This window comes from Spinacia oleracea, chromosome 3 (genome assembly GCF_020520425.1).
Source record: "Spinacia oleracea cultivar Varoflay chromosome 3, BTI_SOV_V1, whole genome shotgun sequence".
Lineage (NCBI taxonomy): Eukaryota > Viridiplantae > Streptophyta > Magnoliopsida > Caryophyllales > Amaranthaceae > Spinacia > Spinacia oleracea.
Genome location: NC_079489.1, coordinates 116,434,572 through 116,495,519, shown reverse-complemented (window position 1 = coordinate 116,495,519; position 60,948 = coordinate 116,434,572). Strand labels below are relative to the sequence as shown.

At 37.2% G+C, this 60,948-nt stretch overlaps 3 protein-coding genes, 1 long non-coding RNA gene and 2 other non-coding genes across 6 annotated transcripts; 2 read left to right on the top strand and 4 right to left on the bottom strand.

The window, feature by feature from the left end:
• Positions 1-1,055: 1,055 nt before the first annotated feature.
• LOC130470012 (uncharacterized) lies at positions 1,056-7,216 on the bottom strand. Its single transcript, XM_056839563.1, has 2 exons — positions 6,898-7,216; positions 1,056-1,765 (listed from the first exon to the last, which is right to left on the bottom strand). The coding sequence occupies exons 1-2, from the start codon at positions 7,214-7,216 to the stop codon at positions 1,056-1,058; spliced, it is 1,029 nt and encodes a 342-aa protein (XP_056695541.1).
• A 139-nt stretch (positions 7,217-7,355) lies between these two features.
• On the top strand, positions 7,356-7,462 carry LOC130471057 (small nucleolar RNA R71). Its single transcript, XR_008931746.1, has one exon. It is a non-coding gene; the product is annotated as a small nucleolar RNA R71 (small nucleolar RNA).
• Positions 7,463-22,333: 14,871 nt separating this feature from the next.
• LOC130471056 (small nucleolar RNA R71) lies at positions 22,334-22,440 on the top strand. Its single transcript, XR_008931745.1, has one exon. It is a non-coding gene; the product is annotated as a small nucleolar RNA R71 (small nucleolar RNA).
• A 24,471-nt stretch (positions 22,441-46,911) lies between these two features.
• On the bottom strand, positions 46,912-48,196 carry LOC130470011 (uncharacterized). The gene is made up of 2 exons (XM_056839562.1): positions 47,071-48,196; positions 46,912-47,006 (listed from the first exon to the last, which is right to left on the bottom strand). The coding sequence occupies exons 1-2, from the start codon at positions 48,194-48,196 to the stop codon at positions 46,912-46,914; spliced, it is 1,221 nt and encodes a 406-aa protein (XP_056695540.1).
• Positions 48,197-50,210: 2,014 nt separating this feature from the next.
• LOC130470010 (uncharacterized) lies at positions 50,211-51,122 on the bottom strand. Its single transcript, XM_056839561.1, has one exon. The coding sequence runs from the start codon at positions 51,120-51,122 to the stop codon at positions 50,211-50,213; it is 912 nt and encodes a 303-aa protein (XP_056695539.1).
• Positions 51,123-51,854: 732 nt separating this feature from the next.
• Positions 51,855-55,848, bottom strand: LOC130470484 (uncharacterized). The gene is made up of 2 exons (XR_008930918.1): positions 54,538-55,848; positions 51,855-52,356 (listed from the first exon to the last, which is right to left on the bottom strand). It is a non-coding gene; the product is annotated as an uncharacterized lncRNA (long non-coding RNA).
• Between the last annotated feature and the right edge of the window lie 5,100 nt (positions 55,849-60,948).

Below are 60,948 nucleotides of genomic sequence, written 5' to 3'. Positions count from 1 at the left end.
TGAATAAGACTTACCCATTGGGAATCAGAAATAGGGTAGATTACATCCGCATTTATCCATTTAATAATTTCCTTTTGAACAACTTCCCTCATCGAAGGGTTTAACCTTCGTTGAGTTTCTCTAGTGGGTTTAGCATTTTTATCAAGAAATATTCTGTGCATGCACAAGGTGGGAATAATGCCTTTTATGTCTGCTAAAGTCCATCCTATTGCCTCTTATAATTTTTAAGCACATTCAACAGCTTTGCTTCCTGATATTCATTTAAAGAACTTGAAATAATTACTGGCAAAGTTTCATTAGCACCCAAATAAACATATTTCAAATTAGAGGGTAGGGGTTTTAACTCTAAAATTGGTGCTTCAACAATAGAAGGAATCAATTTAGGCACAGATAAAGGCAAAGAAAATTCAGAATTTTATTTTCAACATCACCAGCCACATCAAACGCAGCTACAATAGAAAAATCAGGCATTTCATTCTCTTTAGTATCATTATGAACATCAATTTTAAATAGTTTATCACAACACTTATGAAATACATCCCGAGCCATCCAATCAAAAGCATCAAAAGTATCTATTGAACTAACATTATTGATATCACTTGGGTATCTCATAGCATCAAAAATATTAAACTTAATAATTTCTCCGTCAAATTCCATAGTTAAGTTACCCTCATGAACATCAATTTTTGTCTTAGAAGTTTTTAGAAATGGTCTACCTAACAACAAGGGAACACTATCACATCTATCACCCATATCCAGAACATAAAAGTCAGCAGGAAAAACGAATTCATTCACTTGGACAAGTACATCTTCTAAGACTCCTATTGGGAATGCGTTAGATCTATCAGCTAACTGAATAACAATATCAGTTTTAGACAAAGAACCCACATTTAAAGTATCATAAACAGATTTCGGCATAACATTTATAGAGGCTCCTAAATCTAGCATACACCTCTCAAACTTAGAATCTCCAATTTTGCAAGGAATACAAAACATGCCAGGGTCCTTACACTTAGGGGGAAGCTTCTTTTGAATAATAGCTGAAATATTTTCCCCTATGAGTACCTTTTCAGAAGGACGAAACTGTCTTTTGTTAGTACATAGTCCCTTAAGAAACTTTGCATAACGAGGTACTTGTTTAATTGCATCAAGAAGGGGAATATTGACTTCAATTTTCCTAAAAGTTCTAGAATTTCATTGTCAAGACTCTCTTTCTTAGCTTTAGAAAATCGAGAAGGGAAAGGAGGCAATTCTTTAAAACGAGAAACAACAGAATCAGATTCAGTTTTACTCTTCCCTTCATTTTCTTTTTCATTGTCCTTCACAGTACCCTCACTTTCCACTCTTTCCCCTGATCCAACTTCGGGATTGACTTCTATCTCTTTTTCAACTTCACGACTTTTCATTTTAGGTTCAGTTAACACTTTACCACTCCTAAGTGTGATAGCTTTAACATGACCATTGGGATTAGGGATTGTTTGTGATGGAAGTTTACCTGATAGTTGAGTTTGAAGATTACTTAAAGAAGTGCGAATCTGACCTATTTGAGTGTCTATGTGATGAAGGCGCATGTCAGCTTTCTTTTGATACTCAATACCCTGATTATGGACTTGCCCTATTTGATTAGTTAGTTGCTTAACTAAGTCTTCTAGTGAAGGACCAGATTGGGGTGGGTGATTTGGTTGACCATATTGCCTTGGTTGATTAGATTGTGGAAGTTGTGGTCTATTTCCATACATTAGATTAGGGTGGTCTTTCCAACCTTCTGATACGAGTTTAAAAACTCGTTGCATAAACAAGGATAGTTGATTAACAAGCTAGACCTTTAACCCGTTGATCGTGAATGCAAGACAAGACCTATTGACTCACAATCAGTTCTTTGAATAGGAAACGCGTCCAAAACAAAGAAAAAGGCTGAATTATAAACTATAATTCGAAATGTAACAAACAAGTGTTTTAATCATCCAGTTGGTTGTTTATTCCAATCAAGAAGCTGACTATAAATAGCCAAGAACCAACAGCTACAAGAGCTTTAAATGGCTAATTAAGAGCCATTTAAGAGCCTTTAAAACTGGCAGTTACAAGCTCTAAAGCCTCATAATTCAGTCACTAAATTGGAGGTTACAAAGGCTTTAAAACTCTCCTTACAAACAGCAATAATCAAAGCTAAGTAATGACTGAATTTAAATTGGGGATTTAAACAAATATCCCTTTATTAAACCGACTTTAACCAAAGCAATTAAAATAATAAGTGCGTACAATCTGTTTAAACAAGCGGACCAATGTGATTAAACGGACCAGTTTGATTAACGTACCACCTTGATAATAAGGACCATATAACGAGCTCACTCAATCCAAGTCACCATGCACACAAAATGAGCCATTGAACCCAAATCAGTTTTGGTTCCAATTGCTAGCATAAGACTATCACTTTCATCCATAACCGTATCATCCCCTCCCCCTTTAAAAGGAATTGACCTCAATTCAGCAAGGCCATCATCATCAAGATAAGGTGAAAGATCACCTACATTGAAAGTAGCATGGACACCATAGTCTCCCAGAAGCTCAATCTTGTAAGCATTATCATTCACACGTGCAACCACCTTGTAAGGACCTTCAGCCCTAGGCATAAGCTTGTTCTTGCGTTTGTTTGGAAAACGCTCTTTCCTTAAATGAACCCAAACCAAATCACCTTCTTCAAACAACCTCGGTTTGCGATTCTTATTTGATTTCTGTTTTTAAGAGGCATTAATAGCTTCAATTCGCTCACGAACTTGTTGGTGCAGTTTCATCATAGACTTTAACTTAGCATCGGCATCCTTGTGAACCAACTCATCTTTAGGTAATGGAATTAAATCCAAGGGCAAGTATGGATTAATCCCATATACTACCTCAAATGGAGAATGACTAGTAGCATAAGTAGGAGACCGATTATAAGCAAATTCAGCGTGAGCAAGCTTGACATCCCAATCCTTTTGCGTTTTACTTACCAACCCTCTCAATAGCGTTCCCAAGGTTCGATTTGTCACCTCTGTTTGCCCATCAGTTTGAGGGTGATGTGAAGTGCTAAACAACAACTTGGTTCCCATCTTTCTCCACAATGTATTCCAAAAGTAACTCAAGAACTTGGAATCTCGATCAGAAACAATAGTCTTTGGAATTCCATGCAAACGAACAATCTCCTTATAATACAAATCAGCCACATTACAAGCATCATCCGTTTTGTGACAAGCAACGAAGTGAGCCATTTTTGAAAATCTATCCACCACGACCATAATAGCATCCTTACCTCTTTGAGTACGAGGCAAAGACACTATAAAATCCATGGATACATCTTCCCAAGGGCGAACTGGAACCGGCAAAGGTGAGTATAAACCGGGTTTGAAAGAACTCTTGGCCATATAACAAGTCACACATATTTATTCACAATGTTCGTCACATCACCTAACATTTTAGGCCAAAAGAAAGGTTCTCTCAATATTTCCAAGGTCTTGTCTATGCCAAAGTGACCAGCCAATCCTCTACCATGAGCCTCACGCACTAGTAACTCACGAATTGAATGCTTAGGAATACAAAGGCGATTACCTTTGAAAAGAAACCCATCTTGCAACATGTACTCCCCATAAGCACCAACTGCACATTTCTCGAATGCAACTCTAAAATCACCATCATCATGATAATAATCTTTTAAGGTTTCAAACCCCAACAAACGAACATCAAGTGTAGCAAGCAAAGTGTACCTTCGTGATAATGCATCAGCCACCACATTGCTTTTACCATCTTTGTATTTCGAAGAAAAATGAAAGGATTGCAAGAACTCAACCCATTTAGCATGCCTTGGGCTCAATTTTTGTTGCCCATTAATATACTTCAAAGATTCATGATCAGAATGCAAAACAAAGTGGCTAGAACGCAAATAATGACTCCAATGATCCAAAGCTCTAACAATGGCATATAACTCTTTATCATCAATAATTCAAACGAGCACCCCCTAACTTTTCCGAAAATTAAGCTATGGGACGCTTACCTTGGATCAAAACAGCACCAATCCCCACTCCACTAACATCACACTCGACCTCAAAAGGTTGAGAGAAATCTGGCAGCGCCAAAATAGGAGCAGCACACAAACGCTCTTTAATCACATCAAACGCCTTTTGAGCGTCCTCTCCCCATACAAAAGCACCTTTCTTCAAGCAACTAGTGATAGGACTAGTAATAGTACTGAAATCACGAATGAAACGTCTATAAAATGAAGCAAGACCATGAAATGAACGCACCTCACTTATAGTTTTAGGATTAGGCCACGATTTGATAGCCTCGATCTTGGACTGATCCACGGACACTCCATCTTTCGAAACCACATAGCCCAAGAATACAACATTGTCAACAAGGAATGAACACTTCTCTAGCTTCCCATAGAGTCTTTGAGCTCTAAGTGTTTCAAAAACATCCCTCAAATGAATCAGATGCTCCTCTTCGTTCCTACTATACACCAAGATGTCATCAAGATATACCACAACGAATCTGCCCAAAAATGATTTAAGCACTTCGTTCATTAGCCTCATAAACGTACTAGGAGCATTAGTGAGACCAAATGGCATGACGGTCCACTCATACAAACCATGTTTTGTCTTGAAAGCCGTTTTCCACTCATCTCCTTCACGCATCCGAATCTGATGATAACCACTTCGCAAATCAATTTTTGAGAACTTCGAACCATGGAGCTCAACTAACATATCATCAAGTCTCGGAATCGGAAAACGATACTTGATGGTAATGTTATTCACAGCCCTACTATCAACACACATTCGCCATGTTCCATCTTTCTTAGGCACAAGCAACACCGGAACAGCACATGGACTCAAGCTTTCTCTAACATAGCCTCGATTCACAAGTTCATCAATTTGCTTTTGTAATTCCTTTGTTTCCTCGGGATTGCAACGATAGGCAGCCTTATTAGGCAAAGAAGTTCCTGGAATAAGATCAATTTGATGTTCAATACCACGAATAGGGGGCAAACCTGGTGGTAATTCATCTTGAAATACATCCTTGAACTCAAACAGCAATTCGGCAATGGGACTGCCTTCTTTCCAATTTTGGCCTTCAATTGGACTCTCCTTAGCCACGAGCAAATACACCAACTCTCCATGATCAAGAGCTTGCTCAATTTCTCGTTCACTAGCCAACATGGTGAGATTCGGCTTTTTCTTTTGTTTCACACTCATGGATCGAACCGCTTGAGATGACATAGGCTTTAGCACAATTTTCTTGCCTTTGTCTCTCAATTCATACTCATTGCTTCTCCCTTTATGAATCACGTCCCTATCAAACTTCCAAGGACGACCCAACAAAATATGACAAGCATCCATAGGAATAACATCACAAAGAACTTCATCCACATACAAACCCATAGTCAAACCAACCCTTACTTGCTTCGGCACTTTTACACTATTACCATCATCAAGCCAATGGAGTGCGTATGGCCTAGGATGGACAGTAGTGATTAAGCCTAATTTTGACACCATTTCACTAGAAGCAGCATTGGTACAACTCCCCCCATCAACAATTACACTACACCACTTATCTTTCACTAGACATTTAGTATGAAACAACTGATCTCGTTGGTCTAGATCAGTAGGTGAAATTTGAGTTTGTAGCGCTCTAAGAACCAGATTTGTGTCATAAATTGGAGCCTCATACCCTTCCTCTTCCTCCTCATCACCACTCTCATCAAACACAAATACGTCCCCCAACCTCTTTTCCTCTTCAAACAACTCCTCACGACATTCAACAGCTTCTCTCAAGGTCACTACTCGTTTATTTGGACACGCATTTTGATAATGCCCAAACCCTTGACACTTAAAACAACGCACCTTGGACAGACTTGTTTCTTTGGTTGGGTTAGATAGTTTAGGGGCAGCCGTAGAATTACTTGAACCTACGGTACTAGGTGATGTGTTTGGTTTCAAACTAGGTTCGGATTTAGCCCAAGACTTGGCTTTACCATCCATACTAGACCCTCCCCCATATTTTGCCTTCCCTTGATTTTCCAATTTTAAACAAAGTCCACAAAGAGTGTCAAAATCAGAATATGGATAAAGGTCTACGGTATTGGCAATATTATAATTTAGACCCCTTAAAAATCTGGACAGTTTTTGTTCCTCAATTTCCTCAATTTCTCCCATTAAGGACAACTTTTCAAACTCATCAATATATTCAGCCACACTCATTTTTCCTTGCCTCAACTCGGCAATTTTACGATAAGTTGTTATTCTATGAGTTGTTGGCACATACCTTTTACGTAGCTTACGTTTCAAAGACTCCCAAGAGGTAATTTTCTCCTTCCCTTCACGTATTCTCTTGGATTTCAGTCCCTCGAACCACAATGAAGCCCCTCGTCCTAGCTTCAATATGGCATATTTGCAACGCTTCTCATCATCAATGTCCTTGAAATCGAACATTCTCTCTATTTTGCGCTCCCACTCCAAATAGGCTTCCGGATCTGTTCCACCAACAAATTCAGGAAGTTCGGTGACCTTGAATTCATCCATAGCCCGTAGATCACGCCTAGGAGGCCTACGATACCCCCCATCTCTAACGTTCTTCAAGGCTTCTTGGAGATGTTGTAGAAAGTCAGGATCATCAAAATCCATATTTCAGTTTGTAAGAATTACGAACAGCAGCTCTTTTTTTTTTTTTTTTTTTGGGCGGATCACACGAACAGCAGTTCTGATACCACTAATGATACGAGTTTAAAAACTCGTTGTATAAACAAGGATAGTTGATTAACAAGCTAGACCTTTAACTCGTTGATCGTGAATGCAAGACAAGACCTATTGACTCACAATCAGTTCTTTGAATAGGAAACGCGTCCAATTGCTAGCATAAGACTATCACTTTCATCCATAACCGTATCACCTTCATTATAGGTTTGTGAGTAAGGATCATATTTTCTTTGACCAGAATAACCACCTATAGCATTCACATCTTCAGATTGCAAGTCAGGACATTTATCAGTAGGATGAGACTCATTATAGCAAATTCCACAAACTCTAGCTTTAGACTCGTTACTAGCAACAATTTTAGACACGAGAGTAGTTAAGGTAGCAATTTGTTGAGCATTTTCTTGTAATTGATTATGAATACCACTTAAATCAACTCCATTTACTCTTTTAACATCATTTCTAGTACCATGTTGTTGGGTGTTTTGAGCCATATTAGAAATTAAAGCCCTAGCTTGGGTTGGTGTTTTGTCCACTAATGCCCCCCCCCCCCCCCCAACTCGAAGCATCTATCATACCCCTATCAGGGGCAATAGGCCTTCATAAAAGTACTAAATTAATAGTTGGTCACTAATCTGATTTTGGGGACATGAGGAACACAATCTTTTAAAACGTTCCCAATACTCATACAAGGACTCATTATCATGCTGCCTAATGCCACATATCTCCTTCCTGATGGTTCCAATTAGACTTGCTGGAAAGTACTTTCCTAGAAAAGTTGATGCCATAACATTCCAAGTCGTAATTGATCCAGCAGGAAGATCATACAACCAATCTTTAGCCAAATCTTGCAAAGAAAAAGGAAAAGCATGCAATCTAATATGATCATGTTCGACTCCTTCAACATTCATAGAAGAACAAACAACCTTAAACTCTTTTAAATGTCGATGAGGATTCTCACCTGATTTCCCATAATATTTGGGAAGAAGATTAAGGAAACCTGAATTCAGTTTGAGGGGTTTGTCCAGCTCTGGAAACACAATGCAGAGAGGATCATCTCCCGTATTTGGGGCTGCCATCTCCTTCAAGGTTCTTTCACCCATTTTTGCTCCTTTTAGACTATCTTATGTTGGTTTAACTTCCTCTGGTTTCACCTCTTCTGGTTGATCTATTTGAAACGCGTAGATTAATCTCTCACTACAAAAAAACGCAGCACATTGTGACGCTTTTTTGGACAAATTGCGACGGTAAAGAGTGTCGCTATTTCACATAGCGACGCTTTGGGAGAGGGTCGCTATTTTCATTGCCGCTATTTACCGATGCTTTAGAGCATCACAATTTGCAAAATATCGATGTATTTCGCCGCCTCTATTTGGGATATAGGGACTCTATAGATAGTCCCATTATTTAGACTGTAAAAAGCGTCACTATTTACACGCTTATAGACACATTTCTCCGCCACTATAAACCATATAGAGACGCTTTAAACACCCGAAATATATAGACTCTTATTAGTGTCCCTATATGTTTACTTTCGTGCGAGTTCTCCTCATTCCCTCCAAAATAATTTAGACCTTTTGGAGCGTCACAATTTGCATCATATTATTTTTCATATATACATAATAATTTAGACACTTTGGAGCGTCACAATTTGCATCATATTTTTTCTATATATATATATATATATAATCATTGAATTATCTATAAAAATATATATCGACCATAGATAATCATAATCAAATACAAGTATTAACTTACTACGTACATTATCTTAAAGCAATATATATAAACGTCATGCTATGATTCATATATACTTAGCGATAACGTAGTTAATTTAGAAAAGTGATAAAAATCATCTATACATTAAATTAATTCGCAGAGTCTAGTCAAACTGAAATAAAAGCGATATTTTAAAACAAAAATAACTTTCTAACTAGAATTATCATTTTTTCTACAAGATAATCCAAAACTAAATAAAAACAACTTCCTGGCTACGAAAAAACTAATTACCAAGTAAACTTATCTTTATGCTAGCTTAGCTTCAAGATAACTTGTTCATCTCTTGATCTACATTTTACTATTACCACTTGAATCATCAATAATCTGCAAAGAAAATTTAATGTCAAATATATATGAAGTATGATGAACATTCCATAAAATCAAGGGAAAATTAACAGTAATCCTAACCAGCTTGATCCTAACTACTAGTGGTCTTCTCAAAATAATACCAACTATTAATCAAGGGAAAAGTCAAGGGAAAAATGAATGACTATTAGAAATATAGACATGAATAATGAATATATTGGTAAATTAGTGAACTTAATAATTACCAAAGTGATACGAGTTTAAAAACTCGTTGTATAAACAAGGATAGTTGATTAACAAGCTAGACCTTTAACTCGTTGATCGTGAATGCAAGACAAGACCTATTGACTCACAATCAGTTCTTTGAATAGGAAACGCGTCCAAAACAAAGAAAAAAAAGCTGAATTATAAACTATAATTCGAAATGTAACAAACAAGTGTTTTAATCATCCAGTTGGTTGTTTATTCCAATCAAGAAGCTGACTATAAATAGCCAAAAACCAATAGCTACAAGAGCTTTAAACGGCTAATTAAGAGCCATTTAAGAGCCTTTAAAACTGGCGGTTACAAGCTCTAAAGCCTCCTAATTCAGTCACTAAATTGGAGGTTACAAAGGCTTAAAACTCTCCTTACAAACAGCAATAATCAAAGCTAAGTAATGACTGAATTTAACTTGGGGATTTAAACAAATATCCCTTTATTAAACCGACTTTAACCAAAGCAATTAAAAATAATAAGTGCGTACAATCTGTTTAAACAAGCGGACCAATGCGATTAAACGGACCAGTTTGATTAACGTACCACCTTGATAATAAGGACCATATAACGAGCTCACTCAATCCAAGTCACCATGCACACAAAATGAGCCATTGAACCCAAATCATTTTTGGTTCCAATTGCTAGCATAAGACTATCACTTCCATCCATAACCGTATCACAAAGGTAGAAACCCAAACAACAACCAACACAAAACAACAAGAGAAACAAAATCTAAGGGAGCACAGCCCGCACCCAAGCAAAAACAAAATACACTAAAACATTCTACAAAGACACCAGCCAAACTGATGTTCATTAACTTGCTGTGTAAACGCTTAAACTGAGACTTTCTTTAATTAGCAGGCTTGCCCATTTGAAAACCAAATAAAAAAAAAAGACACTGGCTAAACAAGCTACACAGCAGAACCAGACTGAACAGCACAAGGCTTGCACAAAAGAACTGCACAACAACAAGCTGAAAAAGAAACTGCACAACAGCAAGCCAGCCTGAGCAAAACAGTATGCTTGTTAAAGTATCACTAGTTACTACAGCTCACTAGGCTATTCAATACTTAGTAGTCAACATATGACTGAACTATGGAGATAACAACAGAAGCAAATAGGAATTGACTATTTTAAACTTTAGATAAATTGAAATCAAATGAAGTGGTGGGCGAGTGGAATCTACGACATGAATATGCAAAGGTGGCTATAGAAGTGACTATAAACAGCACTAGCAATACGTCTTTTCTAATGTAAAAGTCCTGTTACAATTCTTTTCAGTGGTGTTCTTAATCAGCCATGTAACATATATGCCTGGATTTTGAATTGGTCTGTTAACATTTAACAACAATACTAGCTTTTTAAAGAACGTTGAAAACTCTAGATATTCAATATATGGACTTTTAGCTACTCCGTTTTCCAGGTCTTTATATCATTATAATTTAGGGTCATTTCCTGAGTTTTCTTCATCTAAATTGGCATCTTACAGTTCAAAAAGGTTTCTGCAGGCTGGCTCAATTGTTATATGTTTTCTTTATTAGTTCACGACATTGTCTTATTCTGAATATTCTGTTTTGTTGCATGAAATATGATTGTTTACAACTCTGTTATCTTTCTTAATTATTATCCCTTCGACTAATCTTTTTAACTCATTTGTTTCTTTTTACTGAATTTAGTTGAAAATGGCGAAGAACTGAAACAAAAAGCTCAAATAAGCCCATATGAGAAAGTAAAGTCCATGCCCATAGAAAGGAATGCCTAAATATGAAGACCTCATGTCAAACAGCATTGTTCAACAACTGTTGGATAAGAATAAGATTTGTGGAAAAGGAAAAGAGAATTCCAATGCTAAACAAGATTATCAAGACTAAGTACCTAAAGAAGACCATGATTGGGATGATGATGATGAGTTAGAGATTTCTCGAGTGAGAGAGGTGGAAACTGAAACTGCAGCTAATTACTCAGCATCAAAAATCTTTACCAAAAAAGGTTTTACCTACCAATTATTAAGCTTCTTTTGACTAACTCCTCTAATTTCTGAGTTTTGTGTTCTAAATGCCAGGTTTACATTATCTTTTGGTTTATAGAATATGCTTAATGAGTACTCTATTCTCTGTGAATAAAATAGCTAGTTAGTTTATCTGGATAATTTCCTACGTACATGTGATTTGCATATATCCTAACACTAGATGTAAAGATATGTTGATGATGCGCATGCCTAACTATGCTTAGATTGTTATTGTAACTGTATGAGTTGTATTCGCTATTGATGCAATGTTAAAATACTGAAGTTGAAGCTTACTTTTTCAGTTTTTAATTTAATTTAAATGAAAATTATACCTTCATTTGGATTTGGACAAATTGAAGGTGTGGCGATTGGCGAATGTTTAATGTAATAATTATATGAGCTTATACTTTGTATCATATATTCACATGTAAATTTGAAGCAAAAAGCTTCGTATGATACATTTTGTTTAGAAGTACAAAACAGTTGTAGTCTTTTTACATGAAGAGTAAGCTTTTAAATTCGAGAGGGAAGTTCCGTTTGCAGTGTGCCCTCACTCTACAAAGGCTTAGATTAGTTTATGAGAAGTGTCTATTTGCATTATTTAAAACTAGAAAAGAAAGTAAAAAGGAGAAATTTAAAAAGAATGTGGAGATAAGAATGTGATTAGCATTCTCAAGTGGTCTCTTATTTGGAATGTAAGAGATGGTAACAGTAATGTTCAGCAAAAGCTGCTAATATGTTTGAAGTTTTGAGGACGATGTGTTTTCCTTCTAGACTGAAGTTTGCAAGTGGTTCTGTAAGTCCTTGAAAGTTGGCTAATTGGAATTGGTTAAGCTGTGCCCTATTCATTGAGATATTGGGACGTCTCTGTCTCTGAAGGGTCAATTTAAGCTATGTTGAAGGACTTTCTCTATATACTATTTTGTTTAATAAGGCACTTCCTACTGGCTGAAATCTGGACTTAGCGCTCGCCTACAGGTCATAGTACTCGAAATTTTTCAAACAGTCACGAGAATCTGTGAAAAGCTTCTCAAATATCCTCCACAACACTTTGAACAGACCAAAAATAAGTGAACAAACCAAAAACATACCAAAAACGAGTACTATGAGTGAACAGACCAAAAACAAAACAGACTATAGACGTCAATCAAACAGAAAACAAGCTTATACTATGAGCAATTTCTATGCGCAACTAAAAATTTTTATAGTAGTTGATTTCAGACTTATCTCTCACTCATGGTCAGAGTTCAAATGAGGTTTTATCAGGAGAGTAAGTCGGAGTCGCTGCTGTCTTGGATTGACATTTAACATTGTGTTTTCTTTACGCGTTACAGAAGGGTACATATTTAGACGGAATAGTTGCGACAGTGTGACAAAGGGTCGCAACGAGTTTTGGGGGCGCGGATATAAATTTTCAAATTGCGACGGTTTAAACAGTCGAAACATATTTCGACGGTCTATAGCGTCGCTATTAGCCAAAAAAAGACACGTGATACCCCACGTGTTTGTAAGCCCGCAAAACCAATTACACATTCAGGCTAAAAAGGATCCCGCCTATTCTCCTAAATTTTTTGCTGAATCGCGCTTTACACTCACCTCATCTCCCACGTTTCCCTCAACCTCCTCACTGACCTAGCTCCAAACCCTAACCTCCTCCCGATGAATCCGTCTTCACGCCTCTTCACCTTCAGCACCATTAACGAATTCCTTGGATTTCTTTTTCAACCTGTACGTTAGAACAATCAAATCCCTCAATTCTCTCAGTTCAGCCCACTTTCTCTCACTCTCATTCTATATATTCATGGAAAATCCCAATTGAATTCAAAAATTTCCCAACAAACTCAAGTTAAATTCGCTGCTTTCTCTGGAGTTTTTATTGGAGAGCATCCTCTGGTTTATGATTTGCTGCTTCCTTGGTGTATCGGATAAATTCGCTCTAGTAACTCGATCTTCCAGGTTAGGTTTTTGCCTTTTTTTTTTACTTCTGTTGCCGAAAATGTATGATTTATTGTTAATTTGAGAGCTTCTTGATTGTCTAAATTATACTAGCTCCATGATCAGATGAACTTTATATTTCCCCATTGCTTGTTCTTTGGGTGACTCCCGGGGAAAGGAGGCTTTGCATAGTAAATTTTGAGATTTTTTCTTGATTGCAGGATGATTTAACTTAATCTTGGGGTGGGGAATTGCTTTGATTCCATCTCATATGATAAACCTGCCTTGTTCAAAAAATTTTAGACTCGTATTTTTCAATACTTAGCAGCTTTCTTTCACACCTTTGCTCCTTTTTTCTTTAACGTTTTTTGCAAGTGCGACTTCTGGGATGCTCTTGTGTTATTTAAATGTCTAAACTCAATAACTTCATAAGCTTCTAAGATTTCCTTAATGAAAACTCATCTGTAATTAGGGAAAATTTGGAAATAATGAGTTTCTCTTGTGATATAAACTCGTTTACTGATTTCTTGCTAAAAGAGTTGGGTTTAAATTAGGACGGAAGTATATCAAGTGAAGAGACTGCTTACCTCCAGTGTTGTTGTGCCGTTGATAGCTTCTCCTTTGATGTAAAACAATCCTGCGAATAATTTATCTGGAGCAAGTTGCTTAACTTAGTGGCAGCATCCTTGTGAACATATATTTCTTTTATTGATGATAAAGGTTATTTATTTATGCATAGGTTCGGCCCACATATATGGCTTCAATGATTTCCTTATAATGATGAGCTAACAAAAGTCCTTAGTTTGAAATTCATCATTTCAGAATGATAGACCACATTTTATTTTGGTAATCAAAGCCTGGTAACTTTGTCCATTAATTTGTCAAAAAATGTATTGAGTTATAATGTGAAGAACCTGCTGGTAGATCAGTTTCTTATGATTATCATTTGGTTAGTTTTACTATGGTTTGGTAGTAATTAATGGTCAAAATCTGAGAGATTTAACCACGAATTTGGAGTATTTTGAAAAGGAGGTGTATTTCAGTTCATTCCTTGAACTAAGTAATCCTGCCTTACGTGGTAATCTTTGTCGTTTTGGAATTATTCATATTCTTTTTTTCGTACTCATAGATGGTGAATGGAAATTCTCGAAGGATTTAACTTGCAAATTAAACTTCTTATTTGATTATACGGGTTAGGATAAAAGTCAATTAATTATAATAATATCCACTTGTGCAAAATATCAAATTAGCGTTTGAGTTGCACTGTTCCTGATCTAACTTGCCAATTTCCATTTTAACAAATACACAAATATGGTTAATTACGTTTAAACTATTTCATTATCATTACATCAGAACTATTCGTGAAGCTCTTGCCTAGGCTGCAGTAAAGGTTGATTCAACCTTAATCTTGTAATTGCGAAAATATTATTCTCAAAATTCTTTACCTAAAAGATAATGGACTGGCCACTACCAAAAGAATAAATTCTTTTACGTTATTTGAGAAGACTCTGAACTGTATTAAAAATGGTCGCGCTCAGTTGTAGTAATAAAAGTAAAGGTTGTTTTTCTCTGTGGTGTTTTCCTCAAAGTTAGTTTAGGTTTGAACTAGATAGAAGCCTTATTTTCAAGACCTACATCCTGGTGATCATCTCATAATCCTTAACTTGGCACAACCACATCTCTCCGGCTGGGTGATCTACTTAAATTTAACATTTGACTTGGGAGATGGAATTATAGCATATATCTAGAACAAAATTTTCTTGCAGAAGTCATAACTTGAAGTTTTCTCATTGGATTAAATGGTTGCTTGGATTAACTTTGGACTTAAGCGTTTAGGATTATTTACATATCATATCAGATGTGGTAGTATTTTACTACCAATTTCTTTGTATAGCTGAGTGTAGTACTACCACATCTGATATGATATGTAAATAATCCACATATATTTCAGGTAGTTTTCTTATGTCTTATACTGTAATAATGTAATACCTATGTGCACTTGTATAAATATTTACTCAATGCAATACAATTTTGACCAAGTGACACTTTCCTACAACATCCATCAGACAACCACTTGATTAGAGATGAAAGGCATCACCAGGAGTTCAGAAATGTATTTAATTCCAAGTTTTGCAAAGTATCCCATCTTTGACTTAGGTGGACTGTAGTTTTTTTTGTTGCATTTTGTTTTTGGTGGTTAGGTTGTTTGTGTTTAGGGCATAGAATGTTAGTGAGGAAGTGATGTCCTTTTTTAGCTTCAGGTTTTGTGAGATAAAGTTGTTGTGCTGCCCGTGTTTTCTTGCCATGAGCTGAGCTTCTGAAATTTGTCCGGCTCTGCAGTTTGGGAAGGAGAACGCCTATTTTTGTTGTTAATTTGTTGAAACGGTTGGGTTGTTTGATGTCTGTTATGCTGGTGGTATTGAATTGCTAATGATTGCTGCTGTGAATATTGTTCTTCTGATCTGCTTCTTCTTTGATCTGATTTTCTGTTTGGTTCTGTTCTGCTTAATCTTCTGCCAGTATGCCGTTCTGCGTGTTTTATGTTGTTTTTGTCTTTGATGACTTAGCTTGACTGTAGTTTTTTTTTGTTGCATTTTGTTTTTGGTGGTTGAATTCCTTGGAGTCCTGCCACCAGTATTTAATCATATTTTCTGCATTTTTTTATTCTCTAGAATGGAAGATATAAACAACATGAAAATTATAATACCTTGTGCTCAGGGCCTCAGGTGATCTTTCTCTAGTAGCCTTGGCATTTGTGGATGGTGAGCCGCAAAGGGTGACGATGGCAATGGTGATGAGGGAATCAACAACAACTAGAATGAAAATTTTGTTGCCTTAATATATATACCTCTAACTCTTTAAAAGCAAGGACTCGCTTGTTACTATTCACGAGCAATAGTACTTTGTCTGTTTCGCCCTTTTTTTCCTTCTTTCGTTTTTCTTAGTAGCAGTGTTGGTACGTTTTTGCCCTTATATTTCTATTGCCTTGCCCAGAGGAGAGAGAAACCTCAACATTTTCCTATGATTTCCTCCCTTTTTCTTCTCTCTTTCTCTTTCTCTATGAATGTCGGTGCTCTCACTCTTCATTTTCTTCGATCTCTCCTCTTCATTTTCTCTATGATGTTTTGGATGTTTTTCCTTTAATTTGTTTAATTCTTACTTCATGTCTTCATGTACCTAGAAAGTTGTTGTGCTTGACAGAATATTGTGTATTTGAATTGATGTGAAAGGGTCGGTTTCACTTCATAGGTTCTCTTTTTCTCTTTTTCTAAGCGATTTAATGCCGTTCTTGGTGAGAGTGGTCTCAGCAGTATGTCATTCTTGGTGAAGTTGACTATTGTGTTCCATCTTTCTCTAGTTTGAGTTAGTGTAGACATGTAAACAGAAGAAACATTAATACAATAATATCTAGCTTCTTAGCATGGATCCTACCCCATGCTGTCAGAGTTTAGTCGTCCTGCCTTTTCCTCACAAGTAGAAAATGCAATTTGCAATTGACCCACATGGTACAACCTCCGTTTTCCTGATTAGCTACTTTAACAACAAAAACTAAGGAGAAATCAAGATACTCAAGTGGTTACCTTACTACCTTTTTCTTTTAGAAGGAAAGAGATTGAGAGTAAGAGAATTATTAAATATAATTGAGTCCCGTGGAATGGGGTGGAAGATGATAAATTGAGAACAAAAAGTTGGCATAAATAGGACTAAGTAAAAGCGAGTAGATTGCTACTGCTGCTATTGCTATTGCTCCCTTGGTCTGATTTTTCCTTATTATGAAGTCCGAACCCTCTTAAATTGTGATTGTGTGTGCATGGCTAGCTGGTTCAAATATCTTGTATGCTGCATGTTTCCTGTGCTTTGGGATGTAGTTTAAGTTTCTGGACTCACGGTTTTCTGGGAGGAGTTTGTGTTGTACTGCTGAGTATGCTGGGCTGGTTTCATTTCGCGAATAATGTTATTTCCAATTGAGGTAGGTCATTGTATTTTCATTTGCGAATATTGATGTGACTCATGTTTAGAAACAATTTCACATACTGCATTAGAGATACTAATAGCATACTGCAGTTTTTCTTAAGAGAACGATACATAACTACAGCTAGTCTGCTAGTATTTTTTACGGTGATTCATCATTCTAAGGTGATATAGCTCGATAGTCTTTTTTTTGGCAACCATCTCAGCTAGTGTGCCATGAAACTCAGCTAGTCTGCCATGACTGTGGTAGGCCAAGAATTCTGCTGTCTTGTGGTAGGCCAAGCTTGCAGATGTCTTCTAGTCCACTGTTGTGACATGTAGGCCAAGCTTGTAGATGTCTTCTAGTCCATTGATGTCTTACATTTGTAGTTGGATGCATAACTTGGTAAGAGCTCCTGAACATGTGTAAGTAAATTATCAATCATTAGCCACAAGCTCACATGCCACAGCTTTCCAAGACTGATCAATAATTAGTCACATTATCTAATTGTATTTTAGAATTAAGAAGCAGAGGAAAAAAATGTGGCCAGTTGCAGCAAGCAAGAATCTGTTGCAATATATCAGCACCCAACCAGTAGACTACTGATTATTAGATTATGATTAGTACTTTAGTAGTGACTGAATTGAGTAGTAATTGAATTGTTATTGAGGTGTTGTTTAGGGATTCATGAGATTGGTAGTCCGTAGTTGCTTACTTCTATATGCTTGTAGCTTAGAGTGGTTACTTGTTTGAGCTGCTGATTTTATTATCAGGATTTCTTCCAAATCCAGAACTTGAGACTTCTGTTCTATCTGTGTGGTATTGTTATCGTTCTGTGTTCTCTATCAACTGATTAAAATGTGATTCTTTGTTACCTTTCTTTATGGAATTATTACTAAGGTAAACAACTAATCATGATTCTTTAACATTGTTCTTGACCTTGTTGTTAATTTTCCCTTGATTTTATGGAATGTTCATCATACTCAATTCATATATATTTGACATAAATTTTCTTTGCAGATTATTGATGATTCAAGTGGTAATAGTAAATGTAGATCAAGAGATGAACAAGTTATCTTGAAGCTAAGCTAGCATAAGGATAGGTTTACTTGTTCGTAACCTTGTTTTTATTTAGTTTTGGACTATCTTGTAGAAAAAATGAAAATGCTAGTTAAAAAGTTATTTTTGTTTTAAAACTATCGCTTTTATTTCAGTTTGACTAGACTCTGCGAATTAATTTAATGTATAGATGATTTTTATCACTTTTTCTAAATTAACTACTTAAGTATATATATGAATCATAGCATGATGTTATATATATATATATATATATATATATATATATATATATATATATATATATATATATATATATATATATATATATATATATATATATATATATATGTTGCTTTAAGATAGTACGTGTACGTACGTAGTACGTTAATATTTGTATTTGATTATGATTTATTATCTATGGTCGATATATTTTTTTTATAGATAATTCATGAAAAATAATATATATATATATATATATATATATATATATATATATATATATATATATATATATATATATATATATATATATATATATATATGAAAAAAAATATGATGCAAATTGTGACGCTCCAAAGTCTCTAAATTATTACGTATATATGAAAAATAATATGATGCAAATTGTGACGCTTCAAAGGGTCTAAATTATTTTGGAGGGAATGGAGAGACCTCGCACGAAAGTAAACATATAGTGACTCTAATAAGAGTCTATATATTTCGGGTGTCTAAAGCGTCTCTATATGGTTTATAGTGGCGGAAAAATGTGTCTATACGCGTGCAAATAGTGACGCTTTATATAGTCTAAATATTGCGACTCCCTATATAGTCACTATATCCCAATTAGCGACGGAGAAATACATCGCTGTTTTGCAAATTGTGACGCTCTAAAGCGTCGGTAAATAGCGGCAATGAAAATAGCGACCCTCTCCCAAAGCGTCGCTATGTGAAATAGCGACACTTTAGAGCGTCGCAATTTGTCCCAAAAAGCGTCACAATGTGCCGCGTTTTTTTGTACTCCACTAACATCACACTCGACCTCAAAAGGTTGAGAGAAATCTGGCAGCGCCAAAATAGGAGCAGCACACAAACGCTCTTTAATCACATCAAACGCCTTTTGAGCGTCCTCTCCCCATACAAAAGCACCTTTCTTCAAGCAACTAGTGATAGGACTAGTAATAGTACTGAAATCACGAATGAAACGTCTATAAAATGAAGCAAGACCATGAAATGAACGCACCTCACTTATAGTTTTAGGATTAGGCCACGATTTGATAGCCTCGATCTTGGACTGATCCACGGACACTCCATCTTTCGAAACCACATAGCCCAAGAATACAACATTGTCAACAAGGAATGAACACTTCTCTAGCTTCCCATAGAGTCTTTGAGCTCTAAGTGTTTCAAAAACATCCCTCAAATGAATCAGATGCTCCTCTTCGTTCCTACTATACACCAAGATGTCATCAAGATATACCACAACGAATCTGCCCAAAAATGATTTAAGCACTTCGTTCATTAGCCTCATAAACGTACTAGGAGCATTAGTGAGACCAAATGGCATGACGGTCCACTCATACAAACCATGTTTTGTCTTGAAAGCCGTTTTCCACTCATCTCCTTCACGCATCCGAATCTGATGATAACCACTTCGCAAATCAATTTTTGAGAACTTCGAACCATGGAGCTCATCTAACATATCATCAAGTCTCGGAATCGGAAAACGATACTTGATGGTAATGTTATTCACAGCCCTACTATCAACACACATTCGCCATGTTCCATCTTTCTTAGGCACAAGCAACACCGGAACAGCACATGGACTCAAGCTTTCTCTAACATAGCCTCGATTCACAAGTTCATCAATTTGCTTTTGTAATTCCTTTGTTTCCTCCGGATTGCAACGATAGGCAGCCTTATTAGGCAAAGAAGTTCCTGGAATAAGATCAATTTGATGTTCAATACCACGAATAGGGGGCAAACCTGGTGGTAATTCATCTTGAAATACATCCTTGAACTCAAACAGCAATTCGGCAATGGGACTGCCTTCTTTCCAATTTTGGCCTTCAATTGGACTCTCCTTAGCCACGAGCAAATACACCAACTCTCCATGATCAAGAGCTTGCTCAATTTCTCGTTCACTAGCCAACATGGTGAGATTCGGCTTTTTCTTTTGTTTCACACTCATGGATCGAACCGCTTGAGATGACATAGGCTTTAGCACAATTTTCTTGCCTTTGTCTCTCAATTCATACTCATTGCTTCTCCCTTTATGAATCACGTCCCTATCAAACTTCCAAGGACGACCCAACAAAATATGACAAGCATCCATAGGAATAACATCACAAAGAACTTCATCCACATACAAACCCATAGTCAAACCAACCCTTACTTGCTTCGACACTTTTACACTATTACCATCATCAAGCCAATGGAGTGCGTATGGCCTAGGATGGACAATAGTGATTAAGCCTAATTTTGACACCATTTCACTAGAAGCAGCATTGGTACAACTCCCCCCATCAACAATTACACTACACCACTTATCTTTCACTAGACATTTAGTATGAAACAACTGATCTCGTTGGTCTAGATCAGTAGGTGAAATTTGAGTTTGTAGCGCTCTAAGAACCAGATTTGTGTCATAAATTGGAGCCTCATACCCTTCCTCTTCCTCCTCATCACCACTCTCATCAAACACAAATACGTCCCCCAACCTCTTTTCCTCTTCAAACAACTCCTCACGACATTCAACAGCTTCTCTCAAGGTCACTACTCGTTTATTTGGACACGCATTTTGATAATGCCCAAACCCTTGACACTTAAAACAACGCACCTTGGACAGACTTGTTTCTTTGGTTGGGTTAGATAGTTTAGGGGCAGCCGTAGAATTACTTGAACCTACGGTACTAGGTGATGTGTTTGGTTTCAAACTAGGTTCGGATTTAGCCCAAGACTTGGCTTTACCATCCATACTAGACCCTCCCCCATATTTTGCCTTCCCTTGATTTTCCAATTTTAAACAAAGTCCACAAAGAGTGTCAAAATCAGAATATGGATAAAGGTCTACGGTATTGGCAATATTATAATTTAGACCCCTTAAAAATCTGGACAGTTTTTGTTCCTCAATTTCCTCAATTTCTCCCATTAAGGACAACTTTTCAAACTCATCAATATATTCAGCCACACTCATTTTTCCTTGCCTCAACTCGGCAATTTTACGATAAGTTGTTATTCTATGAGTTGTTGGCACATACCTTTTACGTAGCTTACGTTTCAAAGACTCCCAAGAGGTAATTTTCTCCTTCCCTTCACGTATTCTCTTGGATTTCAGTCCCTCGAACCACAATGAAGCCCCTCGTCCTAGCTTCAATATGGCATATTTGCAACGCTTCTCATCATCAATGTCCTTGAAATCGAACATTCTCTCTATTTTGCGCTCCCACTCCAAATAGGCTTCCGGATCTGTTCCACCAACAAATTCAGGAAGTTCGGTGACCTTGAATTCATCCATAGCCCGTAGATCACGCCTAGGAGGCCTACGATACCCCCCATCTCTAACGTTCTTCAAGGCTTCTTGGAGATGTTGTAGAAAGTCAGGATCATCAAAATCCATATTTCAGTTTGTAAGAATTACGAACAGCAGCTCTTTTTTTTTTTTTTTTTTGGGCGGATCACACGAACAACAGTTCTGATACCACTAATGATACGAGTTTAAAAACTCTTTGTATAAACAAGGATAGTTGATTAACAAGCTAGACCTTTAACTCGTTGATCGTGAATGCAAGACAAGACCTATTGACTCACAATCAGTTCTTTGAATAGGAAACGCGTCCAATTGCTAGCATAAGACTATCACTTTCATCCATAACCGTATCACCTTCATTATAGGTTTGTGAGTAAGGATCATATTTTCTTTGACCAGAATAACCACCTATAGCATTCACATCTTCAGATTGCAAGTCGGGACATTTATCAGTAGGATGAGACTCATTATAGCAAATTCCACAAACTCTAGCTTTAGACTCGTTACTAGCAACAATTTTAGACACGAGAGTAGTTAAGGTAGCAATTTGTTGAGCATTTTCTTGTAATTGATTATGAATACCACTTAAATCAACTCCATTTACTCTTTTAACATCATTTCTAGTACCATGTTGTTGGGTGTTTTGAGCCATATTAGAAATTAAAGCCCTAGCTTGGGTTGGTGTTTTGTCCACTAATGCCCCCCCCCCCCCCCCAACTCGAAGCATCTATCATACCCCTATCAGGGGCAATAGGCCTTCATAAAAGTACTAAATTAATAGTTGGTCACTAATCTGATTTTGGGGACATGAGGAACACAATCTTTTAAAACGTTCCCAATACTCATACAAGGACTCATTATCATGCTGCCTAATGCCACATATCTCCTTCCTGATGGTTCCAATTAGACTTGCTGGAAAGTACTTTCCTAGAAAAGTTGATGCCATAACATTCCAAGTCGTAATTGATCCAGCAGGAAGATCATACAACCAATCTTTAGCCAAATCTTGCAAAGAAAAAGGAAAAGCATGCAATCTAATATGATCATGTTCGACTCCTTCAACATTCATAGAAGAACAAACAACCTTAAACTCTTTTAAATGTCGATGAGGATTCTCACCTGATTTCCCATAATATTTGGGAAGAAGATTAAGGAAACCTGAATTCAGTTTGAGGGGTTTGTCCAGCTCTGGAAACACAATGCAGAGAGGATCATCTCCCGTATTTGGGGCTGCCATCTCCTTCAAGGTTCTTTCACCCATTTTTGCTCCTTTTAGACTATCTTATGTTGGTTTAACTTCCTCTGGTTTCACCTCTTCTGGTTGATCTATTTGAAACGCGTAGATTAATCTCTCACTACAAAAAAACGCAGCACATTGTGACGCTTTTTTGGACAAATTGCGACGGTAAAGAGTGTCGCTATTTCACATAGCGACGCTTTGGGAGAGGGTCGCTATTTTCATTGCCGCTATTTACCGATGCTTTAGAGCATCACAATTTGCAAAATATCGATGTATTTCGCCGCCTCTATTTGGGATATAGGGACTCTATAGATAGTCCCATTATTTAGACTGTAAAAAGCGTCACTATTTACACGCTTATAGACACATTTCTCCGCCACTATAAACCATATAGAGACGCTTTAAACACCCGAAATATATAGACTCTTATTAGTGTCCCTATATGTTTACTTTCGTGCGAGTTCTCCTCATTCCCTCCAAAATAATTTAGACCTTTTGGAGCATCACAATTTGCATCATATTATTTTTCATATATACATAATAATTTAGACACTTTGGAGCGTCACAATTTGCATCATATTTTTTCTATATATATATATATATATATATATATATATATATATATATATATATATATATATATATATATATATATATATATATATATATATATATATATATAATCATTGAATTATCTATAAAAATATATATCGACCATAGATAATCATAATCAAATACAAGTATTAACTTACTACGTACATTATCTTAAAGCAATATATATAAACGTCATGCTATGATTCATATATACTTAGCGATAACGTAGTTAATTTAGAAAAAGTGATAAAAATCATCTATACATTAAATTAATTCGCAGAGTCTAGTCAAACTGAAATAAAAGCGATATTTTAAAACAAAAATAATTTTCTAACTAAAATTATCATTTTTTCTACAAGATAATCCAAAACTAAATAAAAACAACTTCCTGGCTACGAAAAAACTAATTACCAAGTAAACTTATCTTTATGCTAGCTTAGCTTCAAGATAACTTGTTCATCTCTTGATCTACATTTTACTATTACCACTTGAATCATCAATAATCTGCAAAGAAAATTTAATGTCAAATATATATGAAGTATGATGAACATTCCATAAAATCAAGGGAAAATTAACAGTAATCCTAACCAGCTTGATCCTAACTACTAGTGGTCTTCTCAAAATAATACCAACTATTAATCAAGGGAAAAGTCAAGGGAAAAATGAATGACTATTAGAAATATAGACATGAATAATGAATATATTGGTAAATTAGTGAACTTAATAATTACCAAAGTGATACGAGTTTAAAAACTCGTTGTATAAACAAGGATAGTTGATTAACAAGCTAGACCTTTAACTCGTTGATCGTGAATGCAAGACAAGACCTATTGACTCACAATCAGTTCTTTGAATAGGAAACGCGTCCAAAACAAAGAAAAAAAAGCTGAATTATAAACTATAATTCGAAATGTAACAAACAAGTGTTTTAATCATCCAGTTGGTTGTTTATTCCAATCAAGAAGCTGACTATAAATAGCCAAAAACCAATAGCTACAAGAGCTTTAAACGGCTAATTAAGAGCCATTTAAGAGCCTTTAAAACTGGCAGTTACAAGCTCTAAAGCCTCCTAATTCAGTCACTAAATTGGAGGTTACAAAGGCTTAAAACTCTCCTTACAAACAGCAATAATCAAAGCTAAGTAATGACTGAATTTAACTTGGGGATTTAAACAAATATCCCTTTATTAAACCGACTTTAACCAAAGCAATTAAAAATAATAAGTGCGTACAATCTGTTTAAACAAGCGGACCAATGCGATTAAACGGACCAGTTTGATTAACGTACCACCTTGATAATAAGGACCATATAACGAGCTCACTCAATCCAAGTCACCATGCACACAAAATGAGCCATTGAACCCAAATCATTTTTGGTTCCAATTGCTAGCATAAGACTATCACTTCCATCCATAACCGTATCACAAAGGTAGAAACCCAAACAACAACCAACACAAAACAACAAGAGAAACAAAATCTAAGGGAGCACAGCCCGCACCCAAGCAAAAACAAAATACACTAAAACATTCTACAAAGACACCAGCCAAACTGATGTTCATTAACTTGCTGTGTAAACGCTTAAACTGAGACTTTCTTTAATTAGCAGGCTTGCCCATTTGAAAACCAAAAAAAAAAAAAGACACTGGCCAAACAAGCTACACAGCAGAACCAGACTGAACAGCACAAGGCTTGCACAAAAGAACTGCACAACAACAAGCTGAAAAAGAAACTGCACAACAGCAAGCCAGCCTGAGCAAAACAGTATGCTTGTTAAAGTATCACTAGTTACTACAGCTCACTAGGCTATTCAATACTTAGTAGTCAACATATGACTGAACTATGGAGATAACAACAGAAGCAAATAGGAATTGACTATTTTAAACTTTAGATAAATTGAAATCAAATGAAGTGGTGGGCGAGTGGAATCTACGACATGAATATGCAAAGGTGGCTATAGAAGTGACTATAAACAGCACTAGCAATACGTCTTTTCTAATGTAAAAGTCCTGTTACAATTCTTTTCAGTGGTGTTCTTAATCAGCCATGATGTTTATATGCCTGGATTTTGAATTGGTCTGTTAACATTTAACAACAATACTAGCTTTTTAAAGAACGTTGAAAACTCTAGATATTCAATATATGGACTTTTAGCTACTCCGTTTTCCAGGTCTTTATATCATTATAATTTAGGGTCATTTCCTGAGTTTTCTTCATCTAAATTGGCATCTTACAGTTCAAAAAGGTTTCTGCAGGCTGGCTCAATTGTTATATGTTTTCTTTATTAGTTCACGACATTGTCTTATTCTGAATATTCTGTTTTGTTGCATGCAATATGATTGTTTACAACTCTGTTATCTTTCTTAATTATTATCCCTTCGACTAATCTTTTTAACTCATTTGTTTCTGTTTACTGAATTTAGTTGAAAATGGCGAAGAACTGAAACAAAAAGCTCAAATAAGCCCATATGAGAAAGTAAAGTCCATGCCCATAGAAAGGAATGCCTAAATATGAAGACCTCATGTCAAACAGCATTGTTCAACAACTGTTGGATAAGAATAAGATTTGTGGAAAAGGAAAAGAGAATTCCAATGCTAAACAAGATTATCAAGACTAAGTACCTAAAGAAGACCATGATTGGGATGATGATGATGAGTTAGAGATTTCTCGAGTGAGAGAGGTGGAAACTGAAACTGCAGCTAATTACTCAGCATCAAAAATCTTTACCAAAAAAGGTTTTACCTACCAATTAAGCTTCTTTTGACTAACTCCTCTAATTTCTGAGTTTTGTGTTCTAAATGCCAGGTTTACATTATCTTTTGGTTTATAGAATATGCTTAATGAGTACTCTATTCTCTGTGAATAAAATAGCTAGTTAGTTTATCTGGATAATTTCCTACGTACATGTGATTTGCATATATCCTAACACTAGATGTAAAGATATGTTGATGATGCGCATGCCTAACTATGCTTAGATTGTTATTGTAACTGTATGAGTTGTATTCGCTATTGATGCAATGTTAAAATACTGAAGTTGAAGCTTACTTTTTCAGTTTTTCATTTAATTTAAATGAAAATTATACCTTCATTTGGATTTGGACAAATTGAAGGTGTGGCGATTGGCGAATGTTTAATGTAATAATTATATGAGCTTATACTTTGTATCATATATTCACATGTAAATTTGAAGCAAAAAGCTTCGTATGATACATTTTGTTTAGAAGTACAAAACAGTTGTAGTCTTTTTACATGAAGAGTAAGCTTTTAAATTCGAGAGGGAAGTTCCGTTTGCAGTGTGCCCTCACTCTACAAAGGCTTAGATTAGTTTATGAGAAGTGTCTATTTGCATTATTTAAAACTAGAAAAGAAAGTAAAAAGGAGAAATTTAAAAAGAATGTGGAGATAAGAATGTGATTAGCATTCTCAAGTGGTCTCTTATTTGGAATGTAAGAGATGGTAACAGTAATGTTCAGCAAAAGCTGCTAATATGTTTGAAGTTTTGAGGACGATGTGTTTTCCTTCTAGACTGAAGTTTGCAAGTGGTTCTGTAAGTCCTTGAAAGTTGGCTAATTGGAATTGGTTAAGCTGTGCCCTATTCATTGAGATATTGGGACGTCTCTGTCTCTGAAGGGTCAATTTAAGCTATGTTGAAGGACTTTCTCTATATACTATTTTGTTTAATAAGGCACTTCCTACTGGCTGAAATCTGGACTTAGCGCTCGCCTACAGGTCATAGTACTCGAAATTTTTCAAACAGTCACGAGAATCTGTGAAAAGCTTCTCAAATATCCTCCACAACACTTTGAACAGACCAAAAATAAGTGAACAAACCAAAAACATACCAAAAACGAGTACTATGAGTGAACAGACCAAAAACAAAACAGACTATAGACGTCAATCAAACAGAAAACAAGCTTATACTATGAGCAATTTCTATGCGCAACTAAAAATTTTTATAGTAGTTGATTTCAGACTTATCTCTCACTCATGGTCAGAGTTCAAATGAGGTTTTATCAGGAGAGTAAGTCGGAGTCGCTGCTGTCTTGGATTGACATTTAACATTGTGTTTTCTTTACGCGTTACAGAAGGAGCATCAGAAATTAACTAACAGAAACTATAGTTTGTTAACAACCCAGACAAAAGCTAAAGAACAATCTAAAACAAGTCATCAAACAAATCAGGAAGCTGTGAACCAGCAAAACAACATCAAGCAACAGCTGCATGTCTGACATGTATTAACAAAATGATTTGGCTACCTTATTAGTTATTCCCCATTCTGTTTTGAAAAGAAAGGAGGGGAACCATACTTGGAATAAAGATCTTTGCTGTTTGATTCAGAGCGCCTAAATCAGTAATATCATGAGCCTGTAATTTTAAGAAAATGATTATAGGAGAGAAAACAGGCGATAAAAGGATAGTTGGCGAGTAGTTATCTATAGATAGAGCGTCACAATATATATATATATATATATATATATATATATATGGAAAATTTGTAATTATTAATCCAACCTTTGCCCGGTTTTCTTTAATTAAGCCTACCTATGCGATATTTCTAAATAATCCAACCTTTACGACCCAACTACTATTATTAAGCCTGGATGACCGGTTACCTGCCACAAAGTCAAGGAAAATTTGCAATTATTAATCCAACATTTGTCCGATTTTCTTTAATTAAGTCTACCTATGCGATATTTCTAAATAATCCAACCTTTATGACCCAACTACTATTATTAAGCCTGGATGAACGGTTACCTGCTACAAAGTCAACGTTAAAAACGTTTACAATCTAAAGTTGGGTTCCCTGCTAAAATATTGGACACGTCATCATCACTTGCCACCTAAACAAGGATTTCATTTTTTTTCCAAAAAACCCTTAACCCTTATCTTCTCTGTACCGTGTTTCAATTCCTCTCTCCTCCGTTACTGCTGCTTCAACCACAATTGTACTGGTTCATGACATCATCAGCGATTTTCTTGTGGAAATAGGTGACTTCATCCACGCGCATTCAAATTTTGTCTCCAAAATCGTACAATTGAAGGTGAACTTACGAACCTTAGCGTTTTTGTTCCTTTTTTTGGTAAATTTTGAATTTTGGGCTTCCTTGATGGCCAGTTCGTAAAAACTCGAGCTGTCACAATAATATAGTTTTTTTTATGTTGTGGGATGTTGGTTAATGTGGTCTTGTTGAAAATTTAGAAAGAAAAAAAAAAACCTTGAATTTGAAGAAAATCCAGATCCAACAGGCAATTGCTTTACCCTAGCCATAGCAATTGCTGATTATTTTTTATGAACTTCGAATGGAGAGGTATGAGGGATCGACAATGGTGGAAAAGAGGTAGAAGAGAAATAATGGAGAGGAGTTCAGAGATGAAGCAGAAAATCGCAGAGGAGAGAGGAACGAAATCAAAATAGCAATTAAAGAAAATAAGGGGAAAAAATTATAATTGTTATATTCCACGTAACGGTGAATACCGCCTATAACAGCTTAGTAACTTGTTAGGCTTAATAATAGTAGTTGGGTCATAAAGGTTGGATTATTTAGAAATATCGCATAGGTAGGCTTAATTAAAGAAAATCGGGCAAAGGTTGGATTAATAATTACAAATTATTAATATATATATATAGGAGAAGGCTCATGTGAGAACACCCTATATATATGAGAACAGTTTCATATGTAAGAATAAATCTAGGCCTTTAGATCGATTTGCATCTGACCGCTGAGATATATTAGGATAGTAATGGCATTTTTGTAATATTTTGTACATATACACCCAATTTCCTTCCACTTTCACGCCTAACCTTTCTCTCTCCAAATTTGCAGCAGCTTCATCTTCTTTCTCTCTCTAAACTTTCACTCCAAATTGCAGTTGTGGAATATCATTGATCTTCATCAAATCCTTTGATTTCGGTTAAATTTATGCAATTTTAACACCGAATTAACGATAATCTTCCCCAAAATTTCCAAATTTCGTGATTTTTAGTTTTAATTAAAGGTATGCTTTCAAATTTGGGTCTACTTTTCAATTATGTAATCCCGCTAATTAACTTGAGTTAATGATTCATGTGCTTAATTTGATTGTTCAGATTATAGTTTGATTGAATAATTTCTATATTTCGTGTTTATTATTCAATTCATTTTGATTTGTCTTTGATGTTATGAAAATTCAATAAATTTTGCATTCATTTGCCGAAAAGTTGTGTATCGTGTTCTTAGGTTTTTTTTGTTTGATTCCATATTTTATGTTGATTATAATAGGTTGATAATTCAAGGTAGAGTTATGATCTCCATAGTTTGAAATATGGAACTTCAACCTATAATCCATAATGATTACTATCAACATTCCATTAATTGCCATTCCTATTAATTTATGTCGATGGAATTATATTATGAATTGTCATTCCTTATGTTCTAAACTAGTAGTGCACATGTTCTGAATTAGAGTTGCTTAGGTTCTGAATTAGAGTTGGTTATGTTCTGAATTAGAGCTTCTTATGTTCTGATTCTTATGAAGGTTTTTATGTTTGTTCTGAACTAATATTAAATTTTTTTACAGATTAGTTGTTAAAAATGAATAACGTGCTAGTTATTCTAATGCAATTGTTTATATTACTCCTCAAGCATTATCCTTGCAGGATAAGAGAATGGATGAAATAAAGCTACTCTAAGAATGAAATATAAGAGTGTTGATGAGTGTATTGACTTTACTAAAGTTTATACATATACTACAACTGTTGGATTTAATACTATGAAATTTGTCACTACGAGAAGAAAGAAAAAGATATTGTGGCTTTCCAATGTTGTTTATGCAATAAGTGGGTTTCAGGATGAAACATAGGACAAAGGTTGATGATATTTCCAAGCTGAATAAAGAAGGGAAAACTAAGGAAGTCTAAGTGTAAGTTACTAGCTAGAAGAAGGGTTATCACTTGTGTTGGGTGCAAGACCCAAATCACAATAGGACTTTGTAATGATGGGGGTTATGTATAGTGACAAGATTCTGAGAATGATGGATATAGTCACCCCCCTGTTTACACTTTAGTTGTAATAATTTCATAGAGTGGAGGAAATTGAACATATCTATATTATTTATGATCATATCATATGGTTATAACATTGAGAATGTGCGAGTTCTTCCTTCTGTTGATCAATGATGTATGTGGTCTCCCAATTTATAATCTTCTTGACTTGTCTCCCTAAAATGCTCGCCAACAGTCTGGCTTAATGATTGCATGGATAAATGATGAATCTGGTTGATCCCGTTTTATTTGGCAGGGTAACCAGTTGCGTATGTTCTAATTATTATTGCATGTTGCATATGTTCTAATTATTGTTGCATATGTTCTAATTATTGTTGCATATGTTCTAAATATTGTTGCATATGTTCTAATTATTGTTGCATATGTTCTAAATATTGTTGCATATATTCAAATTGTTGTATTTTCTATAAATATCATTATTTTCTTGAATATTTAGTTAAAACCTATTAGCTCAAATGGTAGAGCAATGTGCCATTGCACATGGATGTAGGTTCAAATCCTACATAGGTTGTTCACAACACACAACTTAGCTCCAATATACTTATAGGGATAGATCCTACAAGAGAGTTACCCTCCAGCAAAAGCTAAGATAAGTGTCTTAAACACCCACCCATGACTCGAGAATATCAGCCTCATCCTTGATGATCTTATTTTTTAAGCTTGGTAGTGCAACTCTATCAACTTAGCTTATCTTATAGAAATTTTTTTCGTTGTTAGGGCTAGGGCATCAAAGGTTGGTAGAGTAGAGCCACCGGCAAGGACATCCCATCAGCGGTTTTAATTCCAATGATTCTTCTGTCATCACCTCTTTGGAATATATCGACAATAACTCGTGATAATTTGTTGTCAAATGCTATGCATAAAGGTCATGTTGCGGATTTCCCGCAAGCAGTTACCCCTGTGCTTTCTTATCAGACCCCGCCAATGAGGAATTATGTTGGTCATACATCTTGGCCATCTCGGTCATGCATCCCTGCTCCCCTGACTAGTTTCTCTACAAACAACTGCCTTCAGTTCAAGAGTTAGATTTTATGTTCTAAAAACCAAGGCTAATGTTCTAAAAATTTATACATATGTTCTAAAGTAAGTAGAACAAATCCAAAAGTAAATATAAGTGATTCAAAAGTAAAGAATCATCAAATAGAAGAATTAATTAATATCATAAACGGAATATAAAGAGTTGCCTATGTAGGATTCGAACCTACATCATTGTGCAATCGCACAAAGCTCTGCCAATTGAGCTAATAGGCATTGTCCCAAAACATCAAGCATTGACAACCGTTACTTGTAACAACACCACATGCACAAAACTGCTAGTAGTTGCCAAACATAGCAGAACAGTTGCCCAATATATAGTCAATAAAAGGAATCATACCACCCTAGACTCACCCACAACATTCCTCCCTGTAAAACAAATAGCATGCACCAGCAGCCATGCAACCACTTAAGAACAACACCAATCTATGCAACAACTATATTAGCCCATAATTTTGCACATGAAAACCCAACATAGCTAACCTGACCTGAATTTTCATAGAAACAAGCCAAAAATCAGACCCAAAGCACATTCATGAATATATTTGATACAAGAAGAGAACATTGAAACATACCTTTCTAGTTTTAGAACATCTTGTTATGAATTTTAGAACATAAAATATACATAAATAATAGCTTCTCTACATGTAGAGAACAGTATAAAATTATGTTCTAAAAGTTGAAACTTAATGTTTTTAAAAGCGAGCCTTCATATTCTAAAGAATTGAGATGATGAAATATTACCCAATATTTGAAAGGATGTCAGCTAAGAGTGTTTTTTCGATAATTGGAATAAAAATGGACTCCGACACTGGTGTTTTATCACTTTATAAACTAGTGATACGTTGTAAAAAATAATGTTCTAAAAGGTGAAACTTAATGTTATAAAAAGAGAAGCTATATGTTCTAACAATTGAATTTATATGTTCTAACAAGTGAAGCTATATGTTCTATACATTATTCCTATATGTTCTAATCAGTTAAGCTACATGTTCTAAGAAGTTAAGCTATATGTTCTACAAAGCAGTGTACACATCAGTAAGAAAGGCAATGGACTAAAAAAAAATATCCTTCCGCTCTACCCAAATAATCTACCAATATATATTTTGATGTACCTTATTTGTATTCTACCATGTTTTAAAATGTGGCTTGTTGAAAACTCTTCTTATAGTTTATGGACAAACTAAATTAGGAAACTAAGATCCGTATATATTTTGTTATATAAAACATCGTGTCTATTTTCAGTCTTCCCAGCCCCTACTCCTATCCCAACCCTACTCTCAAAACCTCCCCCTGCTCTGCCATATATTACATCTAGTCAAATAAGATGTGAAAGACTGATCTTTTTGAATTATTCGTATATAAGTGGATAGAGGAATGAGAGCTTACACATATCTCATAAGCGGACCACATTGTTTGAATGGTTAGTAAAGTCAGAACATGAGCCACAACTAGTATTAACCATTGCCTAGATCCAAAAGACATACACTATGAGCCACTAAATATATTTGTTCTAAACCATGAAATTTCATTTTCTTAATTTAACTTTCATGTTTTAATGTCATTATGCCATATAATGGTAAGTGTAGTCCAGTCACTCCAGCTCAAACCTCCCCTACCCTAGTAAATGGTAAGTGTAGTCAAATAACATCTATATCTACCAATATTACTTATGTTCTAATCATTAAACAATTTTGTTCTAAACAGTAAGCTTTCATGTTCTACATTCTTAACCTTCATGTTCTAAAGTACTGAGAGTATAAAATTTTACCAAATATTGCACATGATGTCCTTTATAATTGATGACAGGACAATTTTCTTCGTTATTTTGGCGCGTATATTCTCATTTCCTCTGTTTAACATATAACTATTACTCTTAGAACATCATAAAATATCGAAATTTAGAAGAAGAAAAAAAGAGTAAAATTCTTAATTCTCAAATTGATTCAAAAATTCAGAAATTAAATTCTTAAAAAAAGTACTTATCCTAATACACTAAAAAGTAGAGAATAGCTAACTTATCAGCTAGTTATAATCAATGGCCAACAACGTCATAATGTAGCATAGGCCTTTTCTAATTTCCCTTATTAGGCTTAGAAGCATACATTGAAAATCTATAAATCTCGGCAAGTGTGGGCAGCTAACTATGCAAAGAAACGCAGATGAAAGTCCATACCACACACTTCGTATAAACCTTTAAAACATATGCAATAATCATTAGAACGTCTGCAATAATGATTGGAACATCTACAATAATAATTAGAACATATTCAATAATAATTAGAACATATGCAATTATAATTAGAACATATACAATAATAATTAGAACATATGCAATGATACTTTAGTACATAAACAAGATTAGGACTAGACTCTAAAAATTTAATATCAACTGAGTCCAGAACCAGCCTATGGCATGAACCAGCTGATTATGAGTTTGTCCATTAACTAGAAGTGTGTGCATACCTACTTTTTGTTCAAGGCTGATAAAAGTGTGTGCATACCTACTTTCAAAACAAAGAAACAGGCCAACAACAACATTTTCAATTCAACTATATGACACTTCCTAAACTGAGCTCACAATAAGATAAGTTACGGAGCCAATTGTTACTAAAATATTCAATGAATGTGTAAAATTATAGTTCAGAACTCGTGCAGTTATTGTTCAGAACATATGCAAATATAGTTCAGAACATACGCAAATATAGTTCATAACATATGTAATTATAGTGAACATAAAAATTCAGAACATATAACTACTAGTTTTAGAGCATCATAAGATATCGAAAAAATATCTTAAAATTCTCAAATTAATTCAGAAAATCAGAAATTAAATTCTTATAAAAAATACTGAAAATTCATATCGGAACATCCACAATTTCAACAAACATCAAATATAGGGAACATAAAAATTCGCAAAATCGCTAGAAACATCCACAAATTCGCAGACCAAATAATTACAAAAATAAATTCCGAAATTAATTACAAATACTTCGCTAAAATTAAAGCATTGAATACTTACTCTCGTGGATCTTCTGGATATTTTGCTTCTTTTTTTTTTTGCTGAAAATCAAAATTTAACAAAGATAACTTCAATTAATGTATAAAAACAAAGAAAGTAGTTCGAATTAGGTTAAAAATTTGTGTATTTTGTTTACCTTTGTCATTTGTATTATTTTTCTGCTCTAATCATCTTCAATTTAACAAATTAGGCTAAAATTAGGGGAAATTGTAGAAGGAGAGAACAAATATAGAACAGTTGATGTCGAATTTACCTTACAACGATGACAAAGGAGATTAATCGGCTGTTGTTGGAGCTTCGATGGCGGTTTTGTCGAGAGAGAAAATGGCGAGTCGCCAGTTGTGAGAGAGAGAACGTGAAGAGGGAGGTTTTAGAGAGAGAAATAGAGTGGGGTTTGATGAAAGAAACGTGGTATTTTAATTGGGAGGGTGGATGGTTTTGTCATCCTTTAATCCTAGCCATTAGATTGAATCTAATCCTACGGATTAGATTCATTCTCATATATAATAGTATACTCACATAAGGACCTATTTTCACAGGATCGCTCCCCTATTCTATATATATATATATATATAGAGGAAGGCTCTCATGAGAACACTTACTTACGGTGAGAGTGAGAACACTTTCTATAATGGCATTATTGTAATTTTTATAAACAAATACCCAATTTGATTATTATTTCCCCATATTTTTTTTCATATTTTCGGTGCTCTTTCTCTCTCTTCAATTCCTCTCTCTCTTCCGTTTTCGAACACCACCACCATCCGGCGATTTCCGGTCGTAGCCACCACCGCATTCGGCCATTGCAGCTCTACCTCCGACCGTTGCCTCTCGATAATCGTCGCTCGCCGGTCGTTATTTCATTATTTCTGGTGCTCATCATCTCTCTTCAATTCCTCTCTCTCTCTCTTTTTCGAACACCACCAACTTTCAGCCACGCCTCTCGCTGCCGCCGCCGCTGCTCCCTCTCGCCGGTTTTTGTGGTTCGCGAATCAGGTAAACACAATTTTCAGTTCAGCAATTCTCATTCGATCCTTCGAAATCAAATCGAGTTTAATCCGCTCTCTTCTCGATCTGTTTGGTTAACCTGATTCAAATAATTAGAAACTAAAATCTATTTCAAAAATTAGAAATCAAAATCGATTTCAAAAATTAAAAATTAAAATCGATTTGAATCGATTTCTCAATTCCAAAATTAAAATCGATTTTCAGGAGTTTCAATCTCGCCGGTCGCCGGTCGTAGCAAGTCGGCGCCGCTCATACCTCACCGGCGACGTTGACGTCTCCTCCTTCCTCCTCCAATTCCTCAATTTATCCGAATTCATGTTTTAAATTTATCCGAAATTTATCCGGATTCATGTTCTAAATTTCAATATTTATCCGGATTCATGTTCTACATTCCAATTCCAATTCCTCAAATCAGATTGATGTTCTAAATTTATACGGCGACTCAGTTGAATGAGGGTGAAGTGGCGGTGAAGATGGAGGTAGATGTTGAGGAGAGAGACAGAGAGACGACTGTGAGGGAGTTTGGAGAGCTGTAGTGAAGTTTGGAGAGGTTTATGAGCTGGAATTAAACAGGAATGGAATTGGAGAAGTAGAGGATAGAGTTGGCTAAAGAATTGGAGTTTTAGAGTCAGATTATGTTTGTTGATGCTCAAATTCTGCTTGAAAAAGCATTCTAACCAGAATCTGCCTCAAGAGGTCAGATTTTAAAGTTATTGGTTGATTTTGATAGTGTTGTTTTTCGAACAAAATCGAACGAAATCGAACCAAATTTTGAACGAAGGCAACAAACTTATAATCGGACCAAAAAACGAACAAAATCGTGAAATTTTTAACAAAATCAAACCGGATTTTCGCAGGTGTTCTAGACATTTAGAACATGCTTTAACAAATTTAGAACATGCATGAATAAATTTAGAACACGCTTGAATAAATTTTGAAACACGGTTGAATAAAGTTATGATTGGATAAATTTAGAAAGCTTGAATATGTATCCTATGCTTGAATTGATTTAGAACATGAATTAACTTAAAACATGCTTGAATTAATTTATAACATGCTTGAATTAATTTAGAACACGAGCTTAAATTTTTAGAACATGTATATATGTTTATGTGTTGACTAGGTTCTCATGTTCTAAATTTAGAACATGCTTGAATGGATTTAAAACATGCTTGAATAAGTGTAGAACATGCTTGAATAAATTTTGAAATACAATGAATTAAGTTAGAACATGCTGAAAGTTTGAATAAATTTAAAACTTGCTTGAATAAATTTAGAACATGTTTGAATGTATTTAGAACAAGATTGAATAAATTTAGAACGTGGTTGAATAAATTTAGAACATGCTTGAATAAATTTAGAACATCGTTGAATAAATTTAGAACATGCTTGAATAAATTTAGAACATGCTTGAATAAATTTAGAACGTGGTTGAATAAATTTAGAACTTGGTTGAACAAATTTAGAACATCGTAGAATAAATTTAGAACATGCTTGAATAAATTTAGAACATGCTTGAATAAATTTAGAACGTGCTTGAATAAATTTAGAACATGAGCTTACAAAATTTAGAACATGGTTGAATAATTTTAGAACATGCTTGAATTAATCTAGAACATGAGGTTAAAAATTTAGAACATGCTTGAATTAATCTAGAACATGAGGTTAAAATTTTAGAACACGCTTGAATAAATTTAGAACATGTTTGAATGGATTTAGAACAAGCTTGAATAAATTTAGAACGTGGTTGAATAAATTTAGAACATGCTTGAATAAATTTAGAACATCGTTGAATAAATTTAGAACATGCTTGAATAAATTTAGAACATGAGCTTACAAATTTAGAACATGGTTGAATAATTTTAGAACATGCTTGAATTAATCTAGAACATGAGGTTAAAAATTTAGAACATGGTTGAATAATTTTAGAACATGCTTGAATTAATCTAGAACATGAGGTTAAAAATTTAGAACATGGTTGAATACAATTAAAACATGCTTGAATAAATTTAGAACATGGCTGAACCAATTTAGAATATGGTTAAATAAGTTTAGAACATGGTTGAATAAATTTAGAACATGAGTTTGAAAATTTAGAACATTGTTAAACAAATATAGAACATAGAGAGTGTAAAAGTGTTCTCACCATAAGAAGTGTTCTTACATAAGGAGGTGTTATATATATATATATATATATATATATATATATATATATATATGTATATATATATATACAAAAGGTCTTGCGCGCACTAGGTGTACAATAAATTTATTGTACACCAAGATCACTTTTATCCATTTTTTTGTAACTTTAACCTAGTTTTGATTAACTTTTTATATTTAGTAAAAAAACGTTGATATATAAACATTTTAAAGAGTTAAATGATTAATTTTGTACATTATTAGTGATTTTGAAGAAATAAGTTTTATTAAAATGAAAACATTTATCACTAAAAATTGGATAACTTTTACATATATACGCTTAACTTTTAAACATTTTGAGTTAACTTTTACTCTGGTGTACAATATTTATTGTACAGCCTTTGTAAATAAGAATTTGTGATACAAAAGGTCTTGCGCGCACTAGGTGTACTATATATATATATATATATATATATATATATATATATATATATATATATATATATATATATATATATATATATATTATATATATATATTGAACATAGATGATCATAATCAAATACAAGTATTAACTTGTACATTATCTTAAAACAACATATGTATAGATAACAATCATCTATACATTAAATTATTCGCAGAGTCTAGTCAAGCTGAAATAAAGTGATATTTTAAAACAAAAATAACTTTCTAACTAGTATCATTTTTTCTACAAGATAGTCCAAAACTAAATAAAAACAACTTCCTGACTACGAACAAAATAATTACCAAGTAAACCCAACTTTATGCTAGCTTAGCTTCAAGATAACTCGTTCATATCTTGATCTACATTTTGCTATTACCACTTGAATCATCAAGATGCAAAGAAAAATTAATGTCAAAATATATATATATATATATATATATATATATATATATATATATATATATATATATATATATATATATATATATATATATATATATATATATATATATATATATATATATATATATACAGCATGATGAACATATTTCAAAATCAAGGGGAAATTAACAGTAATCCTAACCAGGCTTGACCCTATCTACTAGCCAACTTCTTATAGCTCATACAAATCATCTTTGTGTCTCCCTTGATGGTATAGTTAGTGAAAACGGTAATTTCATGTCCCTCTGTCAGTAGAACGGGCTTCCCATCCTTCAGAAATCCAGTACGAATTTCAGATCCCTACATTATCAGAAACTCTATCAGGTTATTTTTAGATAACAAAATTCAAGATGTGGCAGTTTTGTCCAAATATTCTGTGTTTGATGATTTGGCTTTCATAACTTGATCTTTGGACCTAGCTGCACTAGAAAAGCTAACATGACAATTTTGTAGATATGAGGCCAAAATGACAGGAAAATCTGTTAGACACCAAGTTTTGGGAAAGATTTGTGAAAAGTTAAGAAATCTCAAGGCTGAAGGACAAATTATAATAATCAAATAGTGTTACTGCTATCTAGAGGACGAGATGTCAGATTTTCAATAGTACCAATATAGAAAATAATCATTTAGAAAGTCAGTAATCTCCATCAGGTGAGACTATAAAAATAAGATGTCAGATTGAACTAAATGCTCACAGTTTCCCTGCCATTTTAGGATCTGGTATCAATTATTCATCATTAAGTAATAACAAATGTGAGATACTAACAGAAGCAATCCAAGGATCAATGAATCCCAATGTTTTATTCCTTGCCATCAATAATATACTGCAATTAGCCCTAAAAAACTAATTCTTAAAATATAACCAACATAAGATATTCCGACAGCTTCATTAAACTATAATATAAAGCTTCAAAATTTTAACAAAATATCAGAAGCTTAATAGTTCTGTTGCTTCAGCTTGAGTGCATGACCCTGTATTTCTTGGCTTATACCTTAAACACAAGGCCAAACAGAAGTTATGAAGAAAACAAGAATCTTTACTCGATTTTCAAAGCTTAGTGCACATAATTGGAAATTTAGCTAAAGAAAAGAACAGAAAAGTTACCCGTACTGTCTACAGAAGCACAAATTTTCTCTCATGCAGATTAAAGATAAGTCTTTTCTTTTTGAAGTAGTTTGCAAATCAAGTCAAAGCTCTAAATCATAAGGTAATGCAACAACAGATGAAATGGTAAGAGTCCCATCTGGACTCAATGCTACAAAGTACAAACACACCCCCCCCTCTTTGTCCTTGAATATTTTTGTGGATGCCTCACTTTGCAAATGATATCTCTACGGGGCTTGCGAATTTCTGCAGAGACCAACAGGGTATTTGGGTGCAAGAATTCTTAAATTTATGCCCATTTAGCCAATACTATGCAATTGATAGCAAAAACCCTCAATTTATACAAAATGATACCTAATCCAACAAGGAATGCATAAAACATCAAATAACTCAAAACTCTGGGCTAATCTCATTCAATTATACGACATTAAAGCATCATAAATCACAACTTTAAATAACAATATAATCAGGTTGTTGATCCAATGAATAATCCATCACCTACGAATAATATTCAATTAAGCTAGTATCAACTTAAGTTATTATAGGTTTTACCTAAACAAATTTGACTGTAGTCGATTGGAAATCCTTTGTGCTTAAATTACTGAGCCTGCCTCCCCAACTCAGTTTCCTTAATCACGAAAGAAGGATATCAATCCAATAACCCAATCCTAAAAGAAGCAAGGGACACAACCTCCATGTTAATTGAAGTACTAAAAATGACTAAGAAAGCATGACATGAAAAAACAACTTAAACTGCAACAAGAAAATACAGAAAATTGAAATTGAAGATGAGAGAAATTGATAAAAAAAAAAATAGATTGAATCACCGAAAAATTGAAGGCATCAGAAGACTGCGTTCAGAACTAGGGTTAGCCGATTTAAATGTTGAAAACTGAGAAATTATTATTTTAGAACAAAAAAAGTTGTAGAAAAATGAAGTAACACGAAACCTAAACTCAATCAGGAATCAAGATAAGCTCTAGAAAATCTGATGTAGGACCGGAAAGTACTAATAGACCTAGGAATTTAAGGATGTAAAGAAGTGTTCCACAAAAGAACAAAACTAACCTTATAAAATGCCACAAATACTATGATTTTTACAGTACACGAAAAGAAAATTATCTTTATACCTAGCCAATAAAACACTCCTTCCTTTGGATCTCAATCTTATGGTTTTTACTTGCTTTTTAAGATCTTATCTTTGATCGTCTGCTTGTATTTTTATTTATTAGAGCTACTGTGGCACACTCTCGAGCTACATCTTCCAGCTATACTAGTCAGAATAAGAGAAGGCCAAATAGAATTTGCAACCTGCTAGAGTAGTTCCTATAAACAAGCAAATACCTATTTTTCTAAGTGGAATCTAAAGCTGTTTGATTTCTGCAATTGGTTATTGTCAACGGCAATTGGTAAAAATAGTGTAGAAAATCTTGCAAGAAGACTTCATTATACATGGGTCATATCCTGTTTGATTGGGTTGCCTGTGGCATGAGCTTATTTTCATTTGTACAGGTAAATATTTCAGACAACTCAATATGCCAATGCTTTTATGTCAGATTTAGCACTTCATCGAGTATCTGTACAGCTCAATCTCAAACTCATCCACACAAAGTATGACTTAACATTATCTTCAACATAAACCACTTGCATAATTACTCCGTATCAAATGAAGCATAATCATAATTTGGTGCGAGACAAGAAATATCAAGCCAATATAGACATACAGTATCACCAAATCATGATTTATAAACACGAAATTCATCAATTAACAAGCAATTAAATATTTAAAGCACGGAGATAATCAATCATGGATAAGAGATTAAAATTCAATTTCGAAGAAATGTATATACCCCTAAGGTTGAACGGCTGAACTTCTTCCCCGTGAGCGTCGACGCGTAAGGCGGCGAGTCTCCGGAACTTCTCTTCATACTAGTCGGCGTCTACGTGGAGTTTTGTGGTGATGTTTCAGAAATTCAGAGGTAGCTGGGTGAAACTGTGCAGGCCGTTGTTGTGGCGAGTCTATGTCTAGTTGGCGGCGGTGGTCTGTGGCTGGCCGGCGATACACGCGACATTGTGCCTAATTAAAACCTAAAAAACAAAAAGTCCGAGACTTTCAGATCAATTGAATCAAAAAAATTAAGAAAATTAACAAAAATCAACACAAAATTAAAGCCAAGAACAAGAAACGGAATGAATTCAGGAATTAGGGTTTGAAAGACCGCTGAGTGAAATCAATCTAGAGGAGAGAGGAAGAGAAAGAGCAGTTCATTGTTGAGAGTGAGGGTTGAGTCGGTTGTTTGAGGGAGAAAATCATGGGAGCAGGGTGTGGGAGTAGGCGAGATATCTTTTGGCGAAATATTAACACGTGGGTTTCACGTGTCTTTTTTTGGTAAATAGCGACGCTTTAGTGTGTCGTAGTATATTGCGACCCTCTAAACCGCCGCAATTCGCAAAGTAGTATTCGCGCCCCCAAAAGCCTTGTGACCCTTTGTGACTCCCTCACAATTATTCCGCCTACATATGTATCATTTTCCTGTCGCGATGTTCACAAAATCGATATACTTCCTGATTCGCTTGAGTTTAGGATTAGGTGTGCCACCGCTCATTCACCTGAATAGTAATAACTTAAAAAGTTAGTCACTATTCTCAAGATTTAAGTGAATGCATAAAAATTAAGAAATTGGACATTCTTAAAATTTCGGGTCACTTAAATGAGAATAGAATATATAATGATAGTTAGGTGCTGCATCTAAATACATGACTCCAATATTACACGAGTCTGGAGAATGAACATGTCAGCAACTTTTTTAATTCCTAAGTCGATATTTAAACTTTGTTCATAACTGAATTCTTGAATGGTATTGTTTATGCTAAATTTCGTCTAGGGGCGACCTTTGGCTTGGGTCGCACTAACTAAGCAAGAATCAAATAAAGGAAGACAAAAGAGACACGACACAGAGAAGTGTTGACGCGGAAAACCCAGGAATAAGGTAAAAAACCGCGGATAGCTATGAGGCTATCAATCCACTAAGTTTCTTATATGATTGTTTGTGTATTATTCTAGAAATCAATGTAGCAAAACTAAAGAACGAATACAAGAGTAATATGAATGCTTTTATGGCTTGAGAGTATGAGAGCTTGAGTTCACGTGCCCTTCGCTTGTCTTCGTCTTCGTCCTTTTATAGGAGATTTCCAACGGTCTAGTTGGTTGAGAGAATCCCACAAAGATAGGGATATCTTTGTCACACGTCTCTTTGGTCTTCAACTACCTCCACGTTTCTCGCGCATGTCTTGGACTTGTTCCTGCTATCATGACGGTGCTGCCCATCATGGGCTTTAGGTTAACTTATCTTTATCGGCCTGTCCAGAGATGACGCGTCTCTATTGCTTGCGCGTCGTCGCCTGTCCTTCGTCGTCTATGCCTCGTCATACGACGCTACGTCGGACGTATCTCCCTGGAACTATGCTTACCTGTGACACGACAGAACCTAGTTGACACGACATGATCAAACGTTAGTGCAGTTATGTCGTTAGTCCAAAAAGTGGGATAACAGTTTGCCCCCAATTGTGAATTTGCGGAGTCATACAGAGCGAAAGAAATAATTTCAAATTTAAAAAATAAAAAACCGTCTTCAACTGCCTAGTTCGTGGGACAAAACCGTTCAGAATTCCAGAGTAATAAATATCGATTCGCGACATGCAATAAAGTTCTTCACACCAAGATTTTTCAAAAAATTTCTAGATCTGAAAGCAGGAGAGAGAAGAGGGAGAAAGTGAAGTCGATTTTCGCACTGAATTTGCCCGATTTCAGGTAAAATTTGCTTTCTTTTCTCGATTTTCTTGTAGAATTCTGTAAGTGAGATGGGTAGATCTAAGTCGGTTGTGGTGAGAGGAAAGGGGGAGTCGGGATCCACTCGGGTTAAGTCCCTTAACCCGATATATTCTACTGTGGTGGACCCGACGGCGTTTGTTGAACTTGCTGGTTTGCCGCCGTCGGCGGAAGTGAAGATTCCCGGCTCGGACGAGGAAGCCTTTGACTGTCCAGAGGGGTATGTGGGTATGTACGAGTATCCGTTCACAATTGGCTTCAAATTCCCTTTCACTCCTCTAGTTAGGTCCTTTATCGAGGTTTCCCATTTGAGTCCGGGTCAGTTGATGCCCCAGATATGGCGGGTTTTCACGGTGGTGCATGGAGTCACTGCAAACTGGCGAGCGCCGTTTGATCTGTCTGACTTGATGTATACTTACGACCTAGCGCTGCAGAAGTGTTGTAGGTATACCTTGGTCACGAAGAAGGGGAAGACGAACTTAGGTGTCGGTTTAGGTGTGAACGACAGGGGTTGGCAGAGTCGTTTTGTCTTCGTAGGCAAAGATTCTCTGGGAGATAAAGGGCGGTTTCTGGTCGAGGGATGGACGACGGAAGGTAAATGTGTTGTTTTGTCTTTGTTTCTCGTCGTTTTACTGAACGTCGCCTTACTTGGTTTTGTTTTCGCAGTTGTCAAGGCGTCGTCGTTGACTGAGTTGAACGCTGATTCTGAGGATAAGTATCAGAAATTTTTGGGTTACTCTGTCGAGGATAGGTCTTTTAGTCGTGACGGGGAGTTTTTAGACGAGCAAGAGGTGAACCAGTCAGGCGACGTCGCCGAGGAGGAGGAAGTAGACGAGGAATCAGGTCAACTGACTCGTCGTCGGAAAAGGTTGGATTTGCTTGAAGAGGTAGTGGCAAACTCGTCGTCCGCCGAAGGTGAAGTAGGCGATATGGCTGACAACTCAGGTATTTGACTTTTGTTTATTTTTGGGGTTGTATATATTTTTTGTTTTTGCTTTGGGTAGTGTTTGCCCTTGACCTTTTGTATTGAGTGTAGAGCACACTTTGTCGTCTAGGCCTGTGTCAAGGATGTCTCAGAGCGAGATTCAGGAGCGTGCGAGGAAGCGATTGAGGTCGTCCTCGACTTCTGGTGGACAAGGTATGACGGTCGTACCTCGGTTTTCTGCGATAGGTTCGTCGGCTGAGACGCCTGTCGTCATAGGAGTCGAAGGTTTTCATCCGATTGCTTCGTCGTCGCCTCCGCAGCCGTTCAAGGCGTCGTCTGCTGCTGTCGACGTTGGTAAAGTGTCTGCTTCGTCGGCCAAGAAGCGTCCTGCTGAGAAGAATCCCGTCGAGGATACGGTTATCACTTTTCCCACAAGCTTCTTGGGTGATGAAGAGGCGTCTGTTATATGGCCTTTCGCTGATCGTTTGATCTTGCCTACGACGTATCGACGATATCACGAGGTGGATCCTCTTCCTGTCGCGTCGGACGCCGCTGAACTTAGCCTGCGGGTGAGTTTTATTTAATTTTTTCTTCTTTTCTTTTTTGTTTGCAAAAGATGTGTGTTGTGTAAATCTGTTCTGGCATTGGTTTTGCGCAGGCGTCGCAGGCTGCCTTGGCTGTGCGTAGGCAATGTTCGTTGCTGTGCGACGAGGTGACGAATGCGAGGCAGCTGGCGGCGACGGCGAAGAAGGCGGCCGTGTCGTGGGAGGCGAAGTGGAAGGCTGCTGAGAAGAAGGTCGTGGACCTCGCTGCGGTGGTTAAGGCCAAGGGTGATCAGTTGAAGGGTAAGGATAAGCAGTTAGCCGACGTGGCTAAAGATTTGGAGAAAGTGAAGGGAGAGTTGGCCTCGACGACGGAGGAGTTAGATGGATTGAGGAGCTTGTACGACGCCCTGCAAGAGGAGGCGAAGGACGTCGAGGCTCTCGCTATATGGAGGACGCGGGCGCAAATGATGTACTCCTGCTTGATTGGGGAGACTAGCATTTGGCCGTGTCAGAAGGAGGTGGACGACTACCTGGCCAATGGCGGTACCATGGCTGATCTGTCGGTGCCCGTGGTGGATTCGGAAGAGTTGGCGAAGACGGCTGACACCGCCAGTACTGATGCGACAGAGGTGGACGCTGCTTTGTTGGTGGAGGACGTGCCTGTTCTGGAGCAAGAGGGGGAGGTGTTGACTGTTGGGCGCGAAGAGGAGGCTCTTGTCGTCGTTCCTCAAGGCGAGGCGTTGGACGTGGCGTCGGTGGAGGTGCCAGTCGTAACTGACGTCGTCGTGCCCCCAGAGCAGGAGTCGGAGCAGGAGGTGGTTTTTGTGTTTTGTTTGTGAATTTCTTTACTCGTCGTCGATGGCGACGACGAGGTGGTTTGGATGACTTGTGTTTTGTTTTCGTGTTTTGGATGTTTTTACTCGTCGTCGGTGGCGGCGGCGAGGTGTTTGGATAATGTTTTGTGTTTGTATTTCGGAAGTCGTGGCCTTAGGGGTCGCGCAATTTGCATTTTGCTACATAAGTGTGTTCCTCTCTTTTTCTTACTTGTACGTTTTTTGTGACTTTTGTGTTTCGAAGCTTTTGTCGTGCGTCGTGTGGCATGTGTTTTACGGGTAACAAATATTGAAATGGTGGAATTACATGTATGTAAAACAGTACCTGCGTCGGTTGCTCGTTGTTAATCACTTGGGATTCATTTTCTGTCGTGCGTCGTGTGTTATCTTCTGCAAAAGAAAACATGGGTTGCTAGGAGGATTGGCCGTTGGGGATGCCAACGGCCCTCCGATGCCTAAGTTAGTAACAATTCCAAACAAATAAAGCGACAAAAAGTAACGAAGAAGGTAGAAACGATGGTACGACAACTGATAAAATTGGCTACGACGGATATTTTAAAAGTGATAGAGTTTAAGATGTGTAGCGTTCCAGCTTCGGGGGACCGACTTGCCGTCTTTGGTGACGAGCCTGTATGCCCCCTTTCCGACGATTTTATCGATCAAGTATGGTCCTTCCCAAGCTGGCGCGAGTTTACCTGCGTTAAATTCTTTTGTGTTTTGGAACACTTTGCGCAACACCCAGTCGCCCTCCTTGAACACTTTTACTTTGACGTTTTTGTTGAAGCATTTTGCCACAATCTGTTGTTGCGACGCCATTCTTATCAACGCTGCTTCTCTGAAGTCTTCTGTGTTGTCGAGATTTTCACTAAGTTCGACGTCGTTCTGCTCTGGCGTCATGAGTCCATATCGTGCACTGGGCAGCGTCACTTCAGGGGGTAGTACTGCTTTGCACCCGTAAACGAGTGAGAAGGGAGTCTGTCCCGTCGCCATCCTAGGCGTCGTCCTGTTGGCCCATAGGATGGATGGCAGCTCTTCTGCCCATCGTCCCTTCTTATCGTCCAGCCGCTTTTTTAGCGATGCGATGATTGTTTTGTTGCTGGATTCCGCCTGTCCATTTGCTTGGGGGTATCTTGGCGTTGACGTCTTTAGCTCAATGTTCCACGTCTTGCAGAAAGCCTTAGTCTTGTCGCTGATGAATTGGGATCCGTTGTCGCATATGATTTCTGATGGCACTCCGAATCTGCATATAATGTTAGTCCATATGAACGAACATACCTCTTTGTCTCTTACTTATTGGAACGCACCTGCTTCTATCCACTTAGAAAAATAATCTGTTAGAGCTAGCATGAAGACCTTTTGTCCTGGGGCGACGGGTAATTTACCGACGATGCCCATTCCCCATTTCATGAAAGGCCACGGAGTTAAGGTGGGGTGTAAGAATTCAGATGGTTTATGTGTCATACCTGCGTGTCGTTGACATTTGTCGCACTTAGCTACGTACCTCATTGCGTCTTTGAGCATCTTTGGCCAATAGTATCCGTTTCTTTTGATTCTGGTTGACAGGCTTCGTCCTCCTTCATGTCCGCCACATTCTCCTTCGTGGTATTGCTTTTGTAGTCTTTCCCATTCTGTTTTTTCTGCGCATCGCATCAACATTCCGTTCGCTGATCTTTTAAATAGTATACCCTGCAAAATAACATATCGTGAAGCTTTGAAAAGTATTTTCCTGGCCTCGAGCTTGTCGTCGGGTAGGGTTTCATGTGTTAGGTAGTCGAGGATGGGCTTGGTCCAGCTGTCAGTGTTTGTGGCTGATAGGACGAGGCTGGAATCTTGTGGTATGTCTTTTTCAATAGCGGGTGACAATAGGTGTACTAGAGGTATGGTCGAGAATGGTGATTTTTTGAGTGCGGATCCTAGATTGGCAAGGGCGTCGGCTTGCGTGTTCAAGTCTCGTGGCACTTGTTTAATGGAGAGGGGTTTGAATTTGGAGGCTAGCTTTTTTGCTTTTTCGAGGTATAAGGTCATTTTCAGGTCTTTAGCCTCATAATCGCCGTTGATCTGGTTGACGATTAATTGTGAGTCGCTAAAGATGTTGAGTCCGCTTGCCCCCAATTCTTCAGCTAGCGTCAATCCGACGATTAACGCCTCGTATTCTGCTTCGTTGTTTGTCGCTTTGAAATCGCAGCATATGGCTTGTGCTATCATGTCCCCTTGTGGTGACTTTAGCACGACGCCTAGACCTGCACCGCGAAAGTTAGACGAACCGTCGACGAAGAGTGTCCATACCTCTTCTACGTTATTGATGAGTTTGACTTCTTCGTCCGCTATTTTCTCCAAGTCGGGGCTAAAGTCTGCCACAAAGTCTGCTAGGGCCTGCGATTTCACCGTCGTTCTTGGTTGGTATTTGATGTCGAAGCTTCCTAGCGCCATCGTCCATTTCTCCATTCGACCTGTTAGTTCTGGTCTACGCATCACATACTTGATTGGATAATTAGTCATCACCACTATTTGGTGAGTTTCGAAATAATGCCTTAGTTTTCTAGCTACAGTAACGAGTGCTAAAACGAGTTTTTCGTGGGAGGGATACCTGGTTTCCGATTCTAGTAGCGACTTACTTATGTAGTAAATAGGTAGCTGTTGCGTTTCGTCTTCTCGAGCTAGGACTGCGCTGACTGCTGTGGAGCTGACGGCAAGGTACAGTTGTAGGACTTCGCCTTCTTTGGGCTTGGACAAGAGGGGTGGCGACATCATGTATTTTTTGAGGTTTTGCAAGGCTGTTTCGTGGTCGTCGGACCAGCTAAAACCTTTGTTTCTGCGCAAGACGTCGTAGAATAGACGACACTTGTCCGACGACCGCGAGATAAAACGATTTAGCGCCGCCACTCTTCCTGTCAAGCGTTGTACCTCTTTTATGTTCCTGGGGGATTGAATGTTGATGATTGCGCGCACCTGGTCGGGGCTGGCCTCGATTCCTCTTTGGGTGACGATGTAACCTAAGAATTTCCCTGCAGACACTCCGAAAGAACATTTAGTTGGGTTACGTTTCATACCATATTTCCTTAATATGTCGAAGGATTGTCGTAGGTGTTCGACATGGTCGTCAGCTTTCCTTGATTTTACGAGCATGTCGTCGATGTAGACCTCCATCGTGTCTCCAAGTTGGTCTTTGAACATTTTGTTGACCAATCGTTGGTACGTCGCACCTGCATTTTTAAGACCAAAAGGCATGACTTTATAACAATAAATTCCTCTGTCTGTTACAAAAGATGTTTTCTCCTGGTCGTCTGGGTGCATAAGGATCTAGTTGTATCCGGAGTAGGCGTCCATAAATGTTAGTAGCTCGTGTCCAGCAGTGGCGTCGACCAGGGCGTCGATGTGCGGCAGTGGGAATGGGTCTTTAGGGCATGCTTTGTTGATGTCTGTGAAATCGATACAGACTCTCCACTTTCCATTCTTTTTACTGACGACGACGACGTTTGCTAACCAATCTGGATACTTGACTTCTCTGACTTTCCCGGAGTCTATCAGTTTTTGGACCTCTTCGTCTATGATTTTATTTCTCTCAGGTGCGAATTTTCGTCGTTTCAGCTTCACTGGCTTAAAGTTGGGGTCGACATTGAGTTTGTGGGTGATGACGTCTGGACTGATTCCTGTCATGTCCTCGTGCGACCAAGCGAAGCAGTCCGAGTTTTCTCTTAGGAATGACACTATCTGACTTTTGATGTTGTCAGGCAGCGACGCTCCGATCCTTACTACTTGGTCTGGCTTTGTCTGATCTAGTATTATCTCATCGATCTGTTGGTCGTCGGGGTCGTCTACCGTCGACCCTGGCTGTAATGGCTAGATGGATGACTTTGATGGTTTCAGCGCCGTTTCATAACATTTCTTTGCGTCCCTCTGTTGTCCTTTGATTTCCATGACTCCCCATTTGGTTGGGAACTTGATTGACTGGTGGTATGTTGACGGCACCGCCTTCATTTTGTGGATCCATGGTCGTCCCAAAATGACGTTGTATGCTGATGGGAAGTTGACGACGTTGAACTTGGTCATCACATTAACACCTTCTGCGTATGTAGGCAGCGATATCTCTCCTACTGTTCGTAGCGATTCTCCACTGAATCCTACTAGGACTGTCGACCTTCTGAATATACTCTTTTCGTCTAGTCCCATTTCTTGCAGAGCCTCTAGGAACAATACGTTTGCTGAACTGCCGTTGTCGATCAATATCCTTTTGATGAGAGCGTTGCCTATTGGAAGCGATATGACTAGACCGTCATGATGTTCCTGTTGTGTGTCGGTTGAATCTGAGTCGTCGAAGGTTATTATCATCGCTGCTAATGACTTGTCGAGTGCTACTTCGTCTTCGGTCTGCCCCTCTTTGACGGCTTCAGATTCGCCTCTGTTGATTTTTTTAGCTGCAGAAGAAGTTAGTCCACATATATCTTTAACCACCAGAAATAACGTTTACCACTTTTTCGAACGTGGGCGGGGCCGGTCGGTCGCCGCTTGGTGCTGGGTTGGGTTGGGAGTTGCTATCCTTGTTGTACGTCTCCTTTCCTTTGTCGCTCAGTAGGTCCTTCAGGTGGCCTCTTTTCAACAGATACGCTACCTCCTTTTTGAGGGAGATGCATTCCTCGGTTGTGTGGCCATTCTCGCGGTGGATGTCGCACCACCTGCTCATGTCCTTCGTAGAGTCTGGTCTGTCGCTCTTCTTAGGCCATCTGACGGTACCACCTACACTTTGAAGGGCGTTCACCACGCCTCCGATGTCGACGTTGAAGCCATACTCGGAGATGGGGGGATAAACGACCCGTTCATTCCTGTAAACACTGTTAGTATCATCATATTGATTGACATTTTGTACCTGATTCTGGCGGTTGTATGGTTGGTGTCTCCAGCTGTTGTTCCTTGGGGTGTACGACCTCCTGTCGCTGCTGCCCCCTGTTGGTCGCTGAGAAGCCATTCGTGTAATCTCGTCGTCTTCAATCCGCATCTGGGCAGTGGCCCTCGATCTGACCTCTTCGAAGGTTGCACAGGGATATTTGGTTAGTTCCCGGTACAGCTCCGAGTTGGGGACGAGACCTCTCTTGAATGCTTCGATGGCTGTCCTGACATCACAGTTTTTTATACTAATTTTCTCACAATTAAAACGGTTAAAATAATCGCGTACCGACTCGGTAGGTCCTTGGACCAACCGATAGAGGTCACTTGTTTGTTTCTCCAACTGGCGACTGCTGGCGAATTGTTGGTAGAAGGCGTTGATGAGGTCGGACAGGCAGAAGATGGATCCAGGTGTTATGTTCATGAGCCATTCCAGGGCTGCTCCGTCGAGGGTTCCTCCGAAGGATTTGCACATGACGGGCTCGACCAGGTCGTAGGGGATGCCGATCTGCCATATTCGCTGCTTGTAGAAGTTGACGTGTCTCTATGGATCAGACGTTCCGTCGTACAGGGTGGTCCAGGTAGGGAGTCGGAGCTGGTGTGGTACCGTCACCCTAGCGATCGCTTCACAAAACGGCGACGCTGCATATCCATCGGTCTGTTCGATTTCCTCGGGCGTGGGTGCCCCTGGCAGTTTGGTCATCAACTTCATCATCAACGAGCATCGCTTCTTCATGTGATTTTCCATCTTATTTAGGCGCTTGGTGACGGGGTCTAGTGTTGCTTCATCCTCTTCCCCCTGTGGCTCCTCGCCGTCGGTCAGGTCCTCGGAGTCGTCGGTCATCTCGAATATCAACTTCTTCGGTTTTGCACCTGGCTTGTAACGTGATTGATACTTGGTGCTTTTCACAGATTCGAGCTCCTTCTCGAGGTTTTCAATGGAGGCCCTTTCTTGGGCCAGCTCTGCTTGGGCCTTCTCGTAGGCCGCTTTCATCTCTACGAGCATCATCTCTTCAGTAGTCATGGTGTGTAGGGTGATTTTGTGTGAAACCTAGTTAATGTCCCCACAGACGGCGCCAAACTGTTTATGCCAAATTTCGTTTAGGGGCGACCTTTGGCTTGGGTCGACACTAACTAAGCAAGAATCAAATAAAGGAAGACAAAAGAGACACGACACAGAGAAGTGTTGACGCGGAAAACCCAGGAATAAGGTAAAAAACCGCGGATAGCTATGAGGCTATCAATCCACTAAGTTTCTTATATGATTGTTTGTGTATTATTCTAGAAATCAATGTAGCAAAACTAAAGAACGAATACAAGAGTAATATGAATGCTTTTATGGCTTGAGAGTATGAGAGCTTGAGTTCACGTGCCCTTCGCTTGTCTTCGTCTTCGTCCTTTTATAGGAGATTTCCAACGGTCTAGATGGTTGAGAGAATCCCACAAAGATAGGGATATCTTTGTCACACGTCTCTTTGGTCTTCAACTACCTCCACGTTTCTCGCGCATGTCTTGGACTTGTTCCTGCTATCATGACGGCGCTGCCCATCATGGGCTTTAGGTTAACTTATCTTTATCGGTCTGTCCAGAGATGACGCGTCTCTGTTGCTTGCGCGTCGTCGCCTGTCCTTCGTCGTCTATGCCTCGTCATACGACGCTACGTCGGACGTATCTCCCTGGAACTATGCTTACCTGTGACACGACAGAACCTGGTTGACACGACATGATCAAACGTTAGTGCAGTTATGTCGTTAGTCCAAAAAGTGGGATAACAGGTATGGACATCAAAATTGATTTATCTAACAATGCTTTATTTAAAGTGTAACAACAAGAATCATGAATTCATTTCAAGCCACAACAATCAGTTAGAAAGAGAAACTAACACCTGAAAACACTATACATTTCTAATGAACATTATGCTTTTATTATAACAGCTACTGCAAATGCATTCAGTAGCCACTGTAAAATAGAATTCAGTAGAATGCATTCAGAAAACAGAAATTCATCACATGCATGCCCCTAGTTACATTTAAAATTGCATCACCTAGACATAATTGTGCATAGTCTTAGTAATTGCTCTTTGAACAAGAATTTGTATATTACAAATATCCTCATTAACACCTCACTGAGAGTGACAATAAAGGGTGATTATGAGGTTTTATCAAATAGCATCACAGAAGACTAATCAGAATACTTTCAGCAACTTTTAAAACCAGATTTTCAGACAGCCTTATAGTTCACACAAAATCAAGCAATAACTTCCTGAACCCTAGTTGGACAACTCCATGTACTTTGAGCTATGGCCGTATGATAGAACAAGATGTAGATAAATTTCAGGTAATAGACTTCAGTGATTACTCAAAATGAAATTTTCAGCAAGGTAGAAGTAAGTTCAGGTTACTCTAACACCACAAGACATTTAGAAATGTAAACTAGCTTGATTACACACCCTAATGTAAACTAGACTTCAGTATAACAGGTAATAACAAGTGGCATTTTAATTTAGAAATTTACAGCTATTAAAACATCATGAAAACAGTGATCTAGTAGGGTAACACATATAATTTAGCAATTTTTTTTTTATTATTATTTTCCTTTGAATTCAAGCTTTCAATTGATTTTCACTCTAGTTTATGCATCTAACCGTAGTATTTCATTAATCATAATGCATAAGATAGAATATATGTGCAGAGATTTCAGATTTAGCATAGCATATGATTTAAAGAGCTACTCACAATGTCAAGTAAAAAATTATAAAACGAATACAATGGAAGTTACTACTTATAAATGTAGAGAAAGTGTCTCTACCTCCTTGAATAACCCAAATACCAGTCAGCAGAATTAGCTAGGCACAAAGTATGCAAAAAAGAAAAAAATATTAAGAAACATACTATAAGCTTAGAAATTTCAACCTAACCAAAGTTTATTTAGACAACCAAATATCACAAGGAATAATTAATAATTTTTTTATATATATCAACTAAATTCCAAAAGAAAATTTAGTATCTTAGTTAAACTTTGAGTAAAGAAAGAATATAAATCTCCCCGGCAACGGCGCCAAAATTTGATACGTGTTGATTCTCGTATTAAATTAAAAACCTATCTTAGACCTTCAAAAATATTAACAAGTAGTAAAAGGATAAGAAAGGGTCGATCCCACGAAGAAACTACTAATTTCTAACATCAAAGTTTAACTAACCAAACGAGTCTTACATCCAATCCGACATAGTTATAGCATACCTAGCATATGCAATTATATACCTATTCACAAAGAGGGGGGTATTTAAGACTCACTTAAACGATCTACGTAAAAGCTAAAGAACTAACTAAACTAGTTATTTACAAGTGACAAGCAAACAAGCCCAATTGGCATGGTTTGATTATAGCAAGGCCAGACAATTTAAACTCCATTTTCCAAGCAGCCTAATCTCATTTAACACTTAGTTTGGGAAATAGGTTGTGAACTTACCGCCGCGATAAATCTAACCCTAATAAACTAGTTTCATTAGAACAATCCATATACTTAATAAAATTAAAGTGATCAGCTCACTCCTAACAATACTAAGTCGTTAACTCTAAATAACCGCTTAACGCCGCGTCAAGTAGTAATCTAGCATAGTCTAATTACTCCACACCTGTAATCGTGCACTATCACAAATATGAAGATTAAACCTAGAGCAATGAATCCAACAATCATATGAATTGAATAAATACCAAACTCAACATTAATCAGAAAATACTCAGCGTTTTTTCGAGTAAGAAAAACTTCCAGGAACATGAAAACTAAAATTAAATTTGAGTGTAATGAATTGTAAATCCAAAAAAAGAACAATACAAGTACTCTCAATTGAAAATAGAGAAAGAGAAAACTCATTGACTAGGAACTACACCGCAGCAGCTGCCTTCGAGTTCACCGTCAATGGAGGTCGCCCACCTTCAATACCTAAATTCATTGTTTAACTAAAAACATTTTCAGTCACATAATTAAGTTGGACTACACAATTATTTACACTATTTAAAGAGATTGGGGGGGGTTTGGAGATAATATTAACCCAGAGAATTAGATAACTGAAAAACTAATCTACTCTTTACATGTGATGACACTACTAACCGTTTCAATCCCATAAACCTTACTGGATTTAGTTAATTAACCGTAACACACAATTGATCTTGAGGATTTACCAATTCTAACTATTAGACTAATTGTAGAGTCTTAAATAACAAAGACTCCCTGTACTCCCTTATTCATAACCAATTATGAACTAAGCCAAATTGATTCTAAACCAGCCCAACTCACACAAATCTGATCGCAACGTGTATAAATTAGACTTGGTAGAATTAAGAACTAGGAGACATCATTAGTCCTAATTATTCTAACCAATTAAATGATTAGACTAATTATTAAACTTACTCTCTAATTTAAATTAAACCATGATTGCAGATTTAATGTAAATTAGGGGTCACTTTACTATATAATCTAAACTAAGCTAGACAATATAGCTAACAATAATTAGCACCATACATACACTAGTAATACGTATAGTAGTAGTTTAGGCAATGATTCAAAAGCAACTTCAAATAATAATTAACTAGCAAAATCACTCAATGAGATAATAGTATCCAAGATCAATCCATAATATTGAAAATAGAAATTTGATAATTAACAAAGTGACTGAGCAGATCATGAAGATATTAAACACGTATGAATTTGACAAATTGAGAGGAAGAACTCATTAATTTTGTGCGCAAGAACACCAAACGAACCCGGCTTCGACCCCGTACTCCTCCGTTGTTCTTGTTCGGCCTTGGATTGAGGCTAAGCTCCCCTCCAATGGTTATCTTCTCTTCTCAATTGCCCCAACTCAAACGTAATTAACAATCTTCAACTGGTGATTTTCTAACTCTTGTGTGTGTCGTCTCTGTCTCTGTGTATATTTTTTTGTGTGTTCCCGTATAGGGTTGAGATGAAAATTTATATATGACAAACCCTAATTTGAGCGGAGATCTCGGAACCAGAAAATCATCCATGTGATGATTGAATAACTGATAACCGTGCTCCGAATTTGCAGCAGATACGCTAAATAGATCTTTAGAGAAGGAGTTTGAATTGGTTGCTGATTTCTAGCGCTTTCCTTCTTGACTTGCAGAATGTGAGGCTCAAAGAGGAAGGTGGAAAATTTCCTCTTGAATATCACGTGTTAGTGTGCTCTAATTCAATAACTTTGACTTTTCTAACTCATTTTCCTTGGTTTTCATTTGTCTTGTTTGCAATAGAAATGGGCTGGGTTCACGTAGTATGGTTAGTGATACGGTTATGGATGAAAGTGATAGTCTTATGCTAGCAATTGGAACCAAAACTGATTTGGGTTCAATGGCTCATTTTGTGTGCATGGTGACTTGGATTGAGTGAGCTCGTTATATGGTCCTTATTATCAAGGTGGTACGTTAATCAAACTGGTCCGTTTAATCACATTGGTCCGCTTGTTTAAACAGATTGTACGCACTTATTAGTTTAATTGCTTTGGTTAAAGTCGGTTTAATAAAGGGATATTTGTTTAAATCCCCAATTTAAATTCAGTCATTACTTAGCTTTGATTATTGCTGTTTGTAAGGAGAGTTTTAAGCCTTTGTAACCTCCAATTTAGTGACTGAATTAGGAGGCTTTAGAGCTTGTAACTGCCAGTTTTAAAGGCTCTTAAATGGCTCTTAATTAGCCGTTTAAAGCTCTTGTAGCTGTTGGTTTTTGGCTATTTATAGTCAGCTTCTTGATTAGAATAAACAACCAACTGGATGATTAAAACACTTGTTTGTTACATTTCGAATTATAGTTTATAATTCAGCTTTTTTTCTTTGTTTTGGACGCGTTTCCTATTCAAAGAACTGATTGTAAGTCAATAGGTCTTGTCTTGCATTCACGATCAACGAGTTAAAGGTCTAGCTTGTTAATCAACTATCCTTGTTTATACAACGAGTTTTTAAACTCGTATAACTTTGTCTAGCAAGCCTCGTCCGATGCTAATTCGTACGATACGCTTTTCGATTAAATTCCCGAATCCGGATTTCATTTCCGATACGAACAATATTTAAAATTTTCGATTCTGGAATTAATTTCCGTTTCGAACAAATATTTAATATTTGCGTTTCCAGAATTATTTTCCGATTCCGATAATATTTCCGATTCTGACAATATTTCCGTTTCCGGCAATATTTCCGATTCCGACAATATTTCTTGTTTCCATTAATATTTTCCGATACGTACCATGTTTCCGTTTCCGGCAACATCTACGACTTGGATAATATTTATATTTCCGATACGATCCATATTTCCGTTTCCGGCAATATCATCGTTTCCGGAGTATTCATTTCTTGCCTTTGACGATCTCAGCTCCCACTGGAACCAAGATCCGTCGATTCCGAATATCCATAGATGGAGTATTTAATGCCATTAAATACTTGATCCGTTTACGTACTATTTGTGTGACCCTACGGGTTCAGTCAAGAGTAAGCTGTGGATTAATATTATTAATTCCACTTGAACTGAAGCGGCCTCTAGCTAGGCATTCAGCTCACTTGATCTCACTGAATGATTAACTTGTTAATTAATACTGAACCGCATTTATTAGACTTAACATTATATGCATACTTGGACCAAGGGCATTATTTCCTTCACTTTGAAGTCTGCTCGTGGCGAGATGCACCATCATCATCTTCAGACCCTTGCCCTTCACTCGACATATAGTCCTCACCACAGTCACTGTCACTGAAGCCGAATTTCATTTTCCCATTTCCTTTATATTGCTTTGGTTTGTTCACCTTTTTCCTTGGTTTCGAAGTTGATGCTTCATCGTCGTTTGCCGCAGCATGCTCTTCCCCATTGTTCTCTTCTTTCACAGCGAGACTTCCTTCACCAGTGAACCTTTATGCAGTTCCATGGCCAACAAACCCGTAGGCTTCCATATTTTCTTGCTTATAGTCTTCCTACATTTCTCCATCGCCTTCTGCTTCTTGTTGTACCTCACAGATGTTTTCAAGCTTTTCTCCAGAAAACCAGACGGGTCCGACGAGATATCACCACTCTCCGGAGAGGAAATAACGAAGTTTAGATCCCTAACTGCGTTCATCATGTCTTCCTCTCCGTCCGAGATAGGGAATGTCGATAGAGCCGACCCAAATGAGCTACCTGAGTTTGATGATTTTGGAGGGGGAGGTGGGTAAGAGACAGGAAGCGACAACACAAGGAATAACAATGCCCAAGGAGATAAATTTTGATGGAAATTATCAACCTGGGACGAGAGAGATGATGAGTAGGTTGGGCTAATGAGCTCAAAACATTCGAACACAGGGAAGTTATATTTAGGTATAAAGATGGGTGTTAGCTCCAAAGAATTATTTCGAGCATGGGCTATGGGATGGGCCTCCCCTGTACTTACTTTGCGCCATTTATTGACTTTTTCAAGGGTATGAATGAATCTTTGTAAGAAGTTAGGATAAGTTGCTAATCACATACAAACTCTACCATGTCGATTAAAAGTTTTACTGATTATAAACTCATTAATATGCATTAGAAATGATTCTGACCGGTAAAGTACATACTACCTCCGTTTTATAATGTGCTTAAGTTCAAAATTTGCACAAATAGTAAGACAAAAAAGAGAGAGTGGGTAAAAACATGGACAGATATAATATACTCTTTAATATGGAACAAGTGGGTAGATGTAAGTATAAATGAATAAAGTAAAAAAAATGATAACTGTTATGGGGTAAGAGGGGTAAGATAGTAAACTTTCATGTCAAAATATAGAATAATGTACAATGTAAAGAACATCATGAAACAGACTAAAAACGGAAAACATAAAATTCATTTTGAAACGGAAGTACACTTGGGTATGTATGTACGTATGTGTTTTTGTATCATTAATTTTATCTCTATTCTATAAGAGAACACCTGAGGTTAATTTAGTAAATACACTTTTGGTGTCCCTCTATAGAATAGACCAAAACACCCTTTAATATCTCCTATCAAATATATTTAAAAAATGATAATTAAATCAATTTAAAGTCGGACTATTGTAATCACCCATCATTAAAGTCTAACGCATAGAATCAAGCAATTGTTCATAAAGTCAAAATTCCTAATCACGCATGAAATTTTTTTATGTAAAATCCACCCATCAAATTTTTAACACGAGAGATTATGAAGTGAAAAGGGGGATAAATTTACTTAACGTGAACTGCAATCACGCATGAAATCTCTCTCTTTTCCTCCGGAGAAGCAATAATACAACCTTTTCTAAAATATTCCTCCGTTACCAATCTCTTCGTAAAAGTAAAAAAAAATAAAAATAAAAATAAAAATAAAAAATTATATAATAATTACCAATTCTTAAATGGACTTGGTAACAACTAAATTTATTCTGGACCATGCCTTAAAATAAATTCAACAACTTGTTCCGAATTTATTTTGGCATTTTATTAGGATTATTATGAAAAAATATATCAAAAAGTGTCGTTGATACATGTTGTGCTTGAATAATGTGATTTTAAGTCAAAATTCTCTTTTAAAAATATAGGGTTACCATGCCTCAAAAAATGGTTACAATGTCTAAGAATTTTGTTGTTTAATTTTTTATAGTTAGTGATGTGGGCTTTGCATACTTCCATAAGGAGGCCCAAGACAGGGTTAACCTGAGTATAGCCCACCTACATATGACGCGTGGGTCCAAGGGCTGAACGATGGCCCAAGCCAGATCCCTTAAGTAATAAAAGGACGTTCTAACCCACTTGATTCATGGCCAGGCCCAAAACCAAAGGGACCATCAGGCCCTATTCCATACTCTCACTCCTGGACACGTGGTCCAATCCCCAGCCGGCATCACATCTTACAGCTAGGGTTATTGGATCAATTCCCAAGGAACCCTAGCCCTATAAATAGTTCAGATCCCAAGGTTGCCAGAGGATCGTGCCAGCTCATACTTGATACCTCCGAGGAACGCGTGACACGTCATCACCGTAAAAGATCCCACAACATTTGGCACCGTCTGTGGGGACGTATAGTATCGTGGCCAAACAACAAACTGAGGAAAGCACAGAAGGAGCACGGTTTGCTATCAAAAAGGGGCAACCCCCTGTTAGAGACAAAGCTGACAGGCATTGTGACGCCTCAGCAAGCCGTCCAGCCTCCGCGGGATCCCTGCGGCACATGTTGCATGGTCTCCATCAGAACATCACGGATGAATAGCAGGAAAGACTTCAACCCTCCAAGAAGAAATCACTAAGTCCTTCAGCGAAACCAACCCAGTACAAGGAAGTGGCAGAACGGTGGAGTTAGTTGCAGATAGACGCGGCCCACCCATGGAAAGACAACCTCTGAAGGAAGAAAGCCATCATGTAAGAGAAGAACGTCCAGGACGGCGGACGAGCCTGGCATCACAAAGAACCGCTTACAAGCCTCAGGGTCGTCACTTCACAAGTAGGCCCACCATTACCTCTAGATGGCCGCAAGCAAACTTCACCCGAAAAGAAAATGGTCGAGACAATGAAGTAAGAAGGAAACGAAAAAAGCCGCCAACGGGAAGCCTGTTTGTCTACAATATGGCTCTTGAAGATATTCTCCTAGCTGAGGGACAGAATCTGGGAATAGAACAGTGGACTCCCAAAAGGCCGCCTACATCGAAACAGAACACTCCGTTCTGTGCCTTTCACAAGGAGGACGGGCATGATACCCAAAGCTGTCGGATGCTGAAGAAAATACTGGATGGCTACGCGGCTAGAGGATACCTACGTCGGTATCTATGGTTGACAGATGCAAATGAAGCCAGCAGGATAATAGGCCAGGAGCCGTGTGCCTCTCCCCTCTCTGACAACGGCGACAGTTATTCAGACGAAGGGTTCATAGCAGTAATATCAGGAGGGATCGCGGCAGGAGCACCGTCTAGAGAAGGACGACAATTCAGTTCGTTCTCATCTCTGCATGAAGCAAGTGGATTTACCCCATGTAGAAATTTCCAAAGACGATTACCGCAAGGCAGCAGCACCATATGATGATGACCCGTTAGTCTTGAAATTAAAGTGGCCAATCTCAGGGTGAAAAGAGTGCTAGTAGACACAGGGAGCTCGTCCGACATAATCAGTTTGCAATGCCTACAGAAGTTGAAGCATGACCCTGGAACGATAGAAAAAGTATCCAAGAGCAGTGAAAACTAACGTCCGTTTTCACCCCTCATGAGGGGCAACTGATGTGGGCCTAATAGTTGCCACCTTAAGGCCCAAAGAGGTCATGATAAATAGCCAAACGAATCCAT

Coding starts and splice junctions, on each gene's coding strand:
- LOC130470012 (XM_056839563.1), bottom strand. CDS start 7,216: ATGGCTCAAAACACCCAACAACATGGTACTAGAAATGATGTTAAAAGA. Junction 1,766..6,897: donor TGATACGGTTATGGATGAAA/GTGATAGTCTTA, acceptor AACTCGTATCAG/AAGGTTGGAAAGACCACCCT.
- LOC130470011 (XM_056839562.1), bottom strand. CDS start 48,196: ATGGCGCTAGGAAGCTTCGACATCAAATACCAACCAAGAACGACGGTG. Junction 47,007..47,070: donor TTCTAAGTGGATAGAAGCAG/GTGCGTTCCAAT, acceptor CATTATATGCAG/ATTCGGAGTGCCATCAGAAA.
- LOC130470010 (XM_056839561.1), bottom strand. CDS start 51,122: ATGTGCAAATCCTTCGGAGGAACCCTCGACGGAGCAGCCCTGGAATGG.